Genomic DNA, 72,089 nt, shown 5'->3' with positions numbered 1-72,089 from the left:
ATTTTTTTTTTCCCTTTTCATCTTCCAATTGTTGGATATATTTCTTCTCTTTCTGTTTTTTAATTTTATAGGCAAGCCACCTTCCCGGTTTGTTTGCATGTTCGAAGTAATTTTGTTTCACACTTTTGATTTTTTGGGCTATTTCTTCCTGTGCTATCAAGTTTATCTTATGTTTAATTACATCTCTTTTTTCTTTTAGTTCGATTTTTTTTGGATCTTTTATCCATTCGGCTTCTATTTGTTCTAATTCTTTTTGATTTTCTCTCATCTCCCTATTTTTATCCTTATTTTTTTTACTAGTGTATGCAATGGTTATCCCCCTTATATAGGCTTTGGTTGTGTCCCATATATTTTGTATGGTTGTGTCTTCATTCCAATTTTTTTCTAGAAAGATATCTAATTCTTTTTTTGAAAATTCTTTGTATTTATTTTCTTGTATAATTTTTGTATTCATTGTCCATCTATTTTTTTTGGTTTGGTTTCCTCTAATTATAATACTTACTGGGTTGTGGTCTTATCAGTTCTAAGCGTCAGGTCGAACCGAGAGCAACCCACCACTGGTCTGAAGAGGCAAAGGTATGTGAAAAGATCTTAAGAAACGGGAACAAGAAATGCTGCCTAGAGAGGGCGCAGTCTGCAGCTGCATAATGGACTGATAAAGATGCTCAGGAGGAATCATTCCTAGTTTCTCAGGCTTCAAAGAACATGGAATATTTTTACTTTCAGATTTGCAAGATTCTGTTAGTGTAGCCCAGCAGGCAGGACAGGGTGAAACACAGTTCCACCGGCAGAAATGAAGATACAAGCGCAGCTCCAGCTGACAGGTGGCAATCACTTCCTGGATTACCAGTCTCAGGTCAGCTCTCTTTTCTCTCCCTCCTCTTTTTCCCTTTGCAAAGTCCTCACTCTGCCCGCAACTGAGATGAAAAGGCATCGTGCGACAATAATAACCTTGTGACCCTCCCTCGGCTTTCCAATATTTTTAAATCCCCCCCTCCCGTCCTCCTCCTCCTCGGAAAGCAGCAGGGAGACAAGCAACGGCAGGAGTTGCGGAGGGGTCCTTTTCCTCTCCCATCTTTTCTCAACAGCTGATAGGCACCTGTTTGCCTAGCTACCCAGCCTTAGGTGGGGGCTCGACCCAGGAAGTAGAGTGTGGGAAACATGAAACAAATTGTCATCCCAGCGAGCGACACTGGTGAGGTTGTAACTCAAGGACTTAACAGTTCACTTGAACGATGATGATCATTCAAGCCACTCCCACCTGATCACATGACCATCAAGCCATACCCACAAAATAAGCCACGCCCACAGTGTGGCAGAAAATATTTTGCCTGCCCATTACTGGTGTAGCCTTACAGTAAAGTAGAATTATCTCACCTGTCTTTATTTCCTGCGTGGTCTACCTGTGGAGGCTGACAGAGGCACATGCACAAAAACGGCAGGCACTCAAAGAGGCACATACACAAAAATGGCAGGGAGTAGGTGCAGGTTGCAGAATGAAGGCAAATCTTGTAGTCAAAACTTTAACTTTTTTTTTCCTGCATGGAGAAATGGTTCCCCATACTCCGCATTCTTATATGTGTTTGAAACATGTCACAACAACATTTCTTACTGAGACAATGTCAAATCGAGGACAACAACAGCATGTCTGACAAAGATACATTTCATAGAAAAGAGAACCAGAGAGAATGGAATTAAAAAAAAATATTTGCATGATTCAGAAACATCTGACAGGCCCTGCAATTATTTGAGGTACTTATGACAAAAAGTACCCTAATTTGTCAGGATTACAAACATCACTGCAGTTGCTGGAGTCAAAATAATTGTGATTAAACCACTTCTTGAATATTATTTGGAAGACATAACAAAAAAGCCAAACCTTCACCACAATGACATTTAGAATGCTTGAAAAAAAGATAACCCACATTTCTGTGAGATCATTTATATATAGATATTTTTTTAAAAAAATTGCAAAAAAAATCTTGTTAGAAAGGTGTTAGGTATAGGCTTTGTCACAGTCAAACACAAAAAAACAACAATAACAAAAAAAAGACATGCTACCCATAAAAATAGAACAAAGCACAACATAAAAAGTATATTTTGTTTAGAATTAAGTGACAGCAGTAGACACTAGATTTTTGTCAAAAGGAATATTGATATAAATAATAATAAATTTTATTGTAAACCCTAACTCACTGAAATGTAACAGAAAATATTTTTTCAAAGCACAATAGGCAAGATAAGAAACAATGTCTGGAAACTAACCAAGAAGAGTAGCAACTTGCTATTCTTGGTAGTCTTGGTGGACAACCAACTAAATATGAGCCAGCAGTGTGCAGCGACAGCCAAAAAAGCCAATGCAATCCTTAATTGTATTAATAGAGGGATATAATCTAGGACTAGGAAGGTATTAATACCATTTTATAAACACCTAGAGTACTTCATCCAGTTTTGGTCAACATACTACAAAAAAGACATTGAAACTACAGAAGAGAGCAACTAGGATGATTAGGGGACTGGAGACTATAACATATGAAGAGCGGTTGCAGGAACTGAGCATGGCCAATCTGGCGAAGAGAAAGACCAGCAGAGACATGATAGCAGTCTTCCAACACAGTGGTACCTCTACTTAAAAACACCTCTACTTAAGAACTTTTCTAGATAAGAACCGGGTGTTCAAGATTTTTTTGCCTCTTCTTAAGAACCATTTTCTATTTAAGAACCCAAGCCCAGAAAAATTTCTCAGGAAATTTGAGAGTGGCATGAAGGCCCAGCCAGTTTCCTACCATTCCCCCTTTAATCCCGGCCATCTCGGGCTTTTCTGGGCTGCCAGAGGAGCCTTTTGGTGGTGCTTAAAGAGGCTTTGGTAGTCCAGAGCGAATGAAGCATTTTCCTTTCTCTGGGCGCTTGGAGAGTGAATAAACCTGTGCCAGTGCCCAGAGAAAAGAAACGCTCCCTTCGCTCTGGGCAGCAACTGTCCTCCTCCTCTTCTTCTTCCTCCTCCTCCCACCCAAATTCCGAACTTTTATTTCTTTCCTAATGGGTTTGCACATCTTATTTGCTTTTACATTGATTCCTATGGGAAAAATTGCTTCTACTTACAAACTTTTCTACTTAAGAACCTGGTCACGGAACGAATTAAGTTCGTAAGTAGAGATACCACTGTATTTGAGGGGCTGTCACAGAGAGAAGGGAGTTTCCCAATGCATCTGAAGACCCGATAAGGAATAATGGAAATAAGGAGGAACTTTATGACAGAGCGATCTACCAGTGTAACAGCTTACTTGCAGAGGTTGTGAGAGCTCCAACACTTTTTTATTTATTTATTTATTGGATTTGTATGCCGCCCCTCTCGGGAGACTCGGGGCGGCTAACAGCAACAATAAAGCAGTGTACAATAGTAGTCTGATGTTAGAAATAATTAAAAGCCCATTAATATAAAAAAACCAAACATACATGCATAAATACCATGCATAGAATTGTAAAGGCCTAGGGGGAAGAGGGTCTCAATTCCCCCATGCCTGATGGCAGAGGTGGGTTTTAAGCAGTTTATGAAAGGCAAGGAGGGTGGGGGCAATTCTAATCTTTGGGGAGAGTTGGTTCCAGAGGGCTGGGGCCACCACAGAGAAGGCTCTTCCCCTGGGTCCCGCCAAGCGACATTCTTTAGTTGATGGGACCCTGAGAAGATCCACTCTGTGGGACCTAACTTGAGACTTTCAAAGGGAGAGTGGACTACCATTTGTCCGAAATGGTGTAGGGACTCCTGCTCGAGCAGGGAGTTGGACTAGATAAACTCCAAGGTCCCTTCCAACTCCAATAATCTAACCTAGACTTAGAACCAAGGAGAAATTTCCTATTGGAGAGAGCAATTAACCAATGGAATATCCTTATTTTCAGAAGCTGTGGGTGCTCTATCACTGAATGTTTTGTAAAAAAAGGAGTGGAATGAAATAATATAGGGTCTCCTGCTTGAGCAGGGGGTTCAAGACCACCAAGGTTCCTTCCAACTCTATTATTCTATGAAATATGGAACATGACATGCTGAAGCTTTGCAATATATTTCAACCCATTTCCTTAGCAGTAGCAGATAGTTGCATAGTTAATGGGTTATTCAAATCAAGAATGCTGGCTAAAAGCTAAAAGAAGCGAAGGAGATTCATTCAAAGCACAAATGGAACCATACACATTTTGAAGACCAGGGAGAGTTCACACAAAAAAAGTCTGAAACTATTTATCTCCTCATTTAAAACTAGAAATACGTAGGATGAGGCTATAAATCATGTAAAGGAGGAAGCTGATCTGGTATATATAATGCCATTTCAGTCCGCATATTTGACTCAAGAAACCCATTCATAAAGAAATGGGTTCAATTATTATCTGCCAAAGCATGAAAAGGCGCTCATGAAATTGAAATGATGCTAAATAGTTTGCCTTTCTGCAAATCTATGGTGCGTGATCTTATGTACGGTCTTGTTCGCAGCATCCCATTTTCTTCCAGCTGTTACTGCACAGGTAAAAATATATAGAGAGAAAAGTCAAAATTATCAAAACTCTGGAGCAACTTTCTAAGGAATAAATGATGGTGTACTTTGACTTTTGACCTTAGGGGAAAAGTGAATAAAATTTTATGGTTAGGTTAGGCATCACTGACTTTAGTTCAGAGTGGTAGAAGCATTATAATTATACACGGGGTTATCCAATGCATTGTTAGAATGACTGAAAATTCCTAATTCAATATTTGCATGCATGTTCTACAATAATAAATTATTCACGTTCTAATATATAATTAATTGTTTCCCTTAAAATTGCTTTTCAAATGCTTTGTTTTGAGTTGAACATTAAGCAGAAGCTCGAAAACATGAGGCACGTGAACCCCTAAGGATAATTATATTCTAATTTCATTATTAGTTTCACATCAACATTTCAACAAATAACTTCTGTCAAGCGCTCCCAAGTTTTTCAAAGACAAGAAGCCAATTATTGCATGGTGCATTTTTTTGTTTTGTTTTTCTGGGGGGTAAAGGGGAGAAAGATTCTTTGAGAAAACTCACAATAGCCCCACGGATTGCACAACACTTAAAAACTGTTCATCTTTGAATACAGAAACACAAGAAGGAGGAGGAAGAGAAGGAAAAGGAGGAGGAGGCGCAGGAGAAGGAGCAGGGGGAGGAGGAGGAAGAGCAGGAGGAAAAGGAGGAGGAGGAAGAGGAAAAGGAGGAGGAAAAGAAGGAGGAGGAGGAGGAAAAGGAGGAGGAGGAGAATTTACATGTGCTTCTTGCTCTATTATTTCTTTGTGGTTTGTGTCTCTGCTACTCAAAGCATCACCAAAGCCACGCCGGTTATCATTTCATCAGTTTTTCTATTTCAGAGGTCCCTGAATTGCATTCAGAAAGCACAAAATGATTTTTAAGCTAAAAGGTTTTTTAATGCACCTAAAGCCAAAATATACTTAAAAGTTAAATGGCATGCTTCTTCTTCTTTATTTATAACCTGGTTGCAAATCTGACATTGAAGTCATGACAGAAAAGATCTCATAGTTGGCGCAGTTTAGAAGGCAGCACCATTATTGAAATTAAGTGGGGAACAGATATATAAACATGGAAAGTGCAGCTCAATTATTGATTGATAGGTTGATTAAATTTAGTTGCTGCCCACTTTTCAGCATCTTCTCTAGATCTTAATGGAAAGGCTCATAAATCTTCAAATTTTGCCACAGTTAATGTTAGGACTCATAAATGGAGTTCAGCAATGACTCTACTAGAATCTCAGTTCTAGATAACAGAAATATTGTGACAAATATGACAAAACTCTATTTAAAAGGAAAAGAGAGAAAGAAAAAGACCTAATCATTTACCATTACACTGAATCTGGTCATCTTGTGTGCCCATCATTTTTGAAGGACTACTTCCTCCCACACTCTCAAAGCAGTTGCTCATTCAGAAAGAGGTAACAACAGAACCATAATAAAAGATACAATGCTGCTCTTCAAACCATTTGACACTAATTTCAGTCCAGTAAGAGCTGATGCTATTAACTTCCCATTAAGCCATCTTATCTAGGTAATCCATTCAAGCATCCATCCATGCATCGGTCCATGAATTAATTCATCTCACCCATTCATCAATGCACGCATGCACCCATGCATGCACGCACGCATGCATGCAGGCATCCATCCATCAATCCACATTTAACCATTAATTTAACAGAATCAGTAAATGGTAAGCAGATTGGTAAGACCCACAGACATTGATTGTGAACTGAAATTGGAAATTAAGCTAGAGAACTGTCCCCAAGCTCCCATGAGAGACACCTGTGAATTTCCTTAATTTTTACTTGGGAGAAACAAAGGGAGGTTAGATTCATGTATCATGCCTATTTAGCCATGAAATAAATAAACTGGCTATGATTCATTGGGTTTGCTCAGCTTTGAATCCCAGAATCAGAATGGGAAAGAACCGGAAGGATCTTAAATCAAACTCCCTGTCCAGTGCTGAAATCCAAAATAAAGTGCAGCTTCGGCATATCTGGTGATGAAGACTCCGCTATTAAACTGCTCTTATTTTGGGAAATCCCTAGCGACACGTAATGGAGTGAATTCCCATTACTTGTCCCAGCTTCTGTCAATCTAACTGTTCGAAAGCATGTAAAATGCAAATAGAAAAATAGGGACCATCTTTGATGGGAAGGTAACACTTTTGGCATTTAACTATGCCGGCCACATGACCACAAAGCTGTCATTGGACAGTATGGGCTCTTTGACTTTCAAACGGAGATGAGAACCACCCCGTAGAATCAGGGACAACTAACACATATGTGTGAGGGGGATCTTTTACTGTTTGGGTAAAGTTTTTTTTAAAATCATTCAGTTGGAATTTGCCTTCTTGTAATATAAATTCCTTATTCTGTACCTTGTCCACTAGAATGACAGAATGCAAGTCTTGATCTTATGACATGACAGAGAAATAGGGCTTGTGTCAACCCTGACAGTGGTCATTTTGGTGCTTCAGTGCTGCCCCAAATGGAGCTTTAGGAAAGAGTGGGGGAAGTAGAGATAGCTGGGGTACTGTAGCCAAAACAAAATGCTTTCTGTGGGAACCAAGGATATCCCCATCAGGTGTCCAGGAGGAGGGGACAGGAGTCATCTAGTACCTGGGCTGTATTGTGACTGGACCATGTGACTGATTGTTTGGAGAAAGTGAAAGAACATTTACTTTAAGTTAGGTGAAAACCCTGGGAACATTTAGAGTTGGTTTATTGTCAGAGTTCGAAGTAACACACTAATAGCAGTCAAAACTCAGAGGCAGTTGGATTCCTCAAAAAATAGATTTATTGGATATGCCATATAGGCATGAGCTGGTGAAAGCCAATTCTAAATGTTCCCACGGTTTTCACATAGTCACACGAGCCAATCAGGATACAGGCCAGTTGCTAGATGACTCCAGCCCCCTCCTTCTGGATACCTGGTGGGAATGTCCTTGGTTCCCAAGAGAAAGTATTTTGCTTTGACTACAGCACTCCAGCTATCTCTACTCCCCACATCCTTTCCCACACTTCAGTTGTGACAGCACTGAAGCCCCAAAATGGCCACAGCCAGGTCAACTTCAGGGTTGACAGGATTGACATTTTGACCTTCTTTGGTGTGATGTTCTCTTGGGTATCTAATGAGGACAGAACTCTTCTTTTTAGCCTTTCCAAGGTTATTTCATCCCCCCTCTGAAATTAAGTTCTAGCAACTTGATTATCTTTGTTGCTTTTCTTTGAATCTATTCCAGTTTCCCTGAATCTTCCTTAAAATGTAGTACTCGTGACTGGACCAGTATTCAAACTAAAATTCTGGTCAACATTGAATAGAAAGGAATGAGCAGTTTGCATGATTTGAAAATTATCCTTTTGTTGATGTAACCTAACAACGAATTACCTTTTTTGCAGCTTCATCATGCTGATGGCTCATATTCAGTTTGCAGTCTTATTGATTTTTTTTCAGAAATACAATAACCAAAGCAAGTTTCCCCACCATCTTAGGTTCTGCATTTAACTTCTGGTTCCCAAGTGGAGAATTCTGTATTCCTCTAGATTAAATTTAATTCTATTATTTTCAGCTCAATTCTTTAACCTACAAAACAACAGAGTTGGAATGGACACATTGGAGGTCTTCTAGTCCAATCCTTGCTCAGCCAGGAAACCCTACACCGTTTCAGAAAAATGGTTGATCTATCTCTTCTTAAAAACTTCCAGTGTTGGAGCATTCACAACTTCGGGAGGCAAGTGGTGCCGTTGATTAATTGTTATGTCAGAAAATTTATCTTTAGTTCTCTCCTTGATTAGTTTCCATCCACTGCTTCTTGTTCTGCACATGCAGAGGAAGCCTAATTAACTTGGTTTAAACAAGGCTCCAATTGCCCCCATTAAAAATCAAATTGCCCGCCTGTGCGGTGTGGGCCCTACATTGGGAACCAAAGTGTTAGATATTGGAACACTGCTATCTTGTCACTCCTAATCCTTCTTTTCCTTAAACTAGGCATACCCAATTCTAGCAACGGTTGTTTATATGTTTTAGCCTCCAGTCCCCTAATCATCTTTGTTCACTTATTAACCTATTTAACCCTTTATATTTATTGTGCACTTCTTACCTGTCTTCTAAAGTATTGACATCCCTCAATCATCTATAGATGTCATAAATGCTTTTTCACCTTTCTAGCCAAGAAGTGAAAAATTGGAGGGTTAGGACCAATGCATATGGCACCCCAGTAAATACCTTACACTGATTTGAAAACCATGCATCAGTGGCTCCTCATCAAATTAGCTAGTTGTCCACTTAACTGGACTACACTTAATTAGTTTACTAATCAAAATGTCACTTGCTAAGCTATAAATCATGGCCACCAAGCCACAATGCTTGGTTTGTGCTACAAGTTAAACCTAACCAAATAAAATTATATAATGGCTTGACACAAGTAAACTCATGAGGAAGAGAAGCAACTTTAGGGACATTCTGAGGAATCAGAAAAAGCTTTTACCAAAACAAGCAAAGCAAAATCCCTAAAGCTGATGTATATGCTGCAAACAAGCAACTGCATGTAAACAACCATTTCATTTTTTGATTAATTGGTGCTCATCAATTATTTTAAAATTTGAAAATCAAATTCACAAATGTAATGTTTGATCTACCTAGCCATCTCCATTCATCGATCCATGAATTCATCCATCTATCCATCCATTTATCCATCTTCATTATCTTTATTCTCCTCTCTCTCCAATTATATACAGGTAGCTGTAGACCAGTGTTTCCCAACCTTGGCAACTTGAAGACATCTGGACTTCAACTCCCAGAATTCCCCAGCCAGCATTCGCTGGCTGGGGAATTCTGGGAGTTGAAGTCCAAATATCTTCAAGTTGCCAAGGTTGGGAAACACTGTTCTAGACCAGTGTTGGTGAACCTTTTTCGGCGCTGAGTGCCGAAACGGAAGCACATGTGTGTGGGTGGAGGAGTGCCCGAAACTGGAAGAGTAGCTCCTTGACATACATGCGTGTACATGCTGGGAACCGGAAGAGCAGTTCCCTGGCACGCATGTGCGCCAGTCACCTGTTCTTCTGGTTTCGCATGCATGCATAAAGACCAGCTGATTGGCACACATGGTACACAAGCGCTAGGGAGATGCTCTTCTGTTTTCTGGTGCTCTCCACATACACGCACACACTCCCGTTTCAGCACTCGGTACCAAAAAGGTTTGCCAACACTGGTCTAGAACTACTTATATATAATTGGAGAGAGAGGAGAGTGAATGAATGAATGGATGGATGTGTGCCGCATCGCAGAAAAGCAACAGGTGGAGGCTGGCATGCCCATAGAGATGGCTCTGCATGCCATTTGCAGCCCGTGTGCCATAGGTTCGCCATCATGATTCTAGTCTTATGACCACAAGTGAGCCCGAAATTTCTGTTGCTAAGTGAGTTTTGCGCAATTGTACAACCTTTCTTGTCTCATTAAGTGAATTACTGCAGTTGATAAGTTAATAACCTGGATATTAAGTGAATCTGGCTTCCCCATTGAAATTTCTTGGCAGAAGGTTGCAAAAAGTGATCACATGATTTTGGGACAGAATGTGAAGGGTCTCATCACTGCCCTGAGTCATTTGAGAAGGGCGGCATAGAAATCTTAATAATAATAATAATAATAATAATAATAATAATAATAATAGTAATAGTAATAGTAATAGTAATAATAGAATTGAAAAATCAACAGATGATCCAAAGTGCAGACTCTGTAAAGAAACAGATGAAACAATCGATCACATACTCAGCTGCTGCAAAAAGATCGCACAGACTGACTACAAGCATAGACACAATGCTGTGGCACAGATGAGCCACTGGAACTTGTGCCAGAACTACCATTTACCAGTGGCAAAGAACTGGTGGGATCATAAGCCCGAAAAAGTGGTCGAAAATGAGCAAGCAAAACTACTGTGGGACTTCAGACTGACCGAATTCTGAAGCATAACACACCAGACATCCTGATTGTGGAGAAAAAGAAGGTATGGATCATCGACATTGCAATCCCAGGAGACAGCAGAATTGAGGAGAAGCAGCTAGAGAAATTAGTGAAATACGAAGATCTAAAAATCAAGCTGCAACGACTCTGGCATAAGCCAGTGAAAGTGGTCCCAGAGGTACCTGGCACGCTGGGCGCAGTGCCAAAGGATCTCAGTGGACATTTGAAAACCATTGGAATTGACAAAATCTCCATCTGTCAATTGCAAAAGGCCGCTTTACTGGGATCGGCAAACATAATTCGCCGCTACATCACGCAGTCCTAGGTGCTTGGGAAGCGCCCAACTGGTGATGAAATATGAAATCCAGCATAGTGATCTTGTTTGCTATGTTGTATTGACATAATACTACTACTACTACTACTACTACTACTACTACTAATCATCATCATCATCATCATCACCATCATAATGCGGATGATGGGGCTTGCCTACAGAGAGGGGCGGCATACAAATCTAATAAATAAATAAATCTAATAAATAAAATCATCATCATCATATTGTGCTAACAGTCATGGATTGTTCTGCCTTTCTCGGTTGCTGTATATTTTAATTTTTGTATTCATGATGGGAATTTGTTGCTAATTGATTCTGAAGCTGTTCACCACGCAGAATCACTTACTGAGACAGATGGCCATACAAATTGGAAAATAAAAATAAGTCAGCTTGCATTGATTTGTTTAGGACAGGGCTGTCAAACTTGTGGCCCACAGGATAGATGCCACCCCCTCACCCAGTTTAGCGAAGGGGTGAAAAGGCATGGTGCGACATGTGCAGGGGCAGATTGCCATTACTGCCACTACTGGTGCGCTGTACACGCAGCTTTGGTTCCCTCGCATGAGTGCACATGCTATGCGTGCATGTCCTAGCATGTTTTTGCTTCTGCGCATGTCCAGGAAGCAAAAATGTGCTGAAAGTTTTGGAGGGGATGTGCACACTAGAGAGATTTTGGTGATTTTTTTTCTTTCTGCACATGCGCAGAAGCAAAAATCACCAAAATCTCCCACACATGTGTGTCCCCTCATGGGATTTTGCATCTGCACATGCGCACAAAACAAAAATATGAAAAATTGAAGAAAAAAGTTGGTGATGTCCATAGGACTGGCAGAGTAGTGTTTGCGCAAAAATTGCACAATCTGGCGGCTGCTATTGGTGCACCATCCCCTACTGTGCTGGTAGCATCCCACTACTGGTCATGTGACAATGCCATGATGATGTGACTTTGACATGCCTGGTCTAGGAGAACAAGTTAGATGTCTTGGTTAAAGGCACCAGGCTATAAACAGGAGACTGTGATCTTTAGTCGTAGGGTGCATGAACCTGAACCAATTTCACTCTCTCAACCCACAAAGGAGACAGTAGGAAATCACTTCCAAAAATGGTTGCCAGAAAACGGTAGGGTGTACTCCGTTTGATGGCCAGGGGTTACTAAATCAAAAGTGAAACAATCTAAAATTCAAATCAGTAAGGGGCGTACATAAGTGCACCAGTGTGCCTTTCGTCCCTTGTCCAATTGTCTTTCCTTTATCTCATATATCATATATATTTTCTTCCTTTCATATATCTTCTCCTCTATTTTATATTTTTCTTTATATATATTACCTCAAGTCTATTCTCTTCTATGTATTGTGTATTGGACAAAATAAAATAAAATAAAATAAAACATATGAAGACCCAGATTGTGGGAGCAATATGCCGGCTCTATTAAAAAGCACACTGTTGCTAACATGTTGTAAGCCGCCCTGAGTCTAAGGAGAAGAGTGGCATAAAAACCGAATTAAATAAATAAATAAATAAATAAATAAATAAATAAATAAATAAATAAATAAATAAATAAATAAATAAATAAATAAATAAATAAATAAATAAATAAATAAATAAACAAACAAACAAACAAACAAACAAACAAACAAACAAACAAATGGATAAATGGATAAATAAATGGATAAATAAATGGATAAATAAATGGATAAATAAATGGATAAATAAATGGATAAATAAATGGATGGATGGATGGATGAATAAATAAATAAATAAATAAATCATGTCAAATGAGATTGGTTGAGCTCCCTCGGTGCACCTCCCCAACACAATACAATCACAGTGAAGGCAGAAAATCCCTAACCCAATAAATCATATGAACAACACTCAGTCTATTACACCAGTTTGAACATGTTTCATGTTGTGCCAGCCCTGTAAGTTTATCATAATACATCGTTATAATGTTATTTTGCATTCCGGAGCCTGACAGCCCACAGATAAAAGCTGTTCTTCATCTTGTTGGTGTGGCTGGCTATGCTTCTGCGCAAAGGTGGGTTACACTTACCTTCGATACCGGTGCACATCGCGACATTTCGCATGTGTCCCCACGAGCTATTTCACTTCTGTGCATGCTCAGACGGTGGATTAAAGCCAGAAAAACAGCTGAGGGGCTGATCAGCTGTGCTTTGGGCAAAGAAATAAAGGTCAGTATTAACCCGGGAGCAGGCGGGAGGACTTTTTTCAAAGCACAGATCAAGCGGAAGCCATCAAAACACAGGAAAATTGGTTAAAAATTCAGAAAAAAAAGATGGCGGTGAGCACTGCTTGGCACAGACAGAACAGTATCTGTGATGCCAAAATTACATCACCAACAGGTCACCAACAGTTCAGGTGATCTGGTCCGAACTTGGAGGACCCACACCTGCTTCTATATCTCCTTCCCGATGATAGGAGGGTAAAGAAGTGCTGACCAGGGTGTGAATTGTCCCTGAAGATTTTCCAAACTTTTCTGGACTTTGTGGAGGAAAAAGGACACTGAGAAATTTTCCCTCTAAAATTGCAAAGATTCAGGACAATGATACAGACCTAGAGTCACGAAAAAGAACAATTCCAAAGGATTTTTGCAGCCCAAGGAGTAATTAGAACTTTGAATGTGATCCCTTCCTCCCCCCCCCAATGTTATAGATTTATACTGCAATCACATTAATAAAAAGAGCCTGTCAGTATATTTGCTTATTTTACTTCATTACATTACCTGTGCTTTCTTGTTAAGGCTCTCATTAACCTTTCTGAGTTTGTAATAAGAAATCTCAGCTCATGGTGGCAAAAAGCCGCATTCCGAAAATGGGAACAGTTGTCATGTACAAAAAGTTTAATATACTTACTAAATAGGCCAGTTTTATTAAATGAAATAAGGTGGGGGTCCCTTTTTAATCAGGGGAAGCAATGTAAGACAGAAACATTGTCTGCACTTTAAGAATAATGGGTATTTCTGAAGTTCAGCTGCTAAACACTCCAAATCTTTCATTCTAACAAAAACTGAATTGTGAGTTTTAATGATTTTCCTGCTTTTTAAAAAGCTGGATAAAGTTGAACTTTTTTCTGTTCGTTCAGAGTTGTGTATGATTTTTGGCGTGAACTCTTCCATAGCAACATCTTCTTTTTATTACATTTTAAATAAAAATGGGTAGCTAGATGTCAATGAAGTCCCAATTACAAGTACATTGAATTAAATGAAATGCCAAGTGGAATATATTAGAGAATCTTTCTCTGCCTAATATTTTTTTTTCCACTCAAAAGGGATACAGGAGTTAGGCTGAGAACCAGTGATTTTTCAGGACAAAGATGTCAATTATGCCAAGAACTGACAACTACTCAACAGCTGGATTCAGCACCACCACAGAGCAGAATCTATTGAAACATTGAAAAGGTGAAAAGAAGCAGTGATGGACTGGCACCATCTCATTCACAGAGGGGATTTAATTATTTACTATGGGTTCCTTCCAGACAAGATTTTTATATGGCTGTGTTGTGTTGAGTGTCTGAGAAACTACAGCCCATTCTACGTCTGTTGTGGTTGGCTCTGGCCCAGCTCCTGCCCCAGGGAATGGGGAGGTGGATGCAGGGGAAAATTCAACATGTCACAGGCCTGTGTTATTGCCGACAGAATCAGTTCAGAGTTTAGTTTCCTCGGATGAAGAAGAAGGTGGGAGTGACTCGGCAGAGGAGGGCTTGGCACACCGCCAAGGCAGTTAATCTCCCTTATCTTCCGTTGATTCAGATGATGACGTTTTGGACTCATGCAAGCGCAGAATTATGCGTCGAAGAGACCAAGTAAGAACATATTACAAGAAATAAGGGAGACCACCTGTGTTTGGGTGGGGCTCCAGTAATTAGGGCTGCTGCTATAAATAGCAGCATGTGGGTTTGGCCGTTGTGGAAGAATATCTGATTGGAGTTCGTCAGGAATCTTGTGTTGCTGGACTTTGTTGCTTTTTCACGCCTTTGAAACCAAAGCAGAGCAACGTGTGTGTGTGTGTCTCACTTCGTTAGAAGAAGGGGTGTGAAGTTTCTTCACAGCTGCTAGCTAAGTACTTAATGACTGCTTAAGAGAAATTGTACAGACTACCCGGTTGTTTTGGGAAGAGTTCTCTTTGCAATACAAAAAGAGTGCTTTGTTTCTTTTGAATTTTGTGATAAAGAACATTGTTTTGAATTTTCAAACGTGTGTGTGTCTCAAATTTGTACCCTTGAATTTTCGGGAGGCTCCTATCAGAGAGCCCGGCAGAACAACGTCCAGCAGCTAAATCAATTCAATGGCAAGTGACAAATGAAGTCAAATTACAGTAGTAATTTTAATGCTAATCTTTCCTGCGCCATAATGTTTTCACTCAATCCATCTGATGTGGCAGGAGGCTCATCTTCTATGGAGTTTTGAGTAGTCAAACCCAGGAAGACAGTCTTTTCTTTAGGGGCAGAAGATCCTTTTTGATAAAAATTTGTAGTGCCACTGTGACATCGTTCCACACCCATTTCTACCCTTCTGTGTGCATTTTGTTAGTAGTAGATTTAGCACTGGCTGTGGGCAGCCCGGTCTTCTCCTATTCAGGTCCTAAAATAGCCTCACAAGACAGCAACTGGTTGACCATTATTAATTATTCAAGAGATTACCTCACATACATAATTACAGGTTTTTGGTCCACCAATTCACTATAAAATATTGGCCAATAAAAACCACAGTTAACCTAACCTTGCTGTAAAAGATATTACGAAGTGTCTAAAGTTATTAGCAAAGCCCAGTGTATGAAAGACAAGAGCTACTTTGATGTTAAAATATTCCCATTATTTGATGACAGTGCAGAAGAAAGCAAGGTCAGTTTTCAATCCTGTTGGTAATTTTTTTCCCTACACTTTTGAGCATACATGAAAAGCAAAGGAAAATACAGTATATATATTTAAAAAGTTCTCCTGCTTATAAAAGTAAATGCAGGTAGTTTTCAACTTACAACTGATCTTTTAGTGACCATTTGAAGTTACAACAGCACTGGAAAAAAGGGACTTGTGATTATTTTCCACACTTATAACCAGTAATGGGCAGCCAAAATTTTTACTGCCAAACTGTAGGTGTGGCTTATTTTGTGGGTGTGGCTTAATGGTCATGTGACTGGGCACGAGTGGCTTGCTGGCCATGTGACCAGGTGGGAGTGGCTTGATCGATCATCATCATTCATGTCAACTGTTAAGTTCTCGACTTACAACCTTACCAGTGTCGCTCTCTGGGGTGACAATTTGCTTCACGTTTCCCGTACTCTCCTTCCTGGGTTGCTCCCCCTGCCTCAGGCTGGGTAGCTAGGCGAACGAGCGCTGCCAGAAGCATAAATACTGCCAGCGCCGCTTCCACCCACACCTTCTGCTTGTACCTTAGGCGGGAGGTGGCCGTGGGAGGCTGGAGGGGAGCTGGGCAGGAGAGAGAGAAGGTCGTCCGAGGCCAGGAAGGAGGAAAGAGGAAAAAAGCAAGGAGCACAGATGTAGCAGCAGCAGGGAAGAAAAGGAGAGCTGAGCCAAGACCAGTAATCCAGGAAGTGACAACCACCAATCAGCTGGAGCTGTGCACGCATCTTCACTTCCACCAGTGGAACTGCGTTCCACCCCATCCTGCCTGCTGCCCCCCCTGCTTATAACCATTGCAGCAACCTCATGATCAACATGATCAAAATTCAGACTCTGGACAATTGGCTCCCAAATTGAGCCGGAGTGGGGCAGGGGTTAGAGTGCAGCACTGGAGGCTACTATGCTGGCTGTAGTATCCTGGGGTCATGTGATCCCCTTTTGTGACCTTCTGTCAAGCAAAGTCAATGGGGTGGGCAGCAGGATTCGCTTAACAACCACATGATTCAATTGACATCATGGCTAAAATGGTTGTAAAAATCAGGCAAGACCACCTTACTCAGTGACAGAAATTCAACCACTGATTAGGATGCTTCAGTGGTTCATACTTATGACAGTTGCTGCATCCTGGGGGTCACGTGATCCCTTTTGTGGCCTTCTGACAAGCAAAGTCAATGGAAACCAGATTCACTTAACACCCATGTGTTCAATTGACAACTCCTGCGATTCACCGAACAAACGCAGTGGGAAAAGTCATAGAATGGGGCAAAATGGACTAATCAATATCTTACTTAGCAACAGAAATTTTGAGCTCAATCATGGTCAAGGACTATTTGTATGAAAGATGCACCATTTCTAGTGATTATTCAGATATGCAGATAATTCTTGACTTACATTCATTCATTTATTGGCTGTTCAAAGTTACAGCGGAATTGAAAACAAATTGACTTACAACCTGTTCTTGCACTTACAACTGATGCAGCATCTACACAGTCCTATGATCAAAATTTGGGTTCCTGGCATCTGACCTGAATTTACAATGATTTGTAGTGTCCCAGTCACTGTCCCACTGTTATGCCGGCTGGAGAATTCTGGGAGTTGAAGCCCACAAGTCTTAAAGTTGCCAAGTTTGAAGACCTCTGGTGTAATGACTGTATGATTTACTAAACAATCACAGTGATTTGCCTAACTACCATGGCAGAAAAGGCCACAACTTCTAGGCATAACTCCTGTAGCAACCACCTTGCTTAACAATGGGAATATTTATCTCAGTTGTGGTTGCAAGTTGAGGACCTATATTGACATAGATTTATTGGCAACCACATGGAAGTGGCTTGCCATTGTCTACTTCTGGAATTTGACTTTTCAGCCTATCCAAACTCCATGGTCATTCCCAGTAACCTCCTAAAAATTCCAGTAGCATTTAGACTTTGCTTAAAGCCCACTCTAAGTGGTTTATAGAGGACCCAACAATCGGACTCTACATTTTACTGATATCAAAAGAATGGAAGGCTAAGTCAATCTTGAGCTGGTCAGAATTGAACTCCTGGCAGTGTGCAGAATTAACCTGCAGTACTGCATTCCAACTACCAACAAACCATAGCTTCTAAAGTATCAATCCTAGTTTTCCTCAGGATCAGACAATGTCTGATGGATGCTATCATCTGACCTGGGTACCATTTACAAACCTCAATGCTAACTGAGACGTGCTGTTATATATAGCAGAAATTGTCTTCCTTGCCAGCTTGTTTTCTAAGACTGTTGTTGTGATATTTGGAGAAGGAGATATTTGATTACAGTATTCTCACAGCATTCTCCTTTGCATGTCATGGTTGGTTCACATTACTCTTTGAGGGAGTGTGCTTGCCCAGTTCACGAGAGTTTCCTGTTATGGGTTACCTTTGACTGTTTTCCAGTTTTAATGTACACCACCCAGAATTGTTTTCTAGCTGGTCAATTTTATAAGCAAATAAATAGGAAGATGAAAACTATAGTGTAAACACTTCTGCCGCAAGATGAAAAGGCCAAAAGTTTGTAATGCATGCTCATGCTCTTTCTTACGTTTTCATATAAAGTTTCTTTTTCTCTATTTCTCTCCATCTGTTTCTCTCATACAGCTAGGTTGGGTCCCCCCCCCCCCCCGCCCGAGTCAATTTTTTAAGTCTACAAATGCCTGGAACTGTATTTTCTCTTATTCTACGATTTAAAAAGAAAAAAAAGAAAAAACAAAGATGAAAGTACATTCTATTTTCCTTTTCTGATGGGATAGATGCCATCAGGTTCACACTGGGGTGCCTCTTTTGCCCCTAGGACCCTCTTCCCTGACTTAAAAAACCCTCCAAACACATGAAAAGATGCCATGATACAAAATGAAACATAAAGCCTCCAGCATTCCACACTTCTAAGACTGTGGTCGATCTCAAGCTTCCAGTTTTACAAACTAGCAAAATCTTATTGTCAGAGAACAGTGCGATTTCTAGATGTCTGTCCATCTCTTTTAAAAAAAAAAAGGCTGAATGTTAGGAGAACATTTTCAGAGACCAGCGATGAAGAAGCAACCACACCCAGACTGTTTTCTGCTACATTGGTGACCTTGTGATCAGTTGTACCCTCCATGATAGTCATTTTATGGAGAGCAAACTAATGCTAGGGAAACATTTTATTAAAATACTTATGTATGTTCTCAAAATCCCAAACATCTTCAGCTGTAATGATGTCCAAGAGTACCCATGGGAGAAAAGCCACAGGAAATGGTTGGATAACATGCCTACAGAAGGTATGGTCGTGTGGCAACTATCTCAGGAAGAAACCTCCCTAATTTCTTGAGCTTAAAGGCAACAGAATTTACATTCAGGTTTTTAATGCAACTTTAAAATAAAGTAGAATTAGTCCATCTGATCAAGCTTCCTATCTGGGCTGCCTTTCCAGATTGACAGCATCAACCTAAAATGCTTGGGAATTCTTCATTACACCAATGCTCTCCCCCTTCTATTATCAGCTTAGGCTATCGTATAGCTATCTGGATTTTCAAGGAAATACTTTTGCCTCACTGGAGAATTGGGAAAAATACTCTTTCAAAGCAAAGAACAATGGAGTGCCTTAGAGATGAAGATGTTCACCTCCCATTTGGAAGATTGAGAGGGAGTGGCATATAAATCCAATCAATCAATCAATCGATCGATGGATCGATGGATGAATCCTAGGCAGCAGCTAGATATTTCTTTCTCAGAAAGAGAAAATATCTGCTGGGAACTCAGCATAGGTGTCTGGAAGGGCATCTGGCCAATAAATGCTCAACTTCGTTCAGTGCCCCCTGGCAGGAATAGCCAACACCCTAGAACAGTGTTTCACAACCTTGGCAACTTGAAGATATTTGGACTTCAACTTCCAGAATTCCCCAGCCAAGGAATGCTATCTGGGGAATTCTGGGAGTTGAAGTCCAAATATCTTCAAGTTGCCAAGGTTGGGAAACACTGCCCTAGAAGATAGGCTCAAAATCTAGATAGATCTGGACAGATTTGACAGACTGGGCCCTATCTAACAAAATGAAATTCAATGTAGAGAAAAGTAAAGTCTTACACTTAGGCAAGGCCAGCAACCAGTTAGGTCCCACAGAGTTGGCCTTCTCCGGGTCCTGTTGACTAAACAATGTCGTCTGGCAGGACCCAGGGGAAGAGCCTTCTCTGTGGCAGCCCCCATCCTCCTTGCCTTTCGTAAACTCCTCAAAACCCACCTCTGCCATCTGGCATGGGGGAATTATGACATCTCCCCCAGGCCTATATAGTTTATGCATGATATGTTTGTGTGTATGCCTTGCTTTTTAAATAAGATTTTTTTAGATATTTTAAATATTAGATTTGTTATACATTGTTTTTATTATTGCTGTAAGCCGCCCTGAGTCTATGGAGAGGGGCGGCATACAAATCTAATTAATAATAATAATAATAATAATAATAATAATAATAATAATAACCAAAAGTACACATATAGACTGGGTGAAACCAGGCTTAATAGCAGTAACTGTGAGAGGGATCTTGGAGTGTTAGTGGACAGCCAATTAAATATGAGTCAGCTGTGTGCAGTGGCAGCCAAAAAATCCAATGCAATCCTAAACTGCATTATTTATACTGTTCTGCCTGATGGGGCTGGTTGAGCAGCAAGGAAATACAAAACACACACAGAGACTGGAGATTTACGAAACACAAAATATATTGCTTTGCAAATTGGCTGAGAGCTGCAATGATGGCAGAATAATGTCTGTTTATGACCAAAAGGTCAGGATTAACTGCCAAGCTGGTAATGAATGTCTCAAAAAAACCCAAGGTTTGTCAAGAATGCCTCCAAAGTGGGCTGCAGCAAAATAACTCACTCTATTGTTCAAGAGCTACTGTCTTTCCAAACACAAGTGTCCAAAAACTGGGTTGTTTTTCAATGCAAGATGTTGGTTTAGAGACGGATCTCTTTTTCGTTGTCTCTGTTAACCATGAATGATAACTCCTTCAAAGGGCCTCCCACAAAACCTCCCCTTTTAAGCATGCTGCAGCATTCCCTAATTACTCCCAGCTGTGCTTTAAGATCTCCTTCTGTGTCTGCGTAGCTGCTCCTGTTGTCCCATCCTCCTTCACACTTGGATGTTGAGAATGGGGTCATTAATCAACCCCTCCTCATCTGACCCAGATAAGGCACCAACTGGGGGTTCCACAGGCCCTGCAGGGGCCTCCACCTCTACCTCTCCAACACCTTCAGCTTCCATCTCTCCTCCCCCTTCACCATCTGACCACTTCAAGAGCTACACGGGTCTCCAGTGCACCGACGAACCCAGCTCCTCTGGTTCAAAATCTGTGACCAGAGGAGCTGGCCGTGAGCCAAACACAACAGATACTATCAATATCAAGTGAGGTACTAATACCACTCTATAAAGCCTATAAAGCCAGAAGAACCGTCTTCTGCCACATGAATCCCAGCAACCAGTCGGGTCCCACAGAGTTGGCCTTCTCCAGGTCCCGTCAACTAAATGATGTCGGTTGGCGGGCCCCAGGGGGAGAGCCTTCTCTGTGGTGGCCCCAGCCCTTTGGAATCAACTCACCCCAGAGATTAGAACTGCCCCCACCCTCCTTGCTTTTCATAAATTGCTAAAGATTCACCTATGTCACCAGGCATGGGGAAATTAAGATACCCCCAGGCATATATAGTTTATGCATGGAATGATTGTGTTGCATGGTTTTAATGTTGGGTTTTAAATGTTTTTTAATATTAGATTTGTTATACTGTGTTATTTTGTTGTGAGCTGCTCCAAGTCCACAGAGAGGGGCGGCATACAAATCTAATAAATTAAATTAAATTAAAATTAGTAAAACCACACCCAGAGTACTTAATCCAGTCACCACACCATAAAAAAGATGTTGAGACTCTAGAAAAATTGCAGAGAAGAGCCACCAGGATGATTAAGGGACTGGAGACTAAAACATATGAAGAATGTTTACAGGAACTGAGCATGGCTAGTCTAGTGAAGAGAAGGACCAGGATAGCAGTGTTCCAATATTTGAGCGGCTGCCGCAGAGAGGAAGGGGTCAAGGTATTTTCCAAAACACCCAAGTGCCAGACATGGAATAATGGATGGAAACTGATCAAGGAGAGATTTAACCTGGAAATAAGGGGAAATTTTCTGACAGTGAGAACAATCAACCAATGGAATAGAAGTTGCTTTTGGAAACATAGAAACATAGAAGACTGATGGCAGAAAAAAGACCTCATGGTCCATCTAATCTACCCTTATACTATTTCCTGTATTTTATGTTACAATGGATATATGCTTATCCCAGGCATGTTTAAATTCAGTTACTGTGGATTTACCAACCACGTCTACTGGAAGTTTGTTCCAAGGATCTACTACTCTTTAATAAGTGAAATAATATTTTCTCACGTTGCTTTTGATCTTTCCCCCAACTAACTTCAGATTGTGTCCCCTTGTTCTTGTGTTCACTTTCCTATTAAAAACACTTCCCTCCTGAACCTTATTTAACCCTTTAACATATTTAAATGTTTCGATCATGTCCCCCCTTTTCCTTCTGTCCTCCAGACTATACAGATTGAGTTCATTAAGTCTTTCCTTATGCTTAAGACCTTCCACCATTCTTGTAGCCCGTCTTTGGACCCGTTCAATTTTGTCAATATCTTTTTGTAGGTGAGGTCTCCAGAACTGAACACATGTGGTCTCACTAGCACTCTATATAAGGGGATCACAATCTCCCTCTTCCTGCTTGTTATACCTCTAGCTATGCAGCCAAGCATCCTACTTGCTTTTCCTACTGCCCTACCACACTGCTCAACCATTTTGAGACTGTCAGAAATCACTACCCCTAAATCCTTCTCTTCTGAAGTTTTTGCTAACACAGGAAGTTGTAGGAGCTCCATCAATGGAAGCGTTCAAGAAGAGAGTGGACTGCCATTTGTCAGAAATGATGTAGGGTCTCCTACTTGGGTAGGGGATTAGACTAGATGGCCTACAAGGTCCCTCCCACTGCAGTTAATCTGTAAGATTAATAACACCCAACTGCACCCTGACAAAAAAGGGACTGTGGGGTTCTAAAGAGAAGGGGGAAATCCCTCTTTTAAAGCAAAGCTGAAAAGTAGCTCTAAACAGCTGCTAAGTTGGCTCGCTTTGCAGAAGCTCTTGTTTCTGCAGCAAAAACAGGTCAGTCCATTTGAATCCATCCCTACAAGGTACTTCATAACATTAGAGACGAATACCCAACTCTCCCTAAGGTCTACTACAAAGGGAGGTCCCAACTCATCTACAGAGGGCCACTTTGTCCTTCCACCGACTGTCTTTTCCTGTTTCACTTCAGCCCTGAAGATTTTTCAGTTCAGTTGTTTGATGGGCGACTCATGGATGGTTCTCATCCAATTCTCCCAGTTATACTCCTGTTTGTCATTAGACAGCCACTGTTGCATGACAAAATCCTCTTGTAGGGGGAAAGATTATGGCTATTGTGATATAAATAAAGTTGCAGAGCTTTGAGTTTAATGTTTTTGTACCATTTCCCAGACTTTGTAGTGAGAATAATGACTTTGTGAGCCAAAACAAAAATAATCCTGTATCAGAGGCCCATTAAACATGAAAATTGCACCTCCTTGCCAGCACCAAAGCTAAGGAAGAGATTGCCTTCTGATATCAAAGCCTTATCCCTGGTTTTCTGTCCAACCAATAGAAAGAGATATAGTTTTGTCCTCCACCATATGTTTACTGTACCCAAATTGGCAATTCTCAGAGACGCAAGACCTTCTCCACACTTTCCAATATGATCTAGTGGTGGCCAAAAACTCTGTCCTGCCTGAATTGTCAATTCCATCTGCCAAAGGCTTCTCTAATTCACATCACCATCTGTCAGCCATTGACTTATTATTCCTTCTAGTTTTCATAGTATTCTACCTCAAATCACTGGTGTTTCAAAAATTTCCCTGTTGCCTAATTGTTTTCCTGGGGAAAAAAAAGACTAATACTGATGCTTTACATTCAAAAGCAAATTCACAAAAAATCCTCTTTGGAAGATATAAAATAAATCCAGGTGTTCAAAGAGTCTCTTAAGCCACTAATACGACACAGGTAATCTTTTTTTAAAAAACATTTATATAATTGACTCCCTTACATATTTTATACTTATGCTATGATTTGGTTCTATTTGTTTCTACAATGGAGGTTATATTTAGTAAGGCTAATTAAGGTGTTAACTGGGAACCACAAGGCCCAAATCTTAATCCATCTTTTAGCCCAGCCTCAGCTATGGAAACTCTCCTTTCTCTCAAGCAGCTCACAGGACTGGGCTTGTGAAAGAAAAGTGGGAGGTAAATTTCACTGCATGCATGCATGAATGATTTCCTTATGGGATTTAGTGGCTGCTTCCAATCTGTTACAACTCTGGGTTGCTTACAAAATATAGCGAAGAAATCCAGCAATTCAACGCTATTAATTATATCTCTCAGAAGCAAAGTCCAGAGGGAAAAAAGGCAAACAGCCATTTAAAAGAAGAAATGCTACCCAAGAGGTCCATCACATTCTCCAACCTAGGGCCTGGGGGATAATACCAGACTTTAAGGGCTTGTTTCAATAGAGCCAGGTTGAGAGCTGTATAAATCTTGAGAAAGGGTGTTCTGGAGGGCATGCAGCACCACAGAGAAAAGTTACTTTGTGGGTCCTACCAGGTGACATTTTTAATTGATGAGACCCAAAGCACAGTGACACCATCAAAATGTGAGGCGCAGGAAGATAATTGGTTCCTCGTGTAATCCGGTCCTACACTATGAAGGGTGTACAGGTAATAAAATTAATGCAATCCTTATTGCATAAACAGGGATAGAGTCAAGATCTCAAGAATAACAATAGTGATAGCACTAAGACTTATATACCACTTCACAGTGCTTTACAGCCCTCTCTAAGCAGTTAACAGAGTCAGCATATTGCCCCCAACAATCTGGGTCATTTTACTGCCTGTTGTGATTCCGTCTGAGGCCCCTCAGGGAACGGCTGATCCTCTGCCGGCTTCCTGCTCAGAGGGGGAGGATGAGGAACAGGAGGTTCAGGCATACGGGGAGGAGGAATCTCAGGCTGAGGGAGAGGGAGGACAGCCAGAGTCCCCCGAGAGGGAGCTCTCCCCAGCAAGCAGCCTGGATTCCTTAGATGAAAATGCACAAGCAATAATCGATCTCCGGCAGAGAAGAGCAACACAACGAAGGGGACAATTAGCCAGGTACTTTCAGCACTAAAGAGGCAACAGCTGGGTTTGGGTGTGGTGCTCTCTGGAAAGGCTGAAAAGGCAGACCCACCCTTCCTGGCTTGTGGAATATTATCTTTGGGAGTCCTGGGACCTGGCTGTGATCTTTGGCGTCTTGGAATTCTGGTTTGTGACTTTGAATACTGAAACCTTGGGGGGGAAAGGTGTGGGTCTTATTCTCTACAGTGGTGGGTGTGCCAGCAAGAAGTCTGCTGTATTGTCTGGCCGTCAGGACTCTGCTGTGAAGCCTCATAGCCTGCCTGTTGGGAAGAACAGGTTTTTCTCTGTGTTTATTTTTCAAACTATAAAGTGCTTTTGATTTTACCAGCGTGTCTGGCTGCTTTTTCCAGTTGGTGTTGAAGTCTGGGGGCACCCAGACAGAACAACTGCCCTTGGAAGAATGGAAGGCTGAGTCAACCTTGAGCCTGATTAGATTCGATCTGCCAAACTGCTGGCAGCCAGTGATCAGCAGAAGTGAACTGAACTCTAAACACCATGTCACCATGGCTGTTTGAGTCCACCAACTCAAAAATCCCTTACTTTATGATAAAACCAAACTATTGAATAAAGCACACATAACGAAAAGCAGATTTTAAAATGGCAAGGAAAAAGGAGTTATTTTTGTCTTTGGAGCTAAACATAAACAATGTGAGCCGCCCCGAGTTTGCGGAGAGGGGCAGCATATAAATCCAATAAATCTAATCTAATCTAATCTAAAGGTGCCAAACTGATCCTAATCAGTATTCCTGAGATAACCAGTCCATTTATAATTTAAACATATGAGTTAGCTCACCGAAGTTCCAGACAAAAATCATCCAGCAGAGAATGTCTGTTACTGGTTTTAAAGCCTTGTTCAATCACACCCCCAGTCTAACATCTCTTCCATTGAATGACGTTGAAACCCCACACCCAATTACCCAAGATCCTTTGCCTTTATACTGCCTGGAAGTGACATCACACCCCAAAGAGGATAAGGCTGTAAACTAATAGCTTTTACTGTGCAACTCTTCTCACCTTCTCAGCAATCTTCTATAGTGAGGGTCAATCCACTTTAATGTTTTCCTCATCCTCCAACTGGGACCACTCCCTCACTGTCACATCAGCCCCCTCTAGTGGTTCACTCAGGTCACTTTCTCCCTCACTCTCACCCTGTGTATCAGCTGGCAACCCCCCTGGCCCAGGGTATCCAGAGGGGCCTGGCTCATCCTCAGAATCTGACATGACCTGAAGTGGACAAAGAACACTCACAACAGTTAGTATTAGTATTAGCAATGCTTTATAAAACCTTAATAAGCCCAAATCTGGAATACTGCATCCAGTTTTGTTCACCACATTATTTTAAAAAATGTTGAGCATTGAAAAGAGAGCAAAGAAGAGCAACAAAGATAATTAGGGGCCTGGAGGCTAAAACGTATGAAGAATTGTTACAGGAATTAGATATGTCTAGTCTAAAGAAAAAAAAATGACTAGGGGTGACATGATAGTACTGTTCCAATACTTCCAATATTTGAGGGGCTGCCACAAACGGGGGGTCAACGTGGGTGATTCGACCGTTAGAGGTGTTGATTTGGGACAGAGCAAGGATGTGGTTAAGGTGCTGAGGTGTCTCCCAGGGGCCACTGCCAGCAGGGACAGGAGGTGGATTACAAACATTGTTAAGACTGTGAGTAAAGGTAATAACGTTGATGTGGTGGTGCATCTTGGCACAAATGATTTGTCCCAGAGAAATGTTAATGTAGTAAAAAGAGATTTTCAATGTCTAAGTGTGGAGCTGGGTAAAATAACTGATTCAGTGACTTTCTCAGAGGTGTTACCGGTTTGTGGCGAAGAGGATAAAACAACGTGTATCAGAGAGTTTACTGTGTGGTTAAGGCAGTGGTGTAAAGCTGAAGGTTTTGGCTATGTAAGTCATGATGTCAGTAGGTGGTCTAATAGGGAGTTGTTTAAGAGGGATGGTTTGCATCCATCATATAGAGGTACCCAGGTGCTCGGTGAGGAATTCAGAACTTTTTTGGACAGGCATTTAAACTAGGTAAAGGGGACAGAGATGTAACTGATGTGGGTGATTTCTGTCCCCGACCAATGAGGATAAAGCAGTTTTTGGAAGCTTATGAAAAGGGAGCTGCAAATAATATAGATGTAGTTGTTGATGATAAGGGGCAAACTAATAACGAAAATAATGTTCTTCGGGTAATGTGCACAAATGCTCGAAGCTTGAGCAACAAGCTCTGTGAATTAATGGCCATAATATCTAGAGATAATTTGGACCTGGTTGCCATAACTGAGACATGGTTTAAGGATTCTAATGAATGGGAAATATCCATACCAGGATATACACTGTATAGGAAGGATAGAATAGAGAGAAGGGGAGGTGGAGTAGCCATTTATATTAAAGAAAGTCTAAAAACAACACTAATTCAAAATACGTGTCAAGATCTAGAGACTCTCTGGATTTGCATGCAAAATAAAGAAGGTTCTGTCATTAGAATTGGGGTGATCTATAGGCCTCCAGGGCAATCCGAGGAATATGACAACAAGATGGTGGATGAAATTACCCAAATGGCAGTAAAGGGAGATATTGTGGTTATGGGTGATTTCAACATGCCTGATGTTGACTGGAATATCCCCAGTGCCCTTACATGCAAAAGTAAGAATATAGTAGAGGCCTTTACAGGAGCAGCTCTGGCACAGCTGGTTAAGACACCAACTAGAGGGGAGAATATTCTAGATTTAGTTTTTACGAATGGGAATTGGGTTTCAGATGTCAAGGTGGGAGAAAATTTAGGTTGCAGTGACCATCTATGTTTGTGGTTTGATGTAAAAACTCATTGTGAGCAATCCTATAATGCAACCAAAGTATTGGATTTCAGAAAAACAAATTTTAATGCAATGGGAGAATATTTAGATAATGAATTAAGGGGGAGGGATAAAATGGCAGGAGCGAGCATCCAGTGGACTGTATGTAAGGCCATCTTAAAAGCCACTGGACTGTATGTAAGACAAATAACTAAAGGTAAAAGGAAGAAGAAACCGCTATGGTTTAGCAATGATGTAAGGGCTATAGTCAATGAAAAAAAGGCTGCCTATAGGAGGTATAAAGAGTCTGGAAGTATAGCTGATAGGGAGGTATATAAAATGAGACAGAAGGAGGCGAAACAGATAATATATGCTGCTAAAGCCTCAAAAGAGGAAGAAATTGCCAAATCTGTAAAGAAGGGGGATAAAACCTTCTTCAGATATATTAATGATAAGAAGAAGAAAAACTACGGCATCACGAAGCTTAGTACCGGGAATAATACATGCATTAATGGGAATAAGGAGATCGCTGACCATTTCAATAGCTACTTCTGTTCAGTTTTCTCAAAAGACACCTTACAAAATAATACTATAGAGGGATATAGCATTGCTTCCAGCTGTACGGATTCAGCTCCAGTGATCTTAGAAGCCGATGTCTTAGAAGAACTTGAACGATTAAAGATAAATAAGGCAATGGGTCCAGATGGCATCCACCCCAGAGTTCTTAAAGAACTCAGATCTGTCATTGCTACCCCCCTGACTGATTTGTTTAACCAATCCTTGTTAACAGGAGAAGTTCCTGAGGATTGGAGAATGGCCAGTGTTGTGCCTATCCACAAGAAGGGCAGTAGAGAAGAAGCTGGTAACTACAGGCCAGTTAGCTTGACATCAGTGGTAGTTAAAATGATGGAGATTCTACTCAAAAAGAGGATAAAACAGCACCTAAAAAACAATAACTTATTGGACCCAAATCAGCATGGCTTTACTGAAGGCAAATCATGTCAGACTAATCTCATTGATTTCTTTGACTATGTCACAAAGGTGTTGGATGAATGTGGTGCCGTGGATATTGCCTACCTGGACTTCAGCAAAGCCTTTGATACCGTTCCACATAAAGAACTGATAGATAAATTAGTGAAGATTGGACTTAATCCCTGGATAGTTCAATGGATTTGCAGCTGGCTGAAGTGTAGACATCAGAGAGTTATTGTTAACGGCGAGTATTCTGAGCAGAGTCAGGTTACAAGCGGTGTGCCACAAGGGTCTGTTCTGGGTCCTATTCTTTTTAATATGTTTGTGAGTGACATAGGGGAAGGTTTGGTAGGGAAGGTTTGCCTATTTGCCGATGACTCTAAAGTGTGCAATAGGGTTGATATTCCTGGAGGCGTCTGTAATATGGTAAATGATTTAGCTTTACTAGATAAATGGTCTAAGCAATGGAAACTGCAGTTTAATGTTTCCAAATGTAAAATAATGCACTTGGGGAAAAGGAATCCTCAATCTGAGTATTGTATTGGCAGTTCAGTGTTGGCAAATACTTCAAAAGAAAAGGATTTAGGGGTAGTGATTTCTGACAGTCTCAAAATGGGTGAACAGTGCAGTCAGGCGGTAGGGAAAGCAAGTAGGATGCTTGGCTGCATAGCTAGAGGTATAACAAGCAGGAAGAGGGAGATTATGATCCCACTATATAGAATGCTGGTGAGACCACATTTGGAATACTGTGTTCAGTTCTGGAGACCTCACCTACAAAAAGATATTGACAAAATTGAACGGGTCCAAAGACGGGCTACAAGAATGGTGGAAGGTCTTAAGCATAAAACGTATCAGGAAAGACTTAATGAACTCAATCTGTATAGTCTGGAGGACAGAAGGAAAAGGGGGGACATGATCGAAACATTTAAATATATTAAAGGGTTAAATAAGGTCCAGGAGGGAAGTGTTTTTAATAGGAAAGTGAACACAAGAACAAGGGGACACAATCTGAAGTTAGTTGGGGGAAAGATCAAAAGCAACATGAGAAAATATTATTTTACTGAAAGAGTAGTAGATCCTTGGAACAAACTTCCAGCAGATGTGGTAGATAAATCCACAGTAACTGAATTTAAACATGCCTGGGATAAACATATATCCATCCTAAGATAAAATACAGAAAATAGTATAAGGGCAGACTAGATGGACCATGAGGTCTTTTTCTGCCATCAGACTTCTATGTTTCTATGTTTCTATGTCAACTTATTTTCCAAAGTATCCAGAAGGCAGGACAAGAACCAATGGATGACCTGGAATTAAGAAGAAACTTAATAGTGAGAACAATCAATACGCCTTCAAAGGTTGTGGGTGCTTTATCAGTGGAGGCTTTTAAGAAGCTACTTGTTTGAAATGGTATAGGTCAGTGATGGCAAACCTTTATTCCCTAAGGTGCTGAAATTCAACTCAATTCAATTCAATTTATTAGATTTTTATGCCGCCCCTCTCCAAAGACTCGGGGCGGCTCACAACAGTAATAAAAAACAGTATAACAATGGAACAAATCTAATAATAAAATTATATAAACCCCCCCAACAATTTAAAAATCATACAGCACATACATACCAAACATAAAATATAAGAAAGCCTGGGGGAGATGTCTTAATTCCCCCATGCCTGGCGATATAGGTGGGTCTTGAGTAACTTGAGAAAGACAAGGAGGGTGGGGGCCGTTCTAATCTCCAGGGGGGAGTTGATTCCAGAGGTCCGGGGCCACCACAGAGAAGGCTCTTTCCAAGGGGCCCACCAAACGACATTGTTTGGTCGACGGGACCTGGAGAAGGCCAACTCTGTGGGACCTTATTGGCCGCTGGGATTCGTGCGGTAGAAGGCGGTTCCTGAAGTATTCTGGTCCAATGCCATGAAAGCACACAGATGGGTGCTATGCCACACCCATAATTCAATGTTTTCCGTACATTACACCTCCTTTGAATCTGTACATGACCGCCACCGATCCCTTGTTTCCTGACTTCCAGTTGCCTCAGTAGGCCCATTTTTTATCCTCCCAGGCTCCAGAGGTATTCTTGGAGCCTGGGGAGGGCAAAAACACCCTTCCTCACTCCTTTGGAGGCCGGAAATGCCCTACCAGAGCCACTGTGCGAGCTGAAAATCAGCTGGCCAGCACGCACATGCGTACTGGAGCTGAGCTAGGGCAAAGGCTCACCTGTGGCATACATGCCCTAGGTTCATAATAATGGATATAGGGTCTCCTGCTTGAACAGGGGGACAACTTAGAAGACCTCCAAGGTCCCTTCTAACTCTGTTATTCTCTATTCTGTAATAACCAACACTTGGATGGTAAGTAACCTGATGATCCAAGAATGCTTCTATGGATTCCAAAACACGCTGAAGGAGAAATCTGAAATTTCCTGCCCAGCTGTAATGTATGTGCCCATTTCAGATATTTGTTTACATGTCCCTGTGTTGGATATTTGTGTGAACTGATGTGCATTGATGCTTGCTTACATTGACTGAATGGCATTTGCTATTTGAGGTCATCTCACCTGAAATAACAAGGTGCATCAATGTTGCTTTACCCTCCAATGGTCTCAACAGTGGCAAATAGCAATGAGGAAAACCAGGACACAGCTGGAATTGCATCTAGATATGATGGGGATCGTCAAAGATTTTCTTGCTCAATGCACATGTTGGTAGCAGCAACAGCAGTTTGGAAAAATCAATTCTAAGGAGGAGAAAATGGCTAGCATGAGAAGGTACCAGCATTCTTTCTGTGTTTTTGCTCCCAGGCTCCCAAGAGTTGCTTGCTTCTAGAGAGCTGGAGAATTCATGAAAATTTCAAATGTTCAGGGGAGGTTTAGTGACATCAGAAAAAAATGGGAGGTGGGAAAAGATGGAGAGGGGCAAAAAGAGCCTCCCTTCAGCTGCCCACAAGTGGTCTTTCAAGAAATGTTAGCTCTTTCAAAATTAAATCAACTGAAGATAAAATATCTGACTGAAATCTAAGACTATACTCATCTGAAGTACTGTGTGTCTCCTTTTTATAATTGTGGCATGGACAGCTCTCCCGTTTTTCAATATCTTGATTCAATAAGTTACAAGGAATGTCTTCTTTTGCAGCCTAAGAATCCAACTCCAAAGAAAGATGCATGTTTTTAAAACTCTCAAAGACTCTCGTTTCTGCCATACTGGGTAAGTTATAGTGATGAAAAAGTAAGTCAAACTGTAGATCTCGTATGCAATGTAATATTTGCCCTCTGCACTCTATGTTCTCGGAAAGGATACTTTTAAACTACCTGATAGTAGTCTAAGTTGGAAAACACTGCTGTTTAAGGAATGTGTAAACAAAATTCCAATTCTGATTTGACTTTGTATCTTTCATAGTTTGTTTGGACCTGTTACTTTGTTTGCCTCCCACCCCTAAGGTTCTTCTTCTTTTTACTAAATCTGCACTTCTATTTATACTATTTTTTTTCTCATCATTCCTATAATTCTTTTCCTCCCACTTAGGATTGTATGACTAACTTGTTGCTTGTATCCTAAGATTTTTATTAATATTGATGGTTTCTTCATTGCTTATTTGACCCCTGTGACAATCATTAAGTGTTGTACCACATGATTCTTGAAAAATGTATCTTTTTCTTTTATGTACTCTGAGAGCATATGCACCAAGACAAATTCCTTATATGTCCAATCACACTTGGCCAATAAAATTCTATTCTATTCTGTTCTGTTCCAATCCATTCCATTATTCCATTCTGTTCTATAACGGCCCTACTGGAATGCTCCAGTGTGGGATAGGGGCACATGTATGCGCCCTTCAGCTTCCTGCACATGTGCAGTGTACCATTTTGCCAATCCCGGTATTTCCTTGCTTCTGTGCATGTGCAGAAGCAAGGAAATGCTGAGCGACTGAACAGCTGTGCTCTCCCGGCGGGGTGAAGGGCAGGGGGTGGAAGGACTCAGGTGCTCGGTTGGGAAAGTTGCCCGGGAACAGTAGGTGAAAGTCATGCCGGGGCAATTTCCATGCAGGAAAAGCTTGGTGCGCATAAATGTCTGACGTGAGGCAGGCAAGGGAGAGGATGCCACACTGCCGCTTCTTCCACTGACGAGGATCGCAGATTCCGCCACTTTGGCTGCCTCTGGCAATGGGGACAGGAAGAATGGGAAGTTTTGAGAAAACGTGGGCAGTATTTATTTTTATTTTATTTATTTATTTATTTATTTTGTGCAATACACAATGAGGGTTTTAGTGAGTATATATCAATATACACATAGTAAAATACATGATGAAAGTTATAGAGGAGATACTCATAGTAAAATATATCTAAGAAATAATAGAAAAGAAGATATAGGAATAGAATATATAGAATATATAGAATATAGGAATATATATATATATATATATATACACACACATATATATTTTTACAACAGCACGAAGCTTGAAACTTCAGCCTGAGGATGGTGAATGTGATTTCACCGAAACGTCGCATAGACATGCAAAATATTACACAGGGCAAAACCCGAACTCAGAACAATCTACAAATATATATATATATATATATATATATATATATATATATATATATATATATACACATACACACATATACATATATATATATAGGAATAGAATATATCAATGAAAGAATAGAAGAAGAGATATAGGAGATATAGGAGAGCAATAGGACAGGGGACGGAAGGCACTCTAGTGTGCACTTGTACTCGCCCCTTACTGACCTCTTAGGAATCTGGATAGGTCAACTGTGGATAATTTAAGGGTAAAGTGTTGGGGGTTTGGGGATGACACTATGGAGTCCGGTAATGAGTTCCACACTTCGACAACTCGGTTACTGAAGTCATATTTTTTACAGTCAAGTTTGGAGCGGTTAATATTAAGTTTAAATCTGTTGTGTGCTCTTGTGTTGTTGTGGTTGAAGCATCCCAATAGAAAGCTTCAGATCCCCTTCCCGTTCTTCCTGTCCCCTTTGCCAGAGGCAGCCAAGGTGGAAGAAGCAGCAGCGGTGGCATCATGTCCCTTTCCTGCCTCGCGCCGGATGTTCAAGTGCACCGTCCGCCCATGCCGTGCCTACCTTTGATTGACATTTCCCCAGGAAAGGCAGTTGATGTAATGGCAGCTATAAGTTTCCATAATGGCAATGGCAGTTCCGCAATGGCAGTTCCATAATAGCAACTATAAGTAGCTCAGTCCTTTCTTTGATGGATGCAAATCATCTCTTTTGCACAGTTTTTATTGGACCAGCTGCAGACATCATGACTAACAAAGCCAAACTCTTTTAGCCCCACATTAAACTCTGTTACATGTTGGCCTTTCCTTTTTTGTTCCTTATATATTGGTAATACCTCTGAAAAGATAAGCCTACAACCTATACGAATAAGTTCATATCCCAAGCTCTGAAAGTCATACTGCACAGAGAGTACATCTTTTTGGGACAGATCGTTTGTGCCAAGATGTATAACAGCATCAACATCACAGCTTCTCCTCTTCTTGATGCATAAGCACGCAGAGCTGCCAAAAGGCAGGCGTGGTTATTCCAGAGCAGGTCTCATCAGGAGTAAGACTTGGGACTCATTGGCCACTCCTCTAATCTACTTAAGGAAAGCTGGGGTCGTTGAATCTCTGCAGGAAACAAATTTGAAATTTGTGTGTGCGGCGTGTGGACTCGTGTCTGGAAAATCTCTGCTCTGCTTATCTGCTTTGGATTGTTATTTGAACGCAACTCCTGGGCATTTTGCCAAATTTTATGAGCTATCAAAGACTAATTGCTATTATGATTTAAGACTTCCTGAACTTATGTCAACTGTTAATGAGGATTAATTAACAGTTGGGCTTTTGCAAAAATATACTGCCTTTAAGTTTCTGTGTTTGTGACAATTATTAGCAATCAGTTATTGATTAAAAATAATTGCGAACAAGCTGTGTGTTATATTCTTAATCGGGACAGAACAGTGCTACTGAGTTTTGGCCACAATGTTCTTTTTTCTGCCTGGACCTCATTTGCCTCCGATCTTTCTCTAGAGGATTAAGTGAAGTAGGCTGTATTTTTCCGGGTCTTGCATCACATGTCTGAAATATTCTAATTTTTGCTTTTTAATGGTTTTGATTATTTCTCTTGGTTTTTCCAGGCAGTTTATCATCTCCTGATTTCTGATTTTGTCAACCCAGTTTATACATAACAGCTGCCTGTAATCCCCATTTCAAATGCTTCTAGTCTCTTCAAGTGACTTTTTGTCCAAAACCAACTCGGTAGAGCAGGATAGAAAAGATGTAACATTTGACAACCTTGATTTTCAGTTTTAGGCTTATGTCATGACTGCAGAAGACCTTTTTCATTTGGAGAATGATCTTTGAGCTTTCTCTATCTTTGTTTTTACTTGTGGTTATGTTCCAACTTTCATGTAAATTAAAACCAAGGTGTATGATCCTTTCAACTTTTTCTAGAGGTATCCCTTCTGAAGTTATTGGTGATAAATTAATGGGTTGTTTGGTAATGACCATGACCTTGGTTTTTAAGGTGTTAAGCTTCAAGCTGTATTTTTCAGATATTTCTGTGACTCTGTTGATGCAAAGCTAAAGGTCTTCATGCTTACTGGCAAGCAGGACTGTATCATCAAGGTTGTTAGGGTGATAAAATATGTAATTTACTTCTAAATGGGAAGAGATTGATTGATTGATTGATTGATTGATTGATATGCCAGTTTTCAAATCCTAGTGACCACATAAATATGATGACCTGTTTCTAATCTGGTCTTTTAAGTCTTCCAATATTGCACCCATCACTATTGTAGTTGAGTCTATCCACCTTATTGTTGGCCATTCCCTTCTTTCCATCTTTTCCAGCATTATGGAACATAATTATATTATTCCAACATTGTCTCCAAAGTAAGATAATTTGAGCCTGGTTATTGAGCTCTCAAATAAGAATTCTGGGTTGATTTGTTTGATTAACCATTAGTTTGTTTTCTTGGCTGTTGTCAGGAGTCTTGTCCAACACCAAAGTTCAAAAGCATGAATACTCTTCCTATCCTGCTTCCTAAAAGTCCAGCTTGGCTTCCATAGAGTGTCACAAATAATACCATGGATTGTATGGTTCTGGTCTTGGTAGCTAAAGATACTGTATATTACAGCCTTTGAATATATTTTGCAAGGCTTCATATGCTGCAGCAATCATGTCACTAATTATTTATTTAGAAAACTATAATGTCATTACCATTTTAATGATATTGTGGTATCCATTTATATTGCACACTCTCTTGTTAGTAGTTTTGGAAGAACCTTCCTTGGAAATCTGTGGCTGGTTTCCTTTACATCCAGAGTAAGTACTCCTAATTTATTGGATAACTTAATGCTGATGCTAATGACATTCTTGCTCTTGCTGACATCAGCTTGACCAGTCATCTTGATAGGATGAATCCAAGTAGAGGTAAACATTGTGATTCCTAGCAGATGGCAACCCATATAGCTAATTATCTTAATAGATTCCCAAAATTGCACATTCCTTTTAACATCTGCATCGTTAATATTAGCATATGTGTTAACTACCCAATGCTATTGCTATTCTGCATTGTTCTGAATGTTTTTCTTTCTTCTTATGATTTAAAATGAGTTTGTCCATCTTTTAAACAGCCCTTTTCCCTATGAGGATTTTGTTGTTGTTATTCTGCTCTGTGTGTGAAACGTTTACTCCCCTTTGTAGTAAAGATGAGTGTTGGAATGACTTTATTGTTGCCACTGATGAAGTATCCTCCAGATGTCATTAAAAATTAAATAAAGACCCAAGGGGATACAGAGAAATAGATTTTCCATTTTTTTCCCCTTTTGCTCTTGAGAGTGATTTATGAAGTACAAGCACATTTATAAACTGAGCTACTACACCCAGGAGAAAACAAACCAGAAATTATTCAACTGTTGGTGATTTGGATTAAGTGGCCTCCACCACATTTACATTGTGCATCAAAACCATTTTATCTGTCTGAGAATGCTTCAAGCCTTCAGAATGCAGCAATCCAAAATTAGTCAAACCATCATCCTAAGAAAACTCTCCATGGTGATTTTGATTTTGTAAACATGCATTGAATTCCTGCAGTCAAAGCCTATGTGTATCGTTTTTGGAGGACGTCCCACTGATTTCAATTGAATCTACAGCCCAGGAAGTGTCCTTAATTATAATCAGATACATATTTCTTAATTCCAAGGAGGTGTTTTTCAGTTGATGTAACAAAGAATTATAGCTTTGTCCATATTTTCCAGAATGTGAATCCTAATGAATGCTGTGCTAATCTTCCTGTCTACTTTTGATTGGATGTTGTTAAATCTAGAAAAAAATGTTTTTTCATGCCAAGGTTAACTATATGCTCCATAATGCCATTTCTTTTTGGAAAAAAGCCAAACATTTATTTTAATCTTAATGTATAGCTTGGCCCCAGGGTTTCAAACATCACTCCCGAGGCATTCATTGAGATAAGGAAATGTTTATTTATTTATTTTATTTATTTATTTATTTTGTCCAATACACAATGAAGGTTTTAGTGGGTATATATCTATATACACATAGTAAAATACATGATAAAGGTTATAGAAGAGATACTCATAGTAAACTATATCTAAGAAAGAAGAGAAAAGAAGGTATAGTAACAGAACATATCAATGAAAGAATAGAAGAAGAGATATAGGAATAGAAGAAAGGTGTAGGAGATATAGGAGAGCAATAGGACAGGGGACGGAAGGCACTCTAGTGCACTTGTACTCGCCCCTTACTGACCTCTTAGGAATCTGGATAGGTTAACCGTAGATAATCTAAGGGTAAAGTGTTGGGGGTTTGGGGATGACACTATGGAGTCCGGTAATGAGTTCCACGCTTCGACAACTCGGTTACAGAAGTTATATATATATATATATACTGAAGATATATATATGTGTGTGTGTGTGTGTGTGTGTGTGTGTGTGTGTGTATGTGTGTGTGTATATATATATATATATATATATATATATATATATATATATATATATGAGACAGAGGATTATCGCACAGTATAAATAAATAAATAAATTTTATTTATTTATTTGTTTATTTGTTTGTTTGTTTGTTTATTTATTTATTTATTTATTCTGAGTGCTAATCCTCTGTCATTTAGCCTAGCCTATGGAGTATCATTCTCACCAAAATTCAGATAGTCTAACCCTGCCACCTTTCTGAAAGACCCTGAAACATGGATCCTTTTCTCTGGAGGTTTTTTTTTTTTTTTAAACTGTTTTGATTTTATTTTTTGTGCCTTTAAGTGACTGTTGATTTTTGGAGACTATCTGGATAAGTTGCTACACTTTTCTTGTTAACATTTCACAAGTGGTTTGCCATGGGCCCCTTCCTAGGACTGAGAGTGAGTAATTGCCTCGATGTGAGTCTAGACTAAACTAGAATTCTGACTCTCCAAATTTCTAGCTTCATGCCTACTTCGAAATGACTGTTTCTATTGAAATAGTTTTCAATTGATTTATTTTGTTGGTCGTTATTTGATGTCTTTAACTGTGCATGCTGCCTGAGTCAAATATTGATTGAGTAGCCTTATAGGATGGATGGATGGATGGATGGATGGTTGAATACATGAGTAAATGAGTTAATTTGACTTTGAATCTGGAATAGCTAATATATCACATTTATTTCTATTAATGGTAGGATAAGATAACTTATACAAGATGTTAAACATTAAGTGAATAACTATAAAAGTAATAGCGATATTAGTTAAACAAAGAGAACTGAGAGATTTTAAAGAAATTAAAACTGCAGCACTGGAAAGCGCTCAAGCAGTAGTGGTATTGGGTTGGAAAGAGGCTAAAAAATGGACATTACAGAATTGGTACTGGTACATGGTGGATCACATTCACTTTGAAATTATGGAAATAAGATTAAACAACTTTAATGAAAACAAACTGAGAAACTGATGGAACGATGGGACAAGGTGAGGGATTATATGTTAAGTAAAATTTGCGATGAAAAGGTGAAAAATAAACTCAAATCACTCTTTGAATTGTAAATAAATGCAAATCAGAGCTGAGGAAATAACAGAATATATACTCGTAAATAAGTGAAGCCCCCCAATTGGTGGTGGGGAATGTCGGATGATGGGACACATGCACAGAGCACTGCTGTATGTTGTTTGTATTGTGTTATGTGTGTGCAAAAACCAATAAAATATATATATATATTTTAAAAGGATAAGATAACTTATGTTTTGTAATTAGCTAGACATCCAGGTGAACCACCATGACCAGATATATTTTACGTTCTGCTTATAAAATTAGTAAAGCTATTCCAGGTCTTCCTGCTCAAGATAGTAGTTAACTACAATGGGGAAAAGTCTAGGAAGCTATATATAGATATTTGATTATTCCCAGTGCCAACTGTTTTAGGTGAACATTTTGCATTTCAATACTCCCTAAACTGCAATCCAAGTGAAATAACATTACTGGGGTTTTTTTTTTCCTATTCTTCCCTTCCAAACTATCTGTCCACAACTGCCATTTCTCAAACTTCTTTTATAGCATTATGGAAATAAGAAGAAGTAAAAAGCAAAGACAAGCCACACAAGATATTCAGAATATGTTTTGTGGACCAAACCTTTCTCCCACCGTAAAAGTCAGAAATGTAAGCAGATAATGAATTGCTATCTATTTCTTTTTAAATATAAAATAGAACAATCACATTCAACAATATTAGAAACATTCCTGGGGAAATCTTAGACATTTTCATACATGGGAAATAAATTATTCTTGTCTGGGTTTTTTTTTCTCTTCACCTGTCCCTCAAAAATGTCTCCATTTATTTCAGGTGAATGCAGCATTCTTGCATTAATTTAAAGTTTGGAAGCAAGAGATATGAGGGAGACTCTGTTAGATTCATGCGTAAATGAAAAGGCGATTCATAGGAACAATTCAGCACCTTTATTTTCTCCTAGCTGAAGTAGATTCAGAATGCCAGCAAGCGGCAGGGAAACTGCTTTTAAGGTTTTCCCTGCAGCCCTCTAGCCACTGATAGGGGTTTGAATCTCCCATCAGTAGATTAGCCAATCTGTGGCCATTATGCACATATTTGCTACATATTCGCTTCAGGGTTATTCCTCCTGTCCTTTACAGCCCCACAGCATAATGGTATGTGGGAGAGCCACAGCCAGGGAGCCCACAGATGGAATGGTCATGTAACAAATATCTCAGAAGGAACCCTTCCTAATTTCTGGGGCTGTAAAGAGAATGCAGGAATCTTGCAAGCTTACAATAAAGTAGAAATAGTCCATCTGGTCATGCTTCCTCTCTGTTCTCCCTTGTAATTATTTATTTTTATTTTTATTTTATTTATTTATTTTGTAGAGAAGATATATGAGATATAGGACAGGGGATGGAAGGCACTCTAGTGCGCTTATGTACGCCCCTTACTGACCTCTTAGGAATCTGGACAGGTCAACCGTGGATAGTCTAAGGGTAAAATCTTGGGGGTTAGGGAATGATACTACGGAGTCCGGTAATGAGTTCCACGCTTCAACAACTCGACTACTAAAGTCGTATTTTTTACAGTCAAGTTTGGAGCGGTTAATATTAAGCTTGAATCTGTTGTGTGCTCTTGTGTTGTTGTGGTTGAAGCTGAAGTAGTCTTTGATAGGCAGGACAGTGCAGCATATGATCTTGTGGGCAATACTTAGATCATGTTTAAGGCATCGTAGTTCTAAGCCTTCATGACCCAGGATTGTAAGTCTAGTTTCATAGGGTATTCTGTTTCGGGTAGAGGAGTGAAGGGCTCTTCTGGTGAAGTATCTTTGGACATTTTCGAGGGTGTTAATGTCAGAAATGTGGTATGGGTTCCAAACAGATGAGCGGTATTCTAGGATGGGTCATAACATAACAGTAACATAACTCCTTCCCATTGTTTCTGCTGGTATACACTGATAGCTACTGGTACCAAAATTCAAGACTTTATTAGGCAACCCAACTGTCTAGTCCTCAGAAGCAACAACAGCCAAGAATGACTGCAGAATGACCAAAAACTGACCTGGTCCTACCATAGAATGGAATAACGTATCCTTTTTCAACAGCCAGAGAGAACAAGCCTAGAGATGGATCTTTGTAGAACTACTTTTATTGAGCATAAGGGGCACAGTTCCTTATAAGAGATGTCCTGCCAGCCTTGTTTCTTCTTGCTTTATGCTTGGCCACTTTCGCCACAATCTGTGGTTCCAGTGGTTGGAAACTTCTCTTCCTTTTCACTGCACCTCTTCTCTTTTGAATTACGAGCCTGCAGATGGATCCTGAATCTTTGTTTGATTTATGCATAACACCTGTTTAATATAGTAGCTCTTTACATAAACAATAATATGCTCTAAAGCACTTCTTGCTGCTACTAAATCTTTCCTGCCTCTATTAGTTTGTTCTTCACAGCAGCACCTAACCCCACCAGGTGTGTTGGCTGATTTAACCCAAGGACCTCTATTTAACAGTACACTTGGGGGGGGGGTTGTCTTTGAATTATTCCATTCATTAGCTTCTCTAAGGAACCCATGATGTATGAGCAGAGGCCATCACCATTTTGACATTAGCTTCCCTGCTAAACTGCTAATGCACTAATATCCCCGTTGATAGGCATGTAAGCAACACCTACCCATCAGGCTAATGTAGAAAGTTAGTGATTATGTATACCAAGGTGATGGAAAGAACAACTGCTCTAATAGAGGGAGAAAGCTTGATTAACAGCAAGTGCCACGGAGAGAACTGATGGTTTTGTGGGTGAATGAATCACACAGGAGGAAGATAGCAATTGCCTAAGTCTCTGCCCATTGGCACAAGAGGGAAGGAGAGGGGAAAAAAAGAAAGAATGAATAGCACCTGGGCTGAGCTACGGTGTAAAGCTTTTAGAACAGCTTCAACTCTACTTAAAGGAATCAAATTAATTTAAGAAGGTGTGACAAACTCTTGATTTAGCAAATCATTGTAGGCACCGGAGAAGCCTACACTTCTGTTGTTGCACATTTTTCTTAACACTGGGTTTTCAGCACAAAATCCTAATGAAAATGGCTATCACCTTTTCCCCACCAATATTTCTTTATTGATTTTTCACATTTTACATATCACAATGATTCTTTAAGCATATCCACAGCCTTTTATTTTATTTTATCTTATCTTATTTTATTTTATTTATTTATTTGTTTTGTCAAGTACATATTGATGGTATTCAAAGACGTTGGGTGAGAGTGACCACGTCATCCTAAAATTCAATATAATGCAATCATTAACTGCTGGACCCAACACCACTATAGTCCCAGACTTCAGAAAAATGGACTTCAATAAGCTCAGAGACAATCTGGAAAGATCCCCTGGAAGAAGTTCTAAAGGGCAAAACCACACAGGAAGCCTGGGACCGCCCTAAAAAACACAATCATAGATGCTCAAAACAACACAATCCCTATGAAAAAGAAAAACAGGAAAACTAAAAAGAAACCAGCATGGCTAAACAAAGACCTCACAGACAACCTAAAAGATAAAAAAAGTCAAATACAAAAAAATGGAAAGAAAGACACATAACTAAGGCAGAATTTCAAGAAACAGACAGAATCTGAAAAAAAAAAAAGAATACAAAAGGGCCAACACGAACAATACCTTTCAATGAAAGCCAATGACAACAAAAAAAAGTGTCTTCCAGCACATAAACAACAAGAAGAAAATCAAGGAAACATTCGCTACACTAAATAATGAAGACAGTAAAGAAATCACAGATAACAGAGATAAACAAATTCCTTGTGTGTCCAATCACACTTGGCCAATAAAAATTCTATTCTATTCTATTCTATTCTATAGAGCACAGCTGCTCAACACCTATTTCCTATCAGTTTTCACACAAAAAGAAACCACCAACCAACTAACCTGCGACTCAACTGCAAAAGACAGCCCCAGAACTGAACTCAACATAAATAAAAACACAGTAAGGGACCACTTGTGGGAGCTCAATGAGTGCAAATCTCCAGGACCAAATGGACCAGAGTCCTAAAAGAACTGGCAGAAACCATCGCAGAACCACTACTCCTTACCTACCAAAAATCCTGGAATACAGGAAAGCTACTAGAAGATTGGAAATGAGCCGATATAGTCCTCATCCACAAAAAAGGAAAAAAGACAGACCCATGCAATTACAGACCAATCAGTCTGACTTCTATAGTTGGAAAAATACTGGAAAAAAATAATCAAAAAAATCTTTGCCACTACCTAGAAACGAACAAGATAATAACCAACAGCCAACATGGGGTTGTCAGAAACAAATCATGCCAAACCAATCTCTTATATTTTCCCCCACCATAACCAAATCAGTAAATCAACACAACGCAGTAGACCTAATATACTTCAACTTCAGTAAAGCTTTTGATAAAGTACATCACAATCTCCTAATCCACAAATTAGGAAAAAAAATGGGGTAGATTATAACATAAAAAGATGGATAAACAATTGGCTGACCAACCGCACCCAGCAAGTTGTCCTCAATGGGTCTAAATCCACATGGAAGGAGGTAGGCAGTGGGGTACCACAGGGTTCAGTCCTGAGCCCTGTGCTCTTCAACATTTTCATTAATGACCTTTTGTTTTTCCACTTCGTGGGCTTAGCCTGCATGTGAAGCATCCTGGCCACGGGCCATCAGTTGGACACACCTGATTTAGATGAAATAAATCTCCAGATATGGGTATTCATGCCAAAGCTTAGGAGGCACGGCAGACATTGGGTGTGGAATCAAAAGAGGAATCAGCCTAGTGTCACTACATTTCCACAAGTGCGCTAAGTCCTCTCTTGAATTCCTTTAACCATTTTCTAGCTTCAAAATAATGCTGAACATTGGATTCTTGTGTGCAGGCATGAACAATAAATCAGTATAAAGCTAACATTATACGAAGCAGTATCAAGTTTTCATACAAGCTGATGATTGATTGATTGATTGATTGATCATTCATTTATTCAGTTATGGTGTCTTCAAGTCAGTGTTGATGCCAGTGTTGATGCCAACCCTGAACTGGTTTGAGCGAGGGCATTTTGTAGCTTCAGTGTTGCCATAGTGGAGCTGAGGGTTAGGGAGAGAGGAATAGAGATAGATGGGATTGTAGCCAAAACAAAATACTTTACCTTGGAAAGTGTTGGAGAGAGGTGGAGTGACGTTACCAGGGAGATTTTTTTTACTTTTAACTTGGTAAAAACCACTGGAATATTCAGAGTCAGTTTTCACTAGCCTGTGCCAATATAGTATTTTCAATAAAACGGTTATTTCACGAATCTACCTGCCTCAGAGTCCTATTTATCATGGGAGTATTACTTGGAACCCTGACAGTTGACTTTGGCCAACTGCTTTGACACTTACTTACAGTTTTCTTGGTGAGGTTTTGCACCACTGCATCCTTCTTCCTAGATCTGAGAAAATTTGACCAGCCCATGGTCAGACAACTGGCTTTGTGCCTAAGGTGTGGGTAGAACTCATGGTATCTTAGTTTCTAGCATAGTGCCTTAACCACTGCACCAGATTGTCTCTGTTGATGATAGATTATCTATATTAAATTATAGATAAATTAAATTAAATTATCATCATCATCATCATCACCACCTCCTCCTCCATCATCTCAAGCAGCCTTCCAAAACATTATGCTACAATTTGATAAAGATGCCAAGATTGAGAAAAAAAATTTTACACTACAGATTATTATCATGTGTACAATATTTCTATTTTCATTTTTTTCAAGCTTGAAATGTCTGCTTGAGAACCTAAAGCTTAGGATGGGGAGTAGAAAACTCAGAGCTGACCCAAAATATTTCATTGCCTGAAGTTCAGCAAGCAAAAATGCCACCCAGCCACCCAAGTCAAAATACGTAATACCTAATACCAACCACGTTCTTTTGGCACTTAGGGCAAAAACATATTCCACCATACCAAAATGTTTAATAGTAAAAATGAAATGTTAAGAAAATGGTTTGGTTCTGCAACCCAACAAGATAGACACAGATTTCAGAAGATAATCAGAACTGAAGAAAAAACAATTACCGCCAACCTGCCTTCCATTGAAGACCTGTATACTACACAAGTCAAAAAGGGGGCCGTGAAAATATTTACTGACCCTTTGCATCCTGGACATAAATTGTTCAACTCCTATAGCGTGAATGACACTATAGAGTACTGCACACCAAGACAGCTAGACACAATAACCGTTTTTTGCTAAACAAATAATTCCCTCACCATGGTCAAACTATTCACTAAGGTTGCATTACTATTACTATTAGTCTTCTCATTGTTCCTATCACCCATCTCCTCCCACTTATGACTGTATGATTGTATAACTGTAACTTGTTGCTTGTATCCTTATGATTTATATTAATATTGATTGTTTCCTGATTTTATTTCTTTCTTTGTTTGTTTGTTTATTTTGTCGAGTACGTATTGGTGGTATACAAAGATATAACAATATCTATATACATGATACTAGTAAAAGAGAAATATTAGGACAGGGGACGAAAGACGCACTGGTGCTCTTACTGACCTCTTAGGAATTGGGAGGGGTCAACAGTGGATAGTCTAAGGGTAAAGTTTTGGGGTTAGGTGATGATACTACAGAGTCAGGTAGTGAGTTCCATGCACCAACTACTCTGTTACTAAAGTCATATTTCCTGCAGTTGAGTTTAGAGCAGTTTACTTTAAGTTTGTATCTATTTTATGCTTGTGTGTTGTTGTGATTCAAACTGAAGTAGTCATTGATAGCATGGACATTGTAGCAGATGATTTTATGGGCTATGCTTAGGTCGTGTTTAAAGCAACATAGTTCTAAGCTTTCTAAACCCAGGATTATAAAACTAGTTGCGTAGGATATTCTGTTGTGAGTGGAGGATGGGAGGGCTCTTCTAGTAAAGTATCTCTGGACATTTTCTAGAGTGTTTATGTCCAAAATGTGGTGCGGGTTCCAGACAGATGAGCTGTATTCAAGGATTGGTTTGGCGAAAGTTTTGTATGCTCTGGTTAGTAGTATCAGATTAGTTGAGCAGAAGCTATGTAGGATTAAGTTAACAACTCTTGAAGCCTTTTTAGCAATGTTGCAGTGGTTGAATGTGGTCCACAGGATTAGATGTGGCACTCCCTATTTTGACAACTTGTTGTTTGTTTGATAGGAATGCAGTTATCCAGCTATGGAGGGATCCTAAAATGCCGTAGGATTTGAGTTTTAGAAGTAGTTTGTCATGAACCACTGAGCCGAAGACTTTACAGAAATCAATGTAAATTGCATCTATTGATTTGCCCTTGTTGAGATGTGTGGTCCACATGTTTTTGTAGTGAAGGAGTTGCAGGTTGCAAGATATTTTTTTTTCTGAAACCACATTGTTTGTTAGAGAGTAGGTTGTTAGTTAGAGAGTTGTTTGTTTGTTTGTTTGTTTGTTAGAGTTGGTTGGTTATTTCACCCTATGACAGTCATTAATTGTTGTACCTCAGGATTCTGGACAAATGTATCTTTTCTCTTATGTACACTGAGAGCTTATGCACCAATGACAAATTTCTTGTGTGTCCAATCACACTTGGCCAATAAAGAATTATATTCCATTCCATTCCATTCTATATAAATTGCTGCACTCCATGGCCCTCAAGATCTGCGACCTGAAGAGCTTATTTCTATTTGCCTCATTGTAGGTGTAGCCTTGGGAGGTTGAATGTTTGCATTTTCACTTAATCATGAAGTTCACCTTGAACTAGTTGTCATCCTTCTGTTTATCTTAGTTGCAGAGAAATTGGGATAAACAAAGGGATAGGGGGAATTTTGCATAAGGTGCCTAAATCTCTTGAGGGGGGAAAATGGGCTAAATAGAGAAGGTGATTCTTTAGGGAGATTCACATGATGTTTATTATAAGAAAAGATGCAAGCATATACAGGCTCAAACAATTTACAAAGGAGTCATATTTAATGAAAAGTGACAAGGTTAATGATGTTTGCTCTCATTTCTGAGGATATCTAATTAACATCATTACATTTTACAAGGCTAATGCATTGACGGTATAGTAAAAAAAATAAGCAAAATGCTAAATTGCATATCAAAGCAGCTGGAAACATCTGGCCTTAAGATCTTAAGGCAAAATTTCTATTTAGTACTAAAATAAAAATGAATGAGGAAGAAAATGAAAAAAGGAGTGGAAGGGAAAACGGAGCAAGGAAAATATCTCTATGGGCCTTTGAAGCAAGGGACAACTCAGTAAAAAAAATATGGAGAATTCTCTTGAGATGCTTTAATTGTAGTACATGCCATTTCCTTGCTTATCCTGCTGTGTTTTGGATACAAATCTAAATAAATATCCAGTAATTAAATTAAGACTTAAAATAAGCTTTTTGCTGGGCTTCCAGTTTAACTATACAGTTAGCTAAGAATCTGGTTCTCTTCATTCAGCCTACAAATAAGAAGTTACTGATCTGTAATGTTCCTTATTCTAGCCAGACTATTGATCATAAGCAATTACCAAAAAACAACTCTAGATTTTCAGTCTTATTTTAAAATGCTGGAAAATATATCTCTCACTGTCTGTGGGCAAAGCAAGTACTGTATCATTAATCTATGTTGCCTTTAGTACTTGGAAAGTTTATAGTTTTGGACTGTTTCTTTCCTCTGGACAATACCCTGGACCACATTTTTACTCAATTATCTAAAAATAAATTCGATTAAACCCTAAAGTATCTGTTCTGTCGGGCTCTCTGGCAGACTCCTCCCAAAAATTCACAGGTACAAATTTCAGACACACACACGTTTGAAAATTCAAAACAATGTTCTTTATAATGAAAATTCACTTAAACCAAGCCCTCTTTTGGTATAGCAAAGAGCACTGGTCTCCAAACAAACTGGTAATTTGTACAAGTCTCTTATCAGTTCTGTGATACTTAGCTTGCAGCTGTGAGGCAATTCACAGTTCTTCTTCTTTCACAAAGTGAAACACACTTTACTCTGGTATAGTTTCAAAGCGGGGAAAAATCAGCACACAAAAAGTCAAAGTCAGTAAAGAAGTCACGAAACACAACGATCAGATAATCCTCCACAATGGCCAAACCCACAGGCTGCTATTTATAGCAGCCTCACTAATTACCACAGCCCTACCCAACCACAGGTGGACTCATTTTCTTTGATAATAATCTCTCAGTTGTTATTGCCTATGCATCGCTCTCCGCATGCGTGGCTGTATCATTAACTCTTGTTCTGAATCCAAGGAGGAGCTAGATAATTGATCTCCTTCTCAGCTGTCTGCCACACTCTCCTCCTCCCTGTCACTCATGTCTTCTTGGTCAGAGGAGCCTTCATCAGCAGATTCCACCGGAGGCAAAACAGGCCTGCAGCATGTGGATGTCTCCCCCACATCCACAGTCCTTGGGGCAGGAGCTGGGTCAGAGCTAACCACAACAGTATCTATGAGTAGAAATGTTTACAATTCTATGTATTAACTGTATACATGGTTCCACCCAGGTCCAGTGTTTGAGCGGGAGAATGCTCACATGCTATTGGTTGATGCATTGGACAGCTCCCTATAAAAGGACTAGCTATCAGACTGCAAGTGACTCCCCCAAGGACCATGATACATGATTGGGAAAAGCTTAAAGCCCCTTACTCAGTTGATGCTGGATCATATAGTGCAGAAGTATCTCTGGGCATACTATTTCACCCACATTATAATATTCGAAGTGAAAATAACAACAACAACAACAACAACAATAATAATAATAATAATAATAATAATAATAATAATAATTTATTGGATTTGTATACCTCCCCTTTTTGAGGACTCGGAAAATGGCCACAGGGCAATGCAGGCTGTTGAGAATCTGCAGCATCATTTACGGAAGTATATTTCAAAGAAAATTCAGAGAAAAATAACTAAACTCACAAAATAAACACAGCAGGTAACACGGGTATATCTGCTGCAGGCTTCATGTCAAAGGATGGTTGCTTAGTGATTTTGATTAGATTGCTCGGCAAATCCAGGCTCATAAAATAAGGGTAAAATCAGGGTCTTTGAGAGGACGCACCTGGAGCTTTTTTCAATGAAAAGTACACTTTAGTACTTAGTGCTCCTCTTTTCATTATAATCAATCATATGCATTAATTAAAAATATTAAAATTAAACATTAAGAGGGTTTTGCCCTGTAATTTGAGTTTCTACTTATTGACTGAGCCATATACTTAAACAGACAAAAACAATGGAGTAAAACACTCCCAAAACTTGAAACGCTACAATGAGAAAATTATGGGTCAGATTCACTGTTTCAAATAGCATCTAATGGAAAATGCACCTTGCGTAACAACAGAATAAATATTGCTAAGATATAAGTATTGTGCTTATTTTCAGTGAACCAGAGATTTCTGCTTTTAATAATTACTGGAGTGGGTAAGTATTTATTTATATTAAAATTTCCATATAATTGTTCTGTAATATCCATTGTAGGGGTGAACAACACACTGAATATTAATTGTACACAAAAAATAACATCAAGAAGAAAACTCTTAAAATATTAACATCTTTAGAGTATAACTAAAACAGCACCAACATTAAACATATTTTAATAATCCAAACTCAGGGATAAATACTGTTTTGAAGTGATTCAGGAAAAATAGCAACTGTATTTATTAGACAGAGTAATGAATTTTGATTGTGGAAACCTAGGTTCATATCTGTCCTTGGTCAAATAATCAAAACATTGATATTAGTCTATGTCAATAAAATATAAAATAAAAGGTAAAGGTTTCCCCTGTCATGAATGATTTGGGGGAATGGTTCAGCATTGTTCAAAGATGCATCCCATGGTCACATGGCAAGCATGAGTATATGTCAAGGTGCACAGAACGCTGTTACCTTCCCACCAAAGTGGTACCTATTTATCTACTCACATTTGCATACTTTTGAACTGCTAGGTGGGCAGGAGATGGAGCAAGGAAGAGGAGCTCACCTCATCATGCTGTGCTTGGGTCTCGAATCAGGGCTGTCAGCTTTCCAACTAACAAGCTCAGCATCTTTAACCCCTCAGCCACCATGGCTGCCAAACATTTTACAGAAGTATTCATTTGCACCAGTTACAGTGGTTTGGTTTAGCTAAGACATGATAGTCAGTTGTTCAGTCAAGCCATATAAAACAGCAACAGAGGTAAAAAAGAGGAAGAGTTCCATCAAGTTGATGTTATCCAATTGTCATCTTGCATACAAGTATAAAAATGAGCAAGCATAATACTTGACTTTCCTTGATAAGTAAATGAATCCAACATATATCTAGGTTTAGAAAATTGACTTTATTTTAGCCTGCCATGCCAAACCTGGTCTTGCTTCATAAAACATGACAAAAAAAGAGAAGCCTTTATAAAGTTGAATGCTTGCCTTATGAATTCTTATCAGTCTTTTGTGTGGAATCAAACACACACACACGCGCGCGCGCGCACACACACACACAGAAATAAAACATTGATTCCCCTCCCCCTCCCTGGTTACCTCTCAAGAGCTGAATAGATTCCTGGCTGTCTCTTTTCTTGCTTCACCAGCCAAATATTAATAGGCTCTCTAACAGCCAGAAATGTATTTGACCAAAAGTGCTTTCAGGAGACAATCCATTATCAGTGAAAAGATCCTTTTAGGACTTGAAACAGCAATATGATCAAGATAGGTAGCCTGATGCATTTTGGAGATTTGGCTCCAAAACGTTACTAACAGCAATAAGAATTATGTCTTAGCTGGTAGATGGTTTTAACCTTTCCACCTTCAACTGCTTATTATTCAAAACTGCTGATATAACTTCAGTTTACTTCCTGTTAGGAGGAGGAGGAAGGTTACTGTTTGGTTAAAAAAATAAAACTACAGTACAATGGTACCTCCACTTAAGAACGCCTCTACTTAAATAACTTTTCTGGATAAGAACCGGGTGCTAAAGATTTTTTTGCCTCTACTTAAGAACCATTTTCTACTTAAAAACCTGAACCCCGAAAAAATTCCCAGGAAATTTGAGAGCTGCACGAAGGCCCAGCCAGTTTCCTGCCATTCCCCCTTTAATCCCGGGCTTTTCTGGGCTGCCAGAGGAACCTTTTGGTGGTGCTTAAGGAGGCTTTGACAGTCCAGAGCGAACGGAGCGTTTTCCTTTCTCTGGCCACTTGGAGAGGGAATAAACCACAGTGGTGACTCCCTCGTGCTGCCTCCCATACACCCGGCACAAGGTAGCCTCCCAAAGCGTCTGGGCACGGAAAAGCAAAAGGGGGCGCCCACCTCACCTTCTTCCTTCAGGAGTGACTGTCCTCATCCTCTTCTTCCTCCTCCTCCCCCCACCCAAATTCTGAGCTTTTATTTCTTTCCTAATGGGTTTGCACACATTATTTGCTTTTACATTGATTCCTATGGGAAAAATTGCTTCTACTTAAGAACGTTTCTACTTAAGAACTTGGTCACAGAACGAATTAAGTTCTTAAGTAGAGGTACCACTGTATTTCTTTTTAACGGAACAGACTTTGGTTCTAGTATCCCTTCCCTTTTGATATCTGTTATTAAATGAATTGCAGTTTGGCATTATAGAATTGTCTCCAGGAGCAGACACTGTAAGCAGGCTTGAAGGGACATTTGGAATTTTGAAAGTAAATTTTGAAAGTAAATTTGTACAAATTTGTAGAAATGATTGTCTTGGTGAGAGATTGTGCTAGGGCAGGACAGCAGCGAGACAATGTCACTGATCCCAATCATCCTGAACTAGGACTGGGCAAATCACTGCTTCAGCCCAATCGCCTCTTTAAATCAAATTGCAAAATCTATTTACTATACTCAATAATACAGAGCATCTTTGAATTGATTTTATCATTCACTAGACTCTGCACATATGCATGTATAGTTTGATAGAATTGACCTGAGGCTTCAAACTGGATTGGTTTGATCTGACCATTTGAATCAATAATTCAAATCAAGTCGCCTCTTTGAACTATGCAAACTTAATTATTGCTTGGTTTAACCATTGATCTTCAAGTGACATAGATAGAAGGAGAAAGGGAAGGGAAGGGAATGAGAATTCAGATAAGGAATTTGCCAACAACAAACGAAGGGGCAATATTATCAAAATTATTAAGGATTTGGAATGTAATTGCAATACCAGATTCTACCTCTAATTTTAACACAGTAGTTAATTTTTCCAAAATACCACAGAAAAATATATCAGCCACAAAAATAAGTGACTGGGCAAAATAAATTTAATAAATAATTAAATGCTATTTCCTAAGTTTTCTCTTTAGAACATTGTATACTATTTTCATTCCATCCAATCCCAGTAAGCAAGATCCTTCAAAATTCCAATTAAACTTAAAATTAAAGTCAGTGGATATTGTTTGAAAGCCCATCTTGATGTTTCTGAGGTTTAAGAACTTTTAAAAGCATATTCCACATAATTACATTTCAAATTTTTTCCCCCTTTTAGGGGATCCATCTCGGCAATTTAATTGGTTAAGATATTTTTGGATCTTAGTTATTTTTTTTAAAAAAAACATAACCCTAACCTCCCTCTAAATGTGTGAACTAACTATGCTATCTTTCTTAAAATGATGATGTTTATTAATTTCTAATTATTAATATAAGGCAGCATCATTTTAGGAACTATTAGTTGCTCAGAGATTTTTTTTCTTTTGTAATTGTGAGTAAATGTGGTGCTTAATGGTTTGAATTCCAAGACATTTTAAAATATGTGCAACAATGGTGTATATGTACTCTAGAGATTGAATGATTGATTGACTATCTTTAAAACCATGTTTTGTCACCACCTGAATCCTAAAGAGATAACTCTCTACATAAACTCTGGAAATGCAAACAACAGTAGAAAAATAACACACAAATGGAAAAGAGACGATACAATAACAACACTGGAAATGAGAGCAGTGATGCAGTCATTCATGCTGTCTCGTTATTAATCCAAGGTTTCATGCAGGGCTTTTTCCTTTATTCTGTGCAACATTCTCTTGAGCAAACTAAAAGAAACATTTGGCTCCTTACCTAAAGTTACAGCATGCTGATAGAGTGTGATAAGGAAGCTGAAGACCTTCTATGAAACAGAGCTTCTAAGAACAGAGGGAATTATAGAGCAAGAGCCAAAACTTCAGAGACGTTATGCATGGACAAGTCATTTACTGCACAAATGCTGAAGTTCAGAATCGAACAATTACCCAAAATTAACAAGGGATTTATACCAAGATGAGCAGCATTCTTTTCTGAAGTAAAGAGGTAATGATAGCACATTTAATTATTTGAATAAATCAAACTTAGGAACTTACCATCTGAGTGTCAGAATGACTCTGAGCATTTTAGAGCTAAAAGCACAATTAAAACAAAACAAAAAATAGCAATAGCCTTTAGACTTATATACCGCTTCATAGTGCTTTTACAGTCCTCTCTAAGCGGTTTACAGAATCAGCATATTGGCCCCAACAATCTGGGTCCCCATTTTACCCACTCAGAAGGATGGAAGGCTGAGTCAACCTTGAGCCAGGGTTGAGATTTGAACTGCTGAACTACAGTTAGCAGATAGCTGAAGTAGCCTCCAGTGCTGCACTCTAACAACTGTGCCACCCTGGCTCTTACACACAACTCTATGAGCACCACTGAGTTGGCAAAACCAGGTTTTCACACCCAGGAGGTAACAGAGTTCCTCAGGTAACCTAGTTCCATGCCCTGTGGGATTTTACAGATAGTAAACAACACCTTGGATATTAACCAACACAATGCAATCCTAAATTGTATTAACAGAGGGATACAATAAAGATCAAACGAGGTAATAATACCACTCTATAAAGCTTTAGTAAGTCTCACGCTTGGAATACTGCATCCAGTTTTGGTCACCACACTCTTAAAAAGATGTTGAGATTCTAGAAAGAGTGCAGAGAAGAGCAACCAGGATGATTAGGGGACTGGAGGCTAAAAGATATGAAGAACAGTTACAACAACTGGACATGGCTAGTCTAAGTGAAGACAAGGACCAGGGGGCTAGCAAAGAAAGGAAGGGGTCAAGCTGTTTTTCAAGGCAGCAGACAAGGAACAATGGATGGAAACTGAAGGAGAGATTCAACCTAGAAATAAGAAATTTTATGACAGTAAGAGTGATCAACCCATGGAACAGAAGTTGCCTTCAGAAGTTGTGGGAGCTTCATCATCATTGGAAGCTTTCAAGGGGAGATTGGACTGCCATTTGTCAGAAATGGTGTAAAGTCTCCTTTGTGCAGCAGGGGTGGGGTTGGACTAGATCAGTGTTTCCCAACCTTGGCAACTTGAAGATATCTGGAATTCAACTCTCAGAATTCCTGGCTGGGGAATTCTGGGAGTTGAAGTCCAAATATCTTCAAGTTGCCAAGGTTGGGAAACACTGGACTAGATGACCGACAAGGTCCCTTCCAAATCTGTTTACCTGTTTACCTTGATTTGGACCTGGAAGCAAGTGGTCACTAATGAAGCTCATACCGCAAAGGTGTTACAGCATACACTTTTATCAAAACATCCATCAAACATAAATTATGGAATGGAAAATGTGTGCCTTCATCATAGTGAGATATGTACATCTTTCGTATATTTACAATGGGTCAAATTTGGTTGGTCAACCAAAAGTCATGAATTTTGTTAGTCATTTGTCTCCAGATGTCCAAGAACCTCAACACCTAGCACTTCTTTGTTGACTTGGGTGACAGTCAACTTTGGATGGTCAATGAACTGCTGTAAATCAAGGACTACATTTATCACCCAAGAATCTGCTACTAGGATCAAAGAAATACCAAAATGTCTAGATTCTAAAAATCTGAAACGGTTCTTGGATGTTCTTTTTTTAAAAATTATTATTATATTGATGGACTTTGACTGTAATAAAGGTCTATTTATTTATGAAATGGCAATCAAGAATGAGGAAGAATAAGAAATAAGATTCATTCATCTGAAACACCCCTGGAGATTACATTAGAGATGGTCTCCCTCATCTTAGGAAATACTCTGCTTCCAGATGTATACTTGGTTCCATCCTACCTGCCATTTTGTTCAGTAACTGTTATGTATGTAAATATATATATGCAAATGGGAGTTATGTAAATAGGTGTATGTAAATACAGGGTATATGCACACCAGCCATGGACTGGCTAAGATGCAGCCAGGTAATTCAAGAGGATGTCAGAGCCGCGCCTCTACAGGAATTTTTTTTAAAAGGGACAACGCAGCTGTGCGGACTCACTTCTCTATCTACCACAATGTCTTGATACACTTGGTTACTTGTTAGCGCAGTTCAGCCAATTCCTAATGAAAAGAATCAGGCTACAATGTGTCTCTCTACTTATTCCAAACGTAACAGTAACCTTTGGGCATGAGTGGATATTGTGAGTGATCACTTCATGTATTAGATTCCATGCAGCATTCATTGTATGTTTGTAATGGTTTCTCTGTTGTATTAATGAATAATTCCAGAGACATTTTAATGTGATTGTTCATAAAAGGCAACACACCTCTAGAATGCTTCACATCGATGGAGAAAACCTAGAGAAGGTGGACATTTTTTTGGTATCTAGAATCCCACATCCAAAGCAACGGTGACATTGATGCTGAGGTGTGAGCAAGGGGGAACACAGTCAGGATGCATTGGTGAAAACTCACTGGTGTGTTCTGTGACAGACAAATGCCAACCTGTCTTAAATCTCAGATTCCTTTTTGATTATCTCTACCATTCAGAATATCTCAGTTTTCTCTACAGCTACCCACAGTCTGACCATTGACCGATATATCCAAAAACAATCAACTTTGTATTATGCAGAATGAATTAAATGAGAAGATACACACCCTACAATTGACCACGTCTAGTAACTCAGATAGCTTAGATAAGCACATCAATGCAATTAAGTAATTGGTCAATGATCTGAGTAAACTGGTTGACAACTCCTTCCCATTAGATGTGTTGCACATCAGTTTGGAAAAGGTTGGGATGAAAATATCTTAGAAAGGAACATATTTGCCCCAAAGCCTACTCAGCGAGAAGCTTATCCAACTGTGTGTCTATATTGTATCTATAACTATATCCATTTTGGAATTCCAGGTAGAAAAATTACTTTTATTCGATGTCTTTACACTGATAAATGCTACAGAATAGCTTTCTGAGCTATTAAGCATTGACAGCTCTTTTCAAGATGCCAGAGAATTAGCAGAAACATATTAGGCATAGTTAATAACAGTTATACAACTTCTGTGCCAGACAGCATGGCTTATGAATGATTCAGGACTATGAAAGATACGCGAAGAGATTCATCTTCTCTTATCAACAAGATTAATTCCTACCTTTATAAAAGCCAACTTCCATTTATCTAACTAGGGAAACCATAATACACTAATTTTTCCCATAGTCTCCAACTGTCTTGTCTAAAATTTCGTAAGGAGGAAATGCATACAGATTTTTTTAAAAAATGTATTCTTTATCGTGTGATGCCATGGATTCAATATATGTCAAAAGTATGGAGAAAATCTTATTCAGTCCTTCTTTACTGTCGTAGAAATTTACTCAGCCCAAAGGAGATGCATTAATCAACAGCTATTCATTTTGTTGCCTTCCAATCACCCACACAGAAGAATACAACAAAAACAAATATTGTCGTTAAGATGACAGAGACAGACAGATCACCTAATAATGCAGTATTCACTTTCATTTAAAACAGGAAATTTATATGTGTTGCTGTGTTTTTCTTAAGAAGGCATTTTTAAAAACTGAGTAACACATCTGAACGAATCCTTTCTCCAGAAACCATTGCTGTACTTCCGTTGATGCTATTAATGAAAGTGGTAATACATATTTAGATTGATATATCTTCGAGTTTCATGCCATTAAATTTGTAAAAAGGGCAACAGAAGTAAATGTTCACTGAAGCGAATGTTCACTGAAGCTATAGAATGACTGATGTAACATCTGTTTTCGTCCTATCCCCTAGTCTGGATTTCAATTATCCAAATATATATTTATGCTTGCAAAAGAACTGTCAGAGTTTTGGTTATTTTTTACATCTGTCTCAAGATGTTTGACAATTATTTTGTATTTCATACTGCAACCACCTAACTGCCAACTCTTCCTCCTCTGAAAAAAAAATTCATGGGTGTTCTGTCTGGGTTCCCCCAGACGAACACCAACTAAAAAGAGTAGCCAGACATGCTGGTAAAAAGCAAAGTCATTTTATATCTTTGAAAACAAACACAGATAACAAAAACTGTTCTTACAAACTGGAATGCTATGAAGCTTCACAGAAGAGTCACGACAGCCAGACAATACAACAGGCTTCTTGCTGACACACACACCACTGTAGATAATAAAACCCACGCCTCCCCCAAGTTTTCAGCCTTCGAGGCCACAAGCCAGAATCAGAGATGCCAAGGATCGAAGCAAGGTCACAGGACTCCCAAAAGATAACTCTCCACAATACAGGAAGGGCGGGCCTGCCTTTTCAACCTTTCTGAGGAGAACCACACCCAAACCCAGCTGTTGCCTATTAGGGATGGAAATACCTGGCTAATTGTCCCCTTCTTTGTGCTGCCCTTCTCTGCCTCATATCTATGATGGCTTGTACGTTCTCATCTAATGACTCCAGGCTACTCGCTGGGGAGAGCTCCCCCCCAGGGGTCTCAGGCTGTTCTCCCTCCTCCTCGTCCTGACATTCCTCTTCCCCGTCTGCCTGGTCCTCCTCCTCCTCCTGTTCCTCGTCCTCCCCCTCTGAGCATGGAGCCGGCAGAGTTCCAGACGTTCCCTGAGGAGCCTCAGACTGAATCACAACAATGGGTGGTGTTTCTTCCAAACAATTGTCTTAGGATTTAATGATCCAATTTACAAGTAGAGATCACGCAAGTGATATAAGTGTATTTGAGCAGTATTGGGGACAGACTACAAGGTTTGGCCTCCTGAAGGATGGTACAAAAAACTTTTATAACAGGAGTGTCCAATCTTGGCAACTTTAAGATATGCTGGCTGGAAAATTCTGGGAGCTGAAGTCCACAGGTTTTCAAGATGCCACTCCTGCTTTGTAGAGTCATTCCAACGATCAATCACAAATGGGTTAGATTTTCTGCTTCTAGTATGATCCAAGTCCTAATTTAACATAACTCATTAGCCAGCATCTACAAATGCCAAAGCAAGCTATGAACAGAATAGGATAGGATAGGATAGAATTGTATTAGCCAAGTATGATTGGACACAAAAGGAATTTGTCTTGGTGCACATGCTCTCATGTAAAGACAGGTGGGGGTGAGGCTACAGAGAGCTGCTTCTTAAAGAAATGTTCCTTAATGGCCTCTAAAGATGGTCTCATGAGTATGAAATCCATAGAGAATCACAGAGAATAGTAGAAAATAAAATAAATTAAAATTAAAATAAGTGGTAGAAAATGAAGAAACCATCTGAGAGCATTTCACCAAGGCAGACGTAGTCGGCGCCATCTTGGTAGCAATTAAGTGGAAGACTCTTGAGAGTCCCTTGGACTGCAAGGAGATCAAATCAGCCAATGGTAAAGGAAATCAACCTTGATTGTTCTTTGGAAGGATAGATACTGAAGCTAAAACTCAAACGATTTAGCCACCTAGTGAGAAGAGAGGACTCATTGGAAAAGATTCTGATGGCAAAAATGAGGGCAAAAGGGAAGGGGACGGTAGAGGGTGAGATAGTGAGATACAACAGACATGACTTTGCTCAAGCTCTAAGAGAATAGAGAGGCTTGGCAAGTTTGGAGATTTGAATTCAGGGTGATCATTTTACTCATTTAGCTATGGACCACCGAACAATTATTGTATAATAAAGGCCAGCAAATGGACCAACATGACAAATCAACTTTTAACAAAAAATCAGAATAAGCATCCTCCACCCAAACCTTGAAAGTTTTACTCTATGAATTTTATTCCAACTCGAGACAGATCCATCACAATAGTTTAGAGACAGAAGTTTGTAAATTTTCACAGAACGACAGTTATGGCAACGAGCAAGCATAAGTGGGCTGGCGGCTACATGGTCTCCTGCCAAAACTGACTGCTGGTGCTGGTTGGCTTATATTAGCTGTATGCATAAAACCTGCTAGGTCTTATTTTCAGGAAAAAAGAGTAGGTTAATTCTGTACATCATTAGATTAAAAAGTGCAAAAAAGATGCCTGTATATCTTTAAAAAAAAACACAGGCAAGGAAAAAGCTTGAAAAGTTCCCATTACAATAAACAATGTGTTCTTTACAATAAAAAACATAAAATTTCGTTAGTACTACCAAATTATCCTCTAATAGTACTGCTTTACTTTTTGTAGCTTTTGGCATTCTACATTTTGTTGTGATTCCGTCTGAGGCCCCTCAGGGAACGGCTGATCCTCTGCCGGCTTCCTGCTCAGAGGGGGAGGATGAGGAACAGGAGGTTCAGGCAGACGGGGAGGAGGAATCTCAGGCTGAGGAGGACAGCCAGAGTCCCCCGAGAGGGAGCTCTCCCCAGCAAGCAGCCTGGATTCCTTAGATGAAAATGCACAAGCAATAATCGATCTCCGGCAGAAAAGAGCAACACAACGAAGGGGACAATTAGCCAGGTACTTTCAGCACTAAAGAGGCAACAGCTGGGTTTGGGTGTGGTGCTCTCTGGAAAGGCTGAAAAGGCAGATCCACCCTTCCTGGCTTGTGGAGTATTATCTTTGGGAGTCCTGGGACCTGGCTGTGATCTTTGGCGTCTTGGAATTCTGGTTTGTGACTTTGAATACTGAAACCTTGGGGGGAAAAGGTGTGGGTCTTATTCTCTACAGTGGTGGGTGTGCCAGCAAGAAGTCTGCTGTATTGTCTGGCCATCAGGACTCTGCTGTGAAGTCTCATAGCCTGCCTGTTGGGAAGAACAGGTTTTTCTCTGTGTTTATTTTTCAAACTATAAAGTGCTTTTGCTTTTACCAGCGTGTCTGGCTGCTTTTTCCAGTTGGTGTTGAAGTCTGGGGGCACCCAGACAGAACACATTTAGGGCTCTTTACAAACAGTGGAGGTTTGCAAACTTCAGTTGCTAAGAATTAAAAGGCATCATGAGTGTAAATTTAACTCACCACAAATTATTTTCAAATGCCACTGATTTTGAATTTTTTATCATCTCCTGAAATTATGACTTGCTCTTTTGACGGATGTGTTATGTTGTATTTCATTACTTTTTCTCCTTACCTTGTTCTTCTCTCCTTTCAGATAAACGATGATGCTTTCAGAAAAGATTAAGCAAGAGCAGACGATAAAGCAATGGTCCAAACCCAGTTTTAATTGGAACGTCAAATCCTATAAGGAAAGAAAAAAAAAATCATTAATAAAATGACTCTTTTTTAATCGGCTGAAACAATAGAAAAATTTATAGATTTGGGGTTTTAAGCAATCCTTTTCTGGTTTTTGATCATATACATAGATTATCTGTAGTTCTGCATCATTGCAAAGACACATTCAGATCTCCCCTTTGGAGATTCAGATTCCAAGTAGCTTAATTAAAATTCATTTCTAGGGATCAGAGAGGGTTTTTTTAACCAGACTTCCAGTAATGATCCAATTTGCTACAGTAACACATCTACTGCAAAATTTTACATTGGTTTTACATTAGTAAACATAGTATGGAGATTAGTGTAGACAGGTTAACAGCGATGAGTGAACTGGTATTGGACATTCTATTTTACTTTTTCTTTTGCTCCTTTACTTATTTGTCTCTGAAATATATTTTTCTAAGGATTAAAAAAAAAACAGAACTGCAGATAAACATTAAACCAGACAAATTGCCCAACCCAAAACAGTCCCTTAAGCAAGATAAATCAAACCAAACAAGACCACAAAATATGATACATAATTTCAGGGGTGTTGAACTCACGATGGCATATTGTCACATGATATTATCACAATTCCCCCCCCCCTTTTATAATGGGTGTGAGCGTGGTCAGCACATGACACATTCAGCCTGTGGGCTGCAAGATTGATACCTCTGCTTTATTGCATTAACTCTAGACCAGAGACCAAGACAAGGAATAATGGGTGGAAGCTGGTCAGGGAGAGATTGAACCTGGAAATGAGGAGGAGCTTTCTGACGGTCAGGACAATCAACTAAGAGAACAGCTTGCCTTTGGAACTTGTGAGAGCTTCATAACTTGAGACTTTCAAGAAGAGACTGGATTGTCAGAATTGGTGTAGAGACTAATGTTGAGTGGGGGGTTAGACTAGATGACCTATAAGGTCCCTTCCAACTCTGTTAATCTGTAAATCTATAAAGTCTGGTTCAATTGACAATATAGACCCACAAAATGGTTAAGTTCTATGCCTATGTTAAGCATGCTGCATGAATATAGCAAATGTTTCCTCTTTGGGATTTAATGTGTGCAGCTAGAGAAGCTGCAAACTGCTGGAGGGATTATTACATAATGAAAGATAAGACATTCTAACTTAGGTGAGCAATGACACTTGCATTCACAAAACCAGGTAATTAAGTGCAAAAACATGATCCTCTACCTATGATATCTGAAATTCTCTTGTTGGAAATTTCAAAACCTGCCTCTCAACAAATTTGTTGTGTTTTTATAATTACAATGTTGTAATCTTGGATCATTGGATACAAAATGGGTGCCAAATGAATTTTATAGACAGACAAACTGAGAAATGCAGAAGGGATTTTTTTCTGCATAACATTCTATCTTTTTCCATTACTGGTACTTCCTGGAATGATCATGTAAATATATTTCAAAGCAAGGGAAGGAGCATCAATGGTGGTGCAGTGGTACAATGCAGTACTGCAGACTACTTCTGCTGACTGCCCGTTGCCAACAGTTTGGCAGTTTGATCCTGAGCAGCTCAAGGTTGACTCAAGTTTTTGAGGATCCAGTTATTGTTGGAGACAAGCTACTGACTCTGTAAACTGCTTAGAGAGCACTATTAACCACCTTGAAGCAGTATATAAGCCTAAATACTATTGCTATCAGTCTGCGGTGAGTTTGTAGTAATATAGGTATATTGGGCTTCATAAAATTACAGTCCTTTATTCAATTAACACAGTTTAGAAACTAAGGGGAATCCCTCCCCATCACTGTTGTTTCCTTGTTGTTTCCTTGACTATTTGAAATTTGAAAATTCCAGCCATTTGTCTGAAATGGTGTAGGGACTTCTGTTTCAGCTGGGGTTTGGACTAGATCAGTGGTCCCCAACGTTTTTTCCACCAGGGACCAGTTTCAGCAAGACAATTTTTCTATGGCCCAGTGGGGGCGGAAAGGGGCGTGGTTGGGGGCGGGATTAAGCATGGGGGTGCTGGTCCTCCCCGCCCCTCTGTCCCATCCATCGTCCTGTGGCCGGCAGAACCTGCCTCCCGAGGCCTCTTGCCCAGCGGGAGCTAAGCGCTGGAGAGAGGGGGTCAGGCTGGCCCTCCTGCCTCCCCCCAGCCAAAAACGCAAAAGCGCCCCACGGCAGAAGCCAAAAGAGGCTTGAGCCTCTCGGTCCTTCCCGCCCCTCTGTCCCATCCATCGTCCTGTGGCCGGCAGAACCTGCCTCCCGAGGCCTCTTGCCCGGCGGGAGGCGAAGCGCTGGAGGGAGGGGGTGGCGGCATGAGGGCCGGCAGCTGCTGACTCCACGGACCGGTGCAACATGCCCCACAGCCCGGTACTGGTCCACGGCCCAGTGGTTGGGGACTCCTGGACTAGATGACCTACAAGGTCCCTTCCAACTCTAGTAATCTAAATCTAAACAACAGATGGTAAAAGGACTTCAATTCCTGCTACTGTTCATTCTATCATGAATTTACTGGAAGTAAATCTTTCAGATCGCCAATTCCAATTTTCTTCTTTTGATCCCATTAAGCATGACAAATCAGGGTTAACTTTTTAAGGCATTCCATGAAGTGCACACAGTTCAACCCTGGGCAGTCCAGATGGACCCTGATGAGTATCACTGATGGACAGTTAAGGAGAGAAAGGTTAGTTTTGAACTTCATAATGTAGAATCATAGTTAAACTACCCCCCTCTTTGCCCACTCTTGATCATTATGATCATTAAATCTAAGATCTAATCCTAATGGTGGGATAGGTTTGAGATTTTGTTATTGCTGTATTTCATAATAATAATAATAATAATAATAATAATAATAATAATAATGATGATGATGATGACTGAATACTGACCGAATTCTGAAGCATAACACACTAGACATCCTGATTGTGGAGAAAAAGAAAGTATGGACCATCGACATCGCAATCCCATGGGACAGCAGAATTGAAAAGAAGCAGCTAGAGAAATTAATGAAATACAAAGATCTAAAAATCGAGCTGCAATGACTCTGGCATAAGCCAGTGAAAGTGGTCCCAGTAGTACTTGGCACACTGGGCGCAGTGCCAAAGGATCTCAACAGACATTTGAAAACCATTGGAGTTGACAAAATCTCCATCTGTCAATTGCAAAGGGCCACTTTGCTGGGATGGGCAAACATAATTCGCCGCTACATCACACAGTCCTAAGTGCTTGGGAAGCGCCCGACTGGTGATGAAATACGAAATCCAGCATAGTGATTTCGTTTGCTGTGTTGTATTGACATAATAATAATAATAATAATAATAATAATAATAATAATTTAGATTTGCATGCCGTCCCTCTCCGAGGACTATGGTGTCAGAAAGAAGAGGACATGGGGAAAATGAGTGAATGCCTGTGAGCCATTCTCCCCTTCAGCTGACCCACAGAGAAATCAAATCAACCTCTCTAGGGAGGAATTTCGTTGTCTGCCTCACTGCAGCTTCTGCTGTCAGCACGCTTAATTGAGTTCTTTCATAGTTGGGTCCATGCATCCACCGGCACTAATTATGCAGTGATCAATGCCTCTTGCTAACAGTATTTGATCCATAGTGACTTCTCAGTGGACTAAGAGTCAGTCGGTTTAATGCCTCTGGTGTCAGTCACTCAGATTGAAATGTAAAGATTGTTTTGAAAGGAATTAAAGAGGGGGAAAGACTTAAAAACCTCTAGCAGACGGGCTGAAACAAAAGGGTTGCTTAAAGGGGGTGCGTTTTCTGTGGGGTTCATGTTTCCATGAGTATTATAATTAGAGGCAGCCCAGCAAAGAAGAAAGTTGTTGATAACTTCAGGAATGTCAGTCTACATCAGGACATGCATCTTTAGTGGAATGGCCAGGATTACTCTTTGAAGTTGAAGAAGTTTTCAATTTCAATCCTAAATCATAACAGAAAGAAGAAAAAAGCCTAATATTTGTTTGTTTGTTTGTTTGTTTGTTTGTCTGTCTGTCTGTCTGTCTGTCTGTCTGTCTGTCTGTCTGTCTGTCTGTCTGTCTGTCTGTCTGTCTGTCTGTCTATCTATCTATCTATCTATCTATCTATCTATCTATCTATCTAATCTATCTATCTATCTATCTATCTATCTATCTATCTATCTATCTACCTATCTACCTATCTACCTATCTACCTATCTACCTATCTACCTATCTACCTATCTACCTACCTACCTACCTACCTATCTACCTATCTACCTATCTACCTATCTACCTATCTACCTATCTACCTATCTACCTATCTACCTATCTACCTATCTACCTATCTACCTATCTACCTATCTACCTATCTACCTACCTACCTACCTACCTACCTATCTATTAGATTTGTATGCCACCCCTCTCCAAAGACTCAGGGCAGCTCACAACAGCAATAAAAACAATATAGCAGTGGAACAAATCTAATATTAAAAACATATAAAACCCTATCATTATTTAAAAAACCAAATAGCACATTCATACCAAACATAAAACAAAGTATAAAAAAGCCTGGGGGAAAGGTGTCTCAACTCCCCCATGCCTGGCAGTATGAGTCTTGAGTAGTTTACGAAAGACAGGAAGGGTGGGAGCAGTTCTAATTTCCGGGGGGGGGGGAGTTGGTTCCAGAGGACCGGGGCCGCCACAGAGAAGGCTCTTCCCCTGGGGCCCACCAAATGACATTGTTTAGTCAACGGGACCCAGGGAAGACCAACTCTGTGGGACCTTATCGGTCGCTGGGATTTGTAATATTGCAGACTACACTGGTCCACAGATCAGATTCTAAGTACAGCTCTGGCAGAAGTGTTTTCAGTGATGAAATTCCTCTCTGAGGAACCTCAAATTAGAGGCTGAATTGCAAAAGTCCAGATGACAACTAGATGGCAGCAGAAAAGCAGACGTTTTTAGTATTCTTTCCTGCCCATTACAATTTTTACACCTAGCCCTACCTTAAATATTGAAAGTGCTTCGTTCCCCAATAGCTATGCTGGTCTATGGCCTTAATAAAGATTTGATTTTGACATTCCTCAACAACCTTGGATTTGTTAAAGTCTGACTCTGCAAAGCTTCAACTTTCATCAAGAATCTTCCTCTCAAGCTACTCCTTTGCTTCCTTATCTTCTGACTTTCCACACATTGCCAATAACGTTTGTGAGCGGCTATAGAGTAAAGAAGAAATGGCCTGGAGGGACAAGTGGAAGACAACAATAAAGATGAAAGAGGGCTGAGTTCGGGACAGGAGTGTAAACTTGAGAAAACATCTCAGACAAGACCCTGTCTTAGTTTTCCTAAAGATAAAGGAAGTAGGTCGGAGGAGAGAAATGCTTTTAGATTGGCAGGATTCTTTTACTTGTAGCTTTGCTATAAAAATAGTACTGTAGTGATTGACGCTTAGATTTCTAGTTTCATCTAGGTCTGTATAGACAAAACTATGACTTCCCCAATAATAATGTCTGACGGTGGCAGTTGGACATAAAGGAGGCTAAAGGGGGAAGAATAGATGCTTTTGAATTGTGGTGTTGGAACTCTTGAGACTTCCTTGGATTGCAAAATCAAACCAGTCAATCCTAAAAAAATCCCAACCCTGACTGTTCTTCGGAACGACAGATACCGAAACTGAAGCTCAGATATTTTGGCCAGCTGATGAGAAGAGAGGACTCATTGAAAAGGCCCTTTGTTCTGACCTAGGGTTCACCAAATCATGAAATGGACTCCTTGTCCTGAAAAAAAAAACCCTTTTTACTGGGCTAGTGTGAATTTCTAGCAATCATATCCAACAAAATCCTGCAAGCAGTCTTTCAAGAGTGAATTGCAACCACAAACCTTATCAGTCCTTGGATATTTGCCAGGCCGATAACCTCCAGGTGCAACACTGTACAACGCTGTACAAGGAAATACTTGGCAAGGAGCCTCTCAGATAAGCAAATCTTCACAATAATGAATTGTCTCCTGCAAACATCACTCCTATTTATTTCCAATACGAGGGGCCATTTAGCATTCCTTTGTACATTTACTCCCGAGTTGACCTCTGTTCCTTAATTGTTTTATTCTCCTGGCAACTCTGCACATGTGCACATCGGGAACAGGCTCCAGCTGTTCTTCAGCCACAGTTATCTCTGACTTTGAAGGTAGCTGATAACTGTCTGGCAGCTCTGGCCCCATCTCTGCCTCCAACACAGAGCACTCATCAGAGCCTTCCCCAGACTCCAGGACTGGCCCATGTTCCTCCCCAATCTCCTCACTATCCGAGTCTGCCACAAGCTCTGATGGCTGCTGGTGGGCCACAACAACCCTGATACAGTCCATGTGGTCACAAAGAGTCAGATACAACTTAGTGATTGACCATCAACAAATGATACCTTCAGACTCAAGAGAGAGGAAGGAGATGTTTGCAGGATTTCTTTTCTTAGATGTCAAAACAACTTGACTGATTTGGGATATAATATACCAGGAGACGTGCACGGCAGGTAAGAATTTTTAACGAAATATAGTTCATTTCTTAATCTTATATACAAAAATGACCTAATTTTGATATATTGTTTATTATCTGCACACTTTTTTTAAAAAAGAGCTCTGTTAATCAAACATTTCTAGCTTAAAGTTCATCAGACTCATGTTGGTTTTGATTAAAAGCCTGTATGAAATAATTTCTGATATCATTAGCATCTAATGATGCATTGGAATATATAGGTTTTATGATATTTCAGCTTGTATTATCTGCCTGCTTGTATTTCTCTATCTGGACCTGGTTCGTCTATTTGCCCTATTTCTTAATAGTCATTCAAAAATAGGCAACAATAAAATGGGAATATGGTTTATAAATATTATAAGACACCGAGCATCCTACCCTTCTCATGTTCTCTCATATTTTGATGTAGCCCTTGCCTCTTTTATATGTAAAATACGACAGATGTCATTTCAACTTGCTTTTATAGAAATAGATATCATAACTCAAAGTGAGAGTGTTTCATTTTTTTTAATTCAGCAGGGGAGGAGGAAGAATTTTGTAGAGTTAAAACATCTGTCCTTTCATAGCTAATCGCTGAAAATGTCTGAACCTTAACATATATCAACATTTAGCCATCCCATCTGTCTCGGATTTGATGTAGCTCGAAATGATGAAAGAATCAGAAGTTGCAGACCAAAAAAAATTGTGCATTTCACAGCTTCTATTTACAATCGATGAATAGTCTTTCTCAGCTTGAAATCACACTTTCATCAGTATTATGATTTTTAGTGCATGTTTTTGCTGTGGGAGATTTTCCAGCTGTGTTCACATTTGGTCCAGTAGAGGCCTTCACTTGGAAGATTTCAATGGTGTTCCAGAAAATCAAATACTGGAATAATATATATTTTTCTTACTGCTTATGAACAACTCTATAACCTTCCGTAATTAAATTAATGTGCATTCATCAAGGAACAAGTAACTTATAACACATTGAATGACTGCCTTCCCACTTTTTCTAAAATGGCAGCTGTGGTCACGGATTCATGCTTGATTTAAAACACAGCTAATCTATAGCAGAATAGACCAAATTCATGCCTTGTATATCACAACTTCCTAAAGAAAATCAACCCAATTGTTTTTTGGAAGGACAAATACTGAAGTTCAAATACTTTCTCACCATTTTCAGCCTCAGTGTCTCCAAGCTATGTCTATTGGACGCTGCTGAGAGAAGAAAGTACTAAGAGTGGAAAAATATTCCAAGCTGGGATAAAAGGAACAAATGTCCTGGCAGATTGAGGACTGAGTCAAAGAGGGGGAATGGTGGCAGAGGCGGAGACCTACCACCTGACAGACTCAGTCCTCATTGGCTGAATGGATGGTGTCATCCCATACTTGGATGTTGGCTCCACCCACAATGGATAAGAGAGTATTCATTGACAAAAACCTTGATGTTGAGAAAGATGGAAAGCGAAAGGACAAGGAGATGGTGGCAGAGAATGAGATAGTTAGATAGTGTCGTCAGCACAATGAACATGAATTTGGGAAAACTCTGGGAGACAGTGGTGGATGTGTGAACTGGTATCTATAGTCCATGGGATCATCAAGAATCAGATGTGACTACTTGAATAAAGGTCTGTTGGTTGTACTATGTTCCTTTTCACTGCCATTGAGGTGATGCACAATTAAAAGTAGAAGAAGACTTATGAGAAAAGAATACAATATTCAATTATAGATATTATAACAGCGGCTAGGATAATGTGTGCACAAAACTGGAAAAATAATAATATACCAATGGAAGAAAATTTGATTAGAAAAATTTTGGATTGTGCAGAAATAAACAAACTTAAAAAAGAAATACAAGAAAAGGATAAAAAGAATAGTATAAAATATGGGACAAATGGTATGCATGATTAGAGAAGAGGGATAAGGGAAGGGGCGGGCTGCTGCCCAGACCGGGGTGGACGTCACGCAGTGCGATAGCGAAAATGGAGGTCCACCCCAGAGCACCCAATTGCACTGAAATATGTTGAAAGAAAATGTAGTGCATAAGCCACGCCAACAGTATAGTAGTAAAAATTTTGGTAACCCTTCACTGGATAAAGGGTAAAGAAAGAGTATTAAAAAAGAAGATATAGGAGTTGAAAAATAACAATAAAGAAAAGAAAAGGGAATAACCGAACCGAGAGCCTCGGTGGTGCAGTGGCTAGAATAGTACTGTAAGCTATTTCTGCTGATCATTGGGTGCCAGCAGTTTGGCAGATCAAATCTCAGTAGGCTCAAGGTTGACTCAGCCTTCCATCCTTCCAAGGTCAGTAAAATGAGTAGCCAGATTGTTGGGGGCAATACGCTTACTCTCTGTAAACTGTTTACAGAGGGCTGTAAAGCACTGTGAAGTGATATAAAAGCTATAATAAACAAAGAATATAAACAAAGATTAGAGAAGAGGGATAAATTGAAGACACTGTTATCCTTATATATATAAAAATTAACATTAGAATTATACGTATAAATGGTAAATTGAAATAAAAGAAAAAATGGATATGTAAGAAATGTATACCTGCAAAAATTTTGAAAGGAAGATTTCTTTTTTTAAAAAACTGTTTAATAATTTTTTAAAAAAAGTAGTAGTAGTAGAAGAAGAAGGATATGATGGGGACTCAAGGAAGCTACAATTGTTGAATTTACATATTCATAGTAAGAATGTATGCATTGATGAAGGGGGTGGGTGGGTATTTTTGTAGTGTGCCCACTGGGTGGGATAAAGTAAGACATCCACCACAGCTTCACCAAAGATGTGAAGATCATATCAGGATTAATAGAGGAGGGCTAAGGGGCTAGTTCATAGCTACCTGAAAAGATTCCACATGCTGGAAGGCTAGGAACCAGGTTGTTTGAAAACCAATGCCCCAAATGAAGGTGCTTTTGTTGTATTAAGGTTGTTTGGGTATTGAAACAAAATAGAAGAAACCAAGTTTTCTAGCAATGTTTTTAGCTAAGTTGACTTGAATATTGTTTGAGAAGCACTGGGGCTAGAATACCTAGGGTACAACTACAGTCAAAATTTTAAAAGATATTACCAGGCTCTGGGTCCATGCAAAATGCACCAGTCTCTATAGTCCATTGGTTTTAATGAATCTTGGGAGTGCAAGGATGGGTCTAATAAAATGACTTCAAGGTTATCAAGATTTCTAGAACCACATTCTTGGACACTGTAGTGAAATATGGGAGATAATTGTCTAGATTTACAAGCTGCAGGGATGAAATGGGTTCCTTTCGATGGAATAATCTCAGGATACCTGAAGAGCTTTGCAAAGCAATAGTTGACAGACATAGAAAATATTCCTTACTGGAGATGAGGCTTTCAAAGGTACTCCAAAGTATTTATAAATGCACACCTGGTTGTTATCATCTTTATTAATTTGCCACTTGATCATCATGATATCATGAGTGCTATGATAATTTCATGTAAATAATAAATGTTAATTTTTTGGGAATGTTGGAAATGCTAGTTTTCTTCTCAGCAGAAAGAAGCTAAATCTCTCAACACCCTTGTTTCCATTTCCATGTGGTATATGGATGTGATTACAACATCATCTGCATAGGGTCCAGGGTAGGCAAACTTGGCTCTTCTATAACATTTATTTTATTTTATTTATTTATTGGACTTATATGCCACCCTTCTCTGAAGACTCAGGGCAGCACACAGCATATAAAAATAATACAAAAACAATTCTAAGCCCAATTATACACTAATCTAAAAAACCTGAGTCATAAAACCATACAACCACACTCATTCACGTTACAGTCAGTCAGGGTTTTAGATCTCAACGGCCCCAGACCTGCCGGCAAAGGTGAGTTTTTAAAGCCTTTGGGAAAGCAAGGAGAGTGAGGACAGTGCGAATCTCCAGGGGGAGTTAGTTCCAGAGCATTGGAGCTGCCACAGAGAAGACCCTTCCCCTAGGGCCTACCAGATAACATTGCTGAGCTGACATGACCTATAGAAGACTGACTCTGTGGGCTCTGACCAGTCACTGATACATGAGAATCATAGAATCATAGAGTTGGAAGGGACCTCCAGGGTCATCGGGTTCACCCCCCTGCTCAATTCAGGATTCATTAAACTATCCCAGAAAGATGACTGTCCAGTCTCTATTTGAAGACCACCATTGAAGGCGAGCCCACCACCTCCTGTAGCAAACTGTTCCACTGGATTATCACCCTTACTGGTAGAAAAAAAAATTCTGATATCTAATCTATATCTACTCCCTTGCAGTTTCATTCCATTGTTTCTAGTCCTTCAATGTGCTAATGAGAACAATGCTGATCCCTCTACTCTGTGAGAGCCCTTCAGATATTTGTAGACAGTTATCAAGTCTCCTCTCAGTCTTCTCCTTTGCAGACTAAACATCCCTAGATCCTTTAACTGTTCCTCATAGGACATGGTTTCCAGACCACTCACCATCCTTTTGAACTTGCTCTAATTTATCAATGTCCATTTTAAATTGGGAGCCCCAAGACTGGAGATGGTCCCATCGACTTCATGACATGTGGACTTCAACTCCCCAAATTCCTGAGCTATCATAATTGGCTCAGGAATTCTGGGAGTTGAAATCCATGAGTCACAGAAGAGCCAACTTTGCCTAACCCTGGCATAGACCATTATAGACCCTTGGCCTAACCCTGGCATAGACCATTCATTGCAATATAAAAAAGAGTGTGGGTTTAAATTTTTTTAGCAAAGGTTCTCTGCCTGGTTGCTGGATGGGCATGGCCATAGTGGGCATGGCCTAGTCGGCCTCCTGCACTATGGCAGAGGAGGCATTTTTGCCCTCCTTGGGCTCCAGAGGCTTTCCTTGAGCTTCTGGGAGGGTGAAAACAGCCTCCCCAGACTACAGATGCTCTCTGACCCATTTCCAGCCTTCCTGAACTTCTGGTAGACCCATGTTTCACCCTCCTTGAGCCTATGAACATGCCCTGCACTTATCTCCATCCAAAATGGATCATGTGGGGATTTCTGGAAAGGGAGGGACAGGGTGAATTGGGCAGGGCGGGGCTAGTCAGGAGTGGGATTTGGGGGTTCTCTGAACTGGAAATACTGTACTGTATTCTTAGCTAAAGGTTGTCCCGAACTCCTAAGAACCTCCAGCAGCCCACCAATGATTATACTCCTATATTTATTTAGATGAGGCTCAAGAGCCCATTTATTAATATTGATTGTTTCCTGATTGCTTATTTGACCCTATGACAATTATTAATTGTTGTACCTCATGATTCTTGACAAATGTATCTTTTTCTTTTATGTACACTGAGAGCATATACACCAAAGACAAATCCCTTGTGTGTCCAATCATACTTGGCCAATAAAGAATTCTATTCTATTTTGTTCTATTCTGTTCTGTTCCTAGATTTATTTTATAGGAGTCCACTTCTTCACCAACCATCCTGATTTTCTAAAGTTTTCGAACTTCTTATATTTTAGCTGAAATTTATAATCTTCGTTGTTCTTTATGCCTGGTGTAAAGAATCATTCAGGAAATGAGGTTATTTAATCAAAGAAGGCCGAAACAGTTCTTTGT

Source organism: Erythrolamprus reginae, chromosome 8 (genome assembly GCF_031021105.1).
Source record: "Erythrolamprus reginae isolate rEryReg1 chromosome 8, rEryReg1.hap1, whole genome shotgun sequence".
Classification (NCBI taxonomy): domain Eukaryota; kingdom Metazoa; phylum Chordata; class Lepidosauria; order Squamata; family Dipsadidae; genus Erythrolamprus; species Erythrolamprus reginae.
Note: the sequence above shows the minus strand (reverse complement) of the source record.